Here is a 72,089-nt window from a genome sequence, read left to right on the forward strand (position 1 = left end):
AATACCAGACCACCTTGATCTGCCTCTTGAGAAATCTGTATGCAGGTCAGGAAGCAACAGTTAGAACTGGACATGGAACAACAGATTGGTTCCAAATAGGAAAGGAGTATGTCAAGGCTGTATATTGTCACCCTGCTTATTTAACTTTTATGCAGAGTACATCATGAGAAACGCTGGACTGGAAGAAACACAAGCTGGAATCAAGATTGCCGGGAGAAATATCAATCACCTCAGATATGCAGATGACACCACCCTTATGGCAGAAAGTGAAGAGGAACTCAAAAGCCTGTTGATGAAAGTGAAAGAGGAGAGTGAAAAAGTTGGCTTAAAGCTCAACATTCAGAAAACGAAGATCATGGCATCTGGTCCCATCACTTCATGGGAAATAGATGGGGAAACAGTGGAAACAGTGTCAGACTTTATTTTTTGGGCTCCAAAATCACTGCAGATGGTGACTGCAGCCATGAAATTAAAAGACGCTTACTCCTTGGAAGGAAAGTTATGACCAACCTAGGTAGCATATTCAAAACCAGAGACATTATTTTGCCAACAAAGTTCCGTCTAGTCAAGGCTATGGTTTTTCCTGTGGTCATGTATGGATGTGAGAGTTGGACTGTGAAGAAGGCTGAGCACCCAAGAATTGATGCTTTTGAACTGTGGTGTTGGAGAAGACTCTTGAGAGTCCATTGGACTGCAGGGAGATCTAACCAGTCCATTCTGAAGGAGATCAGCCCTGGGATTTCTTTGGAAGGAATGATGCTAAAGCTGAAACTCCAGTACTTTGGCCACCTCATGCGAAGAGTTGACTCATTGGAAAAGACTCTGATGCTGGGAGGGATTGGGGGCAGGAGGAGAAGGGGACGACAGAGGATGAGATGGCTGGATGGCATCACTGACTCGATGGACGTGAGTCTGAGTGAACTCCGGGAGTTGGTGATGGACAGGGAGGCCTGGCGTGCTGCGATTCATGGGGTTGCGAAGAGTCGACACGACTGAGCAACTGAACTGAACTGAAGCACATGTACTTTTGGATCTTGAGCCCTGCCCCGTCTCTCCTCCCCACTCCCAGCCCCTAAATAAGTGGAGAAGACCACATTTTTTTTCAGTAAAAATTTTATTTCCTTCCACCCTAACACATGAAAGTTTACTGGGGTATCTGCCGGAAGACAAGATCATAATTCAGAAGGTAACCGTCATTATAGACGAAAAGTTTCTGTTCAAAAGGGTGATAGTTAATACTTTGCACAGTCTCTTGCATCTTCTGCATTACAATGTTAAGTCTGCCCTCTTTCCCTGTGTTGGTGTCATAGTAGTAGAAAATTTCTTCTATTCTGGTGTTCAGAGCGCGAGTGGCATATAGAACCCCGCACACCATGAACGTGTTTGTGACAGATGGTTTATACTGCTTGGTATGCCAAGTGTTTAGCACCGCAAGTGTGGTGTCATTGAGTTTACTAATCACAATGTTACCAGTGCTGGCTTCAGTTGCATAAATCACCCACAATCCATTCTCATCCACAGCAAAGTCCATATCTTGCCAACGAACATTAGCGTACGAAAAGCGGTTATTATAGGCAGCATTAGGGAGAGTTTGGGACAAATCAACTTTGTTGGTGGTCAGGTTAATTTTGGCCATGTTCTGGCTGTTGTACCAATTGACATACATGTTGTTCTTATAAACTACTGTGCCACTGCCTTGGCCATAGGAGATTTGATTCTGTCGGGCATTTGTATTCAACAGCAAATCATCCTTTGTATTGTAGAGTCTATAATATTGCAAAATTCTCCCATCTGTATCCAAAGGTGCCACCCAGTACAGCCCATTGCCTGGATCCTGGGGAGAGTAATCCCGACCCCAGGCACCATACTTATAGCTAAACCCTAGCCAGTTGAGCTGAACTATAATTGGTTTGCTGATATTCGCCACACCGCCGTGCGCACAGCTCCCTAGAGGAACAAAACAAATAAAAGGACATTCTTAGAGAAAATGCATGACAAGATACAAACAGTTTAATATTCTAAGAACCAAAGGAATCCATAAACATTTTTTCTTGTCAACATCATGGTTCTGATGGAGAAAAGGCAAAAGCTACCCTTGGCCTTGGTCTCAATGCAAACATGTTATCAGTTCTAGAGAGAACTGTCTCCTGTATACATGGATGGGCCTTTAATCTGAAAAATGGGTATAGAGGAACTGTGAACAACCATTTTAAAAAGTTTAAAAAAGGAAGACTTGGTGAATTTAATGTATTTTCTTCTATGAGAATGCATTTCAGCAATATTGTTTTATTTCATTTTCCTTATAGAGAAATCAAGAAAGCAAGACCACAGGAGAACGCCTTCCTATTGCCATAAAGCCGTACTCACGGTGGTGCTCTTCACCAGGGCCGGGAGAATTGGGATGAAGAAGTCAATCCTGGGCAAGTCTTTCTTCCCTTCCCTTCCCTCTGCCCTTCCCTGGGGCCCCAAGGGCATGTCCACACCAGGTACCAATGCTGCCCATGTTACCCTCAGGAGAGGAAGTTTCTACTATGGCATTTTAAAGATACAGAAAGACGGTCCTTGTCCATCCCAAACTCCCTAACTATCCCTTCTCCCCAGCAATGATTAGTTTGTTATCTAAGTCTGTGAGTCTCTGTTTTGTAACAAGCTCATCTGTATCATTTCTTTCTTAGATTCCATATATAAGGCATGCCATATAATATTTCTCCTTCTCTGTCTGACTTACTTGACTCGGTATGACAAGGTACACACTGCTATATTTAAAGTGGATAACCAACAAGGACATACTGTATAGCACATGGAACTCTGTTCAGTGTTATGTGGCAGCCTGGATGGGAGGGGACTTTGGGGGAAAATGGGTACATGTGTATGTATGGCTGAGTCCCTTCACTGTTTGCCTGAAACAATCACAATGTTGTGAATCAGCTCAATACAAAATAAAAAATGTTAAAAAAAAAAAAGAAAAGAAAGAAGGCCCTCGATGGACCTCTAAGAGGTCCTCTAATGGTGGGATTTCAGCTTTGAAAAGTCACAGAAGGTATTTTAGGGCAGCATTGCCTGTTCTGTGCCCAAAGCGTGGATGACGTGGTGACCATCTCGCTGCAGAGTGCCAAGGTGGGCCTGCGGCTCGTAAGCCATAGCCTGCTGTGCCACAGAATGACAGGCCAGCACGTCATGGTTCCCAGGCTGACGCCGTCATTGTCGCAATGTGTACAATCAAGTGAGACCAGACTCACCGGTCCACTGGATCTACATTCCCGGAAACACCCGGGTGAATGACTCTGGCTGGGCCTTCTGGCCCTTTGCAGAGTCCTCCCTCTGAAATGCCCGCCAACCCAGAAATTTATGAGCTATAAAAAAATAGAATAAAAATCCTCCAGTATTTTTATAATAGCTATCTAAAGATTTGAACAGACAGTTTCTGGAATCTTAATAAATACCCTTAAAAAGCTGGCCAGAAATTTTATTGGAATTACAGAAGAAAGTCAATTCCAAGTACATTGGAGGTCATTTTCCCTCATCCTGCTGCCTAGAGCACAGCGGGTGAGGGAGGAGGGGACAGAACCTGGCGGTGAATGCGTGGAGGGACTCAGGGAGCCACGGAGGGCACATGAGGTGAGCTCAAGCCAGAATCAGAGCTCCAAAGAACTGCCCAATATTAACACTGCGGGGAGCAAGAGGGTGCAAAGCATTCGCCTCTGAGTCTCTACCTCTGATGGCTACAGAAAGACCCATTTCTTTCCTTGTTAAATGCCTCTCCTCTCTCCCCTCCTCATTCAAGGACTGTTCAGAGGTGAAACCATTACTAGAAATCTTGCTTTTATTTTTCCAATCTGCTGGGGCTTTTTGGTCCCAGAATTAAATATGTGCTCCTTAAATGCTCTCATAAATCCGCAGTTGGTGGGAAAGCCAGCCAACCATACAACAGGTAGAGAAATGAAACTGCTCTGTACTCAACCTCAAATAATTTTGCATATCATTAAGCAGAACACAGTCGCGGGTTTATTTTAATAATGCATGCACCATTTCATAAATAAAAAAGCAACGCATGTTCAGCCAAGAGACTGCTCTCCACTAAAGAAATAATAAATAAAATTATAAAGTATTATTTCCTCTTCTAAAAGTGATCTCTCAGATGAATGCTTGTTTGCTTTTGTTTATGAAACAATGCATGAATTATTAAAATAAAGTTAGCGGTGTGTTCAGTTTAATGATAACAAAAACTGTTTGAGTTTCTATATGCTACTAACCAGATATTCTGGTTAAAATATCTTCCTGAGAACTTATTTGTTCAACGACATTTCACCCTGAGGAAATGATAGAAAGTCACTTTTTTCTTGTAGGTTAGAAGACTTAGGCATTGTTTGCTTAATTGAATCTTGCCCTCCTGGAAAAGAAATATCCCAAACCAACAGCAACAAAATATTTAAGGAAAACTTATGTGCTGTCACATAGTCAAGCATTTTATCATGGATTAAAGATAATAAACTATTCTGTCCTAGAGGGAGAAATCCTTAGATATGAAGGATCCAAAATAAACTTCCCTTAAAAATTACTACTACTACTACTAATAATAACATTTATTATTTCACAAGTTGACCAAGAGATTAAAATTGTACCTCTTATAAAAATTCCAAAAGACACATGTACCCCAGTGTTCACTGCAGCATTACTTACAATATCTGAACATGGAAGCAACCTAAATGTCCATCAACAGATAAATGGATGAAGAAGATTTGGTATGTATATACAATGGAATTTTACTCAGCCATAAAAAGGAAAGATTGGGTCATTTATAGAGATGTGAATGGACCTAGAGTCTGTCATACAGAGTGAAGTAAGTCAGAAAGAGAAAAACAAATATTGCATATCAACACATATGTGTGGAACCTTAAAAAAAAAGGTACAGACGAACCTATTTGCAGGGCAGGAACAGAGATGCAGATGCAGAGAATGGGCGTGTGGACACGGGGGAGAGAGGGAGGGTGAGACGAATTGGGAGCTTGGGCTTGACATATATCCACAACCGTGTGTAAACTAGATAGCCAGTGCCGATCTGCTGCATAGCACTGGGAGCTCTGCATTGTGCTCTGCGGTACCTAGAGAGGTAGGGTGGGGCTGGGGTGGGAGGGAGGGTCAAAAGGGAGGGGCTATCTGTGGACACAGAGCTGATTCCCTTCTTTGTACAGCAGAAACTAATGCAATACTGTAAAGCAATTATACTCCAATTAAAAAATAAAATTGTACCTGGTATGAAATTTGAATCTCTTTTCCTCACCCCACAATCGTTCCTGAACACTCTCATGTCCTTTCTGTTATCCTCCTTTTATCTTCTAACTCCTGTGAACTGTTTTTATAGCCCTGGCTCCCAACAAAGGAAGAGGAAGTAAGACTAGAACCAAGTATTGTTGTCAGTGCTACGGATGTGGCCACAACAGTGACAGACCAGTGACAAGGCTACAGCAGGCTTCCTCAACTCCCGGCTGCAAACTGTCCTAGAAACAAGGATGGAACGGACAGGCAGCCTGGTACCACTGCCGGCACAGAGCCTTGCATCCCCGTCTCATCTAGCCCAGCGAGAGAGCCCATCCCCTACCCTGTCTGAGCCTCTCTCCACCCTGCCTTGTCTCATACCCCTTCCCAGCCCCTTCCTGCATCTCAAGGACTTGAGATACCCCATGCCTTTCCTTCTTTATCCCCAATTTTTCCTGCCACTGGAACAATAACCCACTGCCCAACCATGACTCAAGAGTTGTGAAAGATCGACGAATCCTTTTGCATTTTCTGATGGAAGAGGACACACCACAGAACTGAGAACAAAAGTACCCTTTCAGCTACTCCACAAGCAAGAAAGCCAAGATAATTTGGTGTTAATCAGGTTAGTGAGCTGTTGGAACTTTCTTATCACCCCAGGAAGCACAGGTGCAACCTCTCTCTCCATTTGAGCATCTGTGGAAGGCAGCCTGGTACACTGAAAACATTGCCAGCCAGGTTCCAATTCCAATCCTGCCCCAACACTAGTGAGCTGAGTATCCTTGAGTGGCTTGCCCAACCTTCTGAGTGTCAGCTTCCTTGTGTTAGAGGAAAAAATAATAATACCTACTCTGTAGAACTGTTAAGAGTACAGAAGGCAGGTACATTTAACTCAATAAATGATCAGCGTTATAATCACGTCATGTTACAACTGAAGGTTTACATTAAATAGTGGTTTCTGGAGGTTTATGGACCCATCCTGGTAGCCAAGTGCCCAGAACAGTACCAACCACACCGTGGCACTAAATTATGGAATGAAAAACTGTTTAGACATCCCAAACTCACCTTTGTTGTCATGGTTATCATTTTAGTTACTAAGTTGTGTCCTTAGCTTTAATTATAAAAACACTAGCTCTTTACCCGAGAACATATCTGAATGCTTCCAAGAGCCTGGTATTCACTGCACAGAACATAATGCAAGGAACTCTCCATACCAGATAGCCTTGTTTGGCAATCTCTTCTTCGTCATGGAGGTTATTAGATATTGCCATGGTTTTCTGAAAATATCCTGGGGGCCACAAGGTAAAACTATAAAATACTCTAACTTGGCTTTTTTTTTTTTTTTTTTTTTAAGTCTCATGGTTAGCAGCACTTAAAAAAAAAAACTAAAGATTATATACCAGCAGAGGAAACGTGGGGCTTCCCCAATGCCTCAGTGGGTAAAGAATCTGCCTGCAATGCAGGAGCTGCGGGAGCTGCGGGTTCAATCCCTGGGTCAAGAAGATCCCCTGGAAGAGGAAACAGCAAACCCCTCCAGTATCCTTGCCTGGAAAAATCCCATGGATGGAGGAGCCTGGCGGGCTACAGTCCATGGGGTCACAAAGAGTCGGACACGACTGAGCACACTCAACAAGAGGAAATTTAATCTTGGATCCACCAATGCTCCCTCTCACCTGGGCAACTGAACTTGGAGCAAAGATGAGAATACAATTGACTTGTGAGACTCAGGCAATCAAAATGGTCATAATCATAAAATAATTAAGATGAAATGGACTTGGAATTGTTGGATACATGCTCCCCAACGCTCAGCTCTTCCCTAGGCGCGGGATTTTGGCCAATCAGCCTACATCTTTCGTGGGTCATTTACTGTACACCTACTATGTGCCAGCACACAGCCTTGCACCTCCACCTATAACAGTGACAATTCTAGGCATTCGCATCCCATTTTCCTATCTACAGTCCTTCAGATCCAGGGAGAAGAACAGAGAGAAACCGAAGTCGGTTGTTTTTAGGGAAAACAGTTAATGAGCATCAGGCCAATTATCTTAGATTAGGAAGTTCTACGAAATGAAGCAGAAAAGGACGCCATTTGTGGCATAAAGTATCTATAAAGCACATTTTATCGAACCCTAACACTATGTACTGGTTCTCAGATCAAGCTGACCATGGGGGTAGCAAACGGCAGCTGCCTGCAGGGGCCAAGTCTTTCTTTCTTTCTTTTTTTTTTTTCTTCTCTGCAACTCTGCAGTGAAGAAAAGCAAACAGGCCAGATTTTAAAGTCCCATAATAGTGAGTAACTTTAATTAAAGTCTCCACAGGCTCACAATGCGGTGGTGCCTGGGGATTTTCCAATCCTGCATTATCAACCAGTCCAAATAGAAAGAGAGCGAGTGAAAGAAATTGATTTCAAAACATGACAAAAAGTCAGTTTAATATAAACATCATAAATATAATATGAACAGAGCTGGAGGAGGGCCAAGCGGCCTGGCAGGGATCCAGCTGCAGCCAAGGTTGTGGGAAAGTGAGAGGGAGTCTGCGACCAATCTGTTTAAACAACACAGCTGGGCCGGGCTGGCTCACAAAAGCCTAAGTGTTGAGGACCTGGGGGAAAGTTCTAGAAAAAAAAAAAGCTAACGAAAATAGGAAAACAGACTGACCATTTCTTTCTTCCTTAGATCCTAAGCAGTGTGCTTTCTCCCCCACCAGCAGCCTGGAGGTGCTGACGCCTGAGGTCCCCAGATGATAGGCAGGAAGGAGTCTGGCACCTCAGCGTCAGCTCCCTGCCGCCTGCGTGACCCCAGGAAAACCTGCACCCTCTCCACCACGCCCCCTCCTCTGAGACATGGCAGCCCCGAACCTTTTTTCCTGCCCTGAACTGTTTTCATTCCAAGGGATGCATAGAAAACTGCCTGGAAAGTTATTCCATGAGGACAGTTTGCTGAGGTTTAAAAAGAGACGGGACTTCCCTGCTGGTCCAGTGGTTAAAAATCCAACTGCCAAGACAGGGAACAGGGGCTCGATCCCACATGGCACCGGGCAACGAAGCCTGCGGGCCGCAGTCACTAAAGCCTGTGCACCTAGAACCGGTTCTCTGCGCCTGGAGAAGCCACGGCGATCAGAAGCCGGTGCACCGCGGCTATAGAGAGTGGGCCCGCCCACCACGGCCACAGAAAGGCTCGCCCAGCAGCGAAGACCCGGTGCAGCCCAAAATAATACATAAACAAGCGGATGAAAATCAATTCTTTCAAAAAATAAAAAAAGAGAAAGAAGGGGAAAGGAAGGGACGGATGAAGGGAGGAAAGAAAGACACGCTCAGGTAGTATCGAGAGAGGGGTCACTGTTTGACTCCTGCCCTCGGGGAGCGAGCGCTTAGGGGCCCCATAGACCGAGCTCTCATTTCCTGCTACTGCTGCTAAGTCGCTTCAGTCGTGTCCGACTCTATGCGACCCCATAGACGGCAGCCCACCAGGCCCCCCCGTCCCTGGGATTCTCCAGGCAAGAACACTGGAGTGGGTTGCCATTTCCTTCTCCAGTGCATGAAAGTGAAAAGTGAAAAGTGAAGTCGCGCAGTCGGGTCCGACTCTTTGCGACCCCATGGACTGCAGCCTACCAGGCTCCTCCGACCATGGGATTTTCCAGGCAAGAGTACTGGAGTGGGGTGCCATTGCCTTCTCTGTCTCATTCCCTAGCCTAGTTTATTACAGAGGACAAGACCTCCTCTGCGGGTCATACTGTGACAGAGTCTCAACCGCAGAGGAAGGAAAAATAGGCCGCTGAACAATACCAAGAGGATTATAACAATGGCAGTATTTAATTAAAGCCTTAAAGAAATCCGTGACAGTGACAAGGACCCAGAAATGCATGGCCTGAAAGGAAGCAGCTTGTGAGAATAGGAGTGAATGAGAATCACAAGAGCTGTATGATTTGATGAACGGATACGGTCCCCATCAAGGCTGAGATGCTCAGGACTTGCAGAGAGAGCGTCCCTGTGACCCTGGCTCCAGGGCTGGACACTACGGCTTTAGTTCACCTGGAGGGATGTGCTGAGAGGCACACGGATCTAGCTCTGCTTTTGTTTGCAGCGAGGTGTTCACTTTAAGTATCCGCATTAATGCAACGACAATCGCCAGTGCATAAATGTCAGTCACAGAGCTGTGAGCTTGTCAAAAATCGTTTTGTGAATCGTCACTGCAACCCTGCAAGGTTCCTAGGACTGTTCTTCCATTTACCAAGGAGGAGATTAAGGCTTTTTGCCATGGCTATGTAGCTGGGAAGCTCAGGCCTTTGGCATCCCAATGCCGAGCTCCTGATCCCTACACTCCACCACCCCATTCAAGAAGGCAGTTCAGTTACAGGCACACATCTTGATGCTACACCTAACCCCCTTCAAGGATGATTCCTGAGAGAGGGACACACCATTCCTGCCCTCCAAGAATTCGCAGTCTAAGGAAGATGGTAGGACACGCCTACATGACACTGGACGTGTAGGTCCAGTTTATGCTTAGTCATGTCTGACTGTTTACAACTCTTTGGGCAGTAGCCTGCCAGGCTCCTCTATTCATAAAATATTTCAGAGTAATATTTCAGAGTAAAATATTTCCAGTAAAACTGGAGTAAGTTGCCACTTCCTCCTCTAGGGCATCTTCCTGACCCAGGGATCAGACCTACATCTTCTGTGTCTCCTGCGTTGCAGGCGGATTCTTGACCCATTAAGCCACTGGGCCATCCATTACATCCTCACTGAATCCTAGAACATGCTACATAGCATGGGAATTTAATGGGAGCAGGAAGGAGAAATAAAGAGGTGGAAGAAGAGAGGGAAGTTGGGGGAGGTGGAAAAGAGGCAAGGAGGATTCTAGGCACGACCTGGCTCATCAGATAAATGAGCCAACCAGCCCCTAGAATCCCCAGGACAACAGAGGTGATGCCATGAAGATTGCAGAAGCTTTCACCTGGCCCCCGCTAACCAGTCCATCACCATAGACATTCTCCCCGTTAGCAAATGCAAAAAGGTTATGTGCAATTTGTGGATTTTGTTTTAAATCAACTCATCATCTGCGCTTCTCCTCTGTGCACCCCAGAATGTGATTGTGCATAGAATGGGTAGATGAGATTTAAAAGCACAGGAGAATAAACTCAGACCTGCAAAAATCCCATCCTCCCTTCACCTCCACCATCCCAGAGCCCTTCCCCACCTCAGCTTCAGCTCTTCCAGAGCCTGGGAAAGACGGCGCACCCTTACCTGGAGCAGGAGGGGGCGGGGGGGTACTTTCAACCTTAGAGGCCTCACATTCCTTGAGCCTGTTCTTCAGAGCCAGGACTTGTCGGCGAATGGCAAGGACGTTGTTTTTGTCCAGCGTCTCAAGTTGCTCCACCAGGAGAGTCATATTCCTGATCTAAGAAAATCAAAATTCAGAGTGATTTTCTGTTATCATGCAACTTCTTTCATAAACATTCCAGGGCTGAATTTGTCACTTAGAGAAAGGTTGCTGGAGAATACACCCGAGATTCTTCTGAACGGTTTCATTTGGAAGAATACATTTCATGGTTTAGTGTGAATGCCTGTCGGATTGCAAGCCGATGTGTGTGACAAGAAGAAAATGGCAAAGATTTTAAAAGCTGTAATGACAGAAAACAGGTTCCATCGAAGCATCCCCAAATGTCCATTAAAGTTCATCTCTGACAACCTTCCCCTGTAAACTCGTGTTTACTCATGCCATATTATAATTAAGTTCCTAATGAATAGTAAGGGCCAGAGAAAGCCTGAATCCTAAAATACAGAACTGGAATTCTCAATGATAGTCCATGTCATGACTGTGCTAGGATACTCCTTGTTGATATAAATTATCCAAGCCTAATATTAATGGGATGATCTTTATTCACAGAGCTTAAAAGCCTTCAGAAAAACATACTTACAAGAAACTCCTTTAAAGAGACTTGCCAGTATGTGGAGAAGCGTTCCAAGAGGGATCAAAGATTATATGCTCATTGGAAAGGAGAAACGGACCTAGCACATCCAAAATCAGGTAAATCGTGACTTTCAAGTCCCATGAAGATAAATCCAGAATGAAGAAGACCCCCTGATCTAGCTTGGCCTTGGAGTTGTTCACACTTATATATCATCTTCTTTCTGGAGATATTGAAAGTCATTTGGCTCTGGAGTGGGACTCTGACCATTAGACAGCTACTCCTCAGTTAGTATGTTCCCCATGTATGTAATTTACTATTCAAAGCCAGGCATCCATCTAAAGTGGAACACGGGATGTGCCAGGTGGTCATGAACAAGTATAGGATTAGACATCAGAAGAAAAAGATTCCTCTCCTGATCCTAGCACTTGCTCACCAAAGAGTGGAAGTGTTAGTTGCTCAGTCGTGTCCAATTCTTTGCAACCCCATGGACTGTAGCCTACCTGGCTCCTCTGTCCATGAGATTCTCCAGGCAAGAACACTGGAGTGGGAAGCCATTCCCTTCTCCAGGGGATCTGCCCAACTCAGGGATCGAACCTGGGTCTCCTGCATTGCAGGCGGATTCTTACTGTCTGGGTCACCAGAGAAAGAGACTTTGTCACTAATACGCAAACAGTGATTTCATACCTCCACTTCCAACTGGTCAATGATCACTGTGCTTCCGGAAAAGCCGACCTTCAGCCGCTTGATCAGTTTCTCCATCTCCTTCACTTCCATCTTGATCAGCTCAAAGTCCAGCTCAGTGTAAGAAATGGAATCTTTTTCCATGATCGATACTCGGACAGTTAGGTTTAAGAGTTTCTCTTCATACTTGCTGATTAATTGGACATACTCCTTCACCTGAAGGGCAAACAGCTCAAGTCAATTCTCAGGGAGGTGTCACGCAGCCTTCCTCCACTACCAACTCCTCAGGGACTATTTGATCGCGGTCAATCTTTTTTAAGTAAAGCGAAGTATCAAAAATATAGTTAACTAGATATTCTTAAAAATCAATCCAAGTACAGACTAAAAAGAACTTATTGTTACGATGGGGAAGGAGGTGGCTTTTACACTTGCCTAGACTAAAAATAATTGTGCTTCAGATCATCATTTGCAACTACAGTTTAATCTCCACTTTAATGTTTGAGAAGATATTATCTCTCCAAACTACAGTGGCTTGAATCAGGCTTTGGCCCACCCTCTTCCACTCAACACAGATGCTCTAAATCAGGGTTTCTCAACCTCAGCACTATTGACATTTGGGGCTAGATCATTCTTTCTTATGTATTGTAGGATATTTAACAGCATTCCTAGCCTCTAAGTGCAAATAGTGCCCACCCACCCACCCCCAGCTATGACAACCAAAAATGTCACAGATATTGCTAGATGTTCCCCAGGCGCAAAACCACTCCCACCCCCCCACAACCACCACCTTCTCTCCATTTAGAACCACCGCTTTATTTTCTAGAAGAGGGAGACATGCTCTAAGAAGAATTCCCTCTTTGATTATCATATGCAATGAGTTTTGAATCCCTCTGCCTTCTACAGAGTACCATAAAGACTCAACCTACAAAGTATGGTTTTCTCTGGAGTGTCTGGGAGTGGGGTTTGCTGGATCATATGGGAGCTCTTTCTTTTAGTTTTTTAAGGAATCTCCATACTGTTTTCCATAGTGGTTGTACCAATTTGCATTTCCATCAGCAGTATAGGAGGTTTCCTTTTTCTCCACACCCTGTTCAGCATTTGTTATTTGTAGACTTTTTGAGGATGGCCATTCTGGCGGATGTGAGGTGACGCCTCCTTGGAGCTTTGATATGCGTTTCTCTAATAATTAGTGAAGTTGTCATCTTTTCATGTGCTTTTTTGTCATCTGTATGTCTTTGGAGAAATGTCTATTTAGTAACCAACAAGGATCTACCATATAACACAGAAAACTATACTCAGTTTGAAATAACCTATAAGGGGAAAGAATCTGAAAAAAACGGATACATATGTATGTATAACTGAATCACTTTGCTGTGTACTTGAAACTAACAACACTGGAAATCAACAATACTTCAATTTTAAAAAAGAGACCCAACTTACTCCTCAATATGTGAGATATGTGCTACTATAAAGTACACATTTCATTAACTGCATCCACATATTTATTCCAGGTTTTTTCCAAGACCTGATTATTGCAATCAGACCTTTAAATTACACATTTGTTGCATACATTTGAATGCCTGATCATTAAGCTAAAATACTTCCAAAAATTCCCATGGTGGCTTAGTGTATAATTGGAATCTCCAAATGGATATTTCAATAAACACAGTTGGTGGTTCTTTCAGTATCTGATCTCTAAAAGAAATGCCATGGCTTTTTTAAGGACCTGCTCATTAAAAGTTGCCAGTTTTTACACTCTTTTAAAAATTTGAAAAGAAGTGATGCTTTTCCCTCCAAACTGTGCTAATGTCAAGTAGCTGATCCACAGGGCCTGGATGAAGTCAGAGCCAGATGTCAGCTTCTAATCCTTCTAATACCAAAGGCAGCCCTAACTTCTGACATTTTAGCCCTTCCACTTAACCCCACTGTACAAATTAGAGTAGACTCATAGGCCATGGACCTAAAGGCCTAGGGCTGCAGGCAAAGAGGGTTTTAATGAAAGTTGAAAACACAGCCCTTGGCACCTGCTAGTATATCTCCTCAGGCAACGGATGCTCATTGCCATCAGAAGAGGCTGAGAAGGCTGGTGACATTTTGGTGGATAAGGAGGTTAAAAAAAACAAAAACATATATATATATAAACCTAGCAAGTCTCACTCAAAAGCACAAACGTAGATATAAGGCAGCCAGGTTTCAACTTCTCCAAAAATCAGGCATAAGAAAAAAAATCAGGCTGTGAGAAAAACAATAATAATAATGAAGTGCCAACCCACAGCAGAAATGGAAGTTCGCAAAATGAATATTCTTGTTGGCATTTGGCCTTGCCAGCTCTTGGAACAAATGAAACACCCTCAGCTTTCCTGGAACATTTTGGTGGCATATCACAGCTGTTGTTCTATAAAAATGAGTGATTCAACTGTCATTTCTGCTAAATGAAATGTGGCTCTCCCAGATTCGCCCTGCACACCAAGGCTGATCCTGACGTTTGCTGCCTTGGAGTGCATGTGCTGGGTCTGCCCTGCTTCTGCCACAGAGTGAAGGGTCTCGAAAGGTCTGTTTGGGGAAAATCTTGAGGTTCTCTCAACTAACATTTCAAGAATAGCTCCAGGATGTTCAGGAAAATTGGAATCATCCACGGAGTTACAGAAGGTGGGAGAGAATTTGAGAATGGGCCAGAATGACTTCATGGTGTGCACTGTAGTCATGTAAAGAGATTGTAAGTCTGAACCCTTTGCGCGTACGGATCTCTAGTGTTGAGATGGAACGGACAATTCTGGAAACATCCCAGCTCTCTGTGGAAGGTGCAGCCTCAGCAGAGGCAGCCCAGCTTGCTCAGGGTCATGTACCCCTAAGGAGACACCTCCCTGTGTCAACATTGTTACTGCAGAGCTCCCCCTCACTACAAATTTGAGCTTCAGATGACTCATCTATGCTTGCCTTCAAACCCTCAGCCCTTCATGCAGAGTTTTTCGTTCTTCTATTTGTTACGCACATATCATTACTGGATTCTCAGGATCAGACTCTACAGAATAACAACCATTGGTGGCTGGCTGTTGTTCTCTACATCGTGGTCTTGCAGTAGGTAAGAATGCAGCCCAACTGGCTATTAGACTAAAGAATTATCTGGCTCGCATTTCTGCCAGTTCCTCAAAACCTGTGATCATCACCATAGCCAGATTATTCAAAACGAGTAAATGCACTTTGCCACATACTGTCATTTTAATATATTTTTAACAACAAGATTAATTCAGTGTGAATTGATCATCAAGACATATGAAGCACTGTGGAGCGAGACCCACCTAAGCACAAATCAGGCTTCTGTACTTCATGGGCAAATCACTTAATTTCTCCAAGCCTCCATTTCCTCCTATAAACTGGGGATAATGGTATCACACTTACACAATGATTGCAAACACTAGAGATAATGTATATTAAGTGCCTGGTATAGTGGGTGCCCTATAAATTACAGCAATTATTAGAGAGACAGTGACTTAAGGCTTTTTTTTTCAATCTGACCTTTTAATTTATTATATTTCACTGCACAAAACATTGCTCAATCGATGTTGTTTGTTTATGGGTTGCCTAAATGTCTCCCCGGCTGCCTCAACCCTCTCATGCATGAGAGACTATTAGCAAAAGTGTCATATTTAATAACTTGCCCCAAAGACCATAACCCTCTCGAGAAAAAAATTCTGAGCCGCCTTTTGTGCTGTCTCCTTCCTAAGTACAGTCACAAGGGGACATCTCAGAAACCACAGCATAGTATCAAACGCTTTCAGCATCTTATGTGGGGGCCATCCCTGTCTTCTCTGTGTCCTGACAGATAATGAATCAACATCTGGCAGTCCAAATCCTTTTCTACCGGCCTGCTCGAATGGGCATTCCCCCAGGCCTCCAGACAAACAGGGATTTCCAAGGCAACCTAAGGACAGCTATAATAATTCACCTGGAACTCAAAAGCCCTCAGCCGAAGAGCTAACTTTGGATGGAAAGCATTATTGACCTGCTGCATCTTTTCTTGTGTACGCTGTGCTTAGTCGCTCAGTCATGTCCAACTCCTGACCACATGAACTGCAGCCTGCCAGGCTCCTCTGTCCATGGGATTCTCCAGGAGAGAATTGGAGCGGGTTGCCATTTCCTCCTCCAGGGGATCTTCCTAATCCAGGGTATCTTTGAATCAGTGTCTCTTGCATCTCCTGCATTGGCAGGTGGCTGCTTTACCACTGAGCCAGCAGGAAAGCACGTGTCTCTTCTTAGAGGATGGTAACAGCATGGCCGAGAGGAAAAACAAATGGACTGATTCCAAGACCCAGATTCCTGATTTGGCTTAGCCGGCCAAGAGACCTTTACATTTATGTCTCCGTATGAACCTCAGTTGACCCATCCCTACCATGGCGGAAAGAACACTGGCCTACCTGCCTTAAAGGGTTTATTGAGTGTAGAACTGGAAACATTCAGAAAAAGCACAGAGGGAAGTTGTTCATGTTACTGCTGTCATCCTTAGCTGGCACACCCTGAATCCATTATGTAAATCTTAGGAGGCAGGTCAATTCCTTTCCTAGGCCTCAGTCGAGAATCTTTTTTAGGACCAGCTCCTGACCCTTTCAGAACTGAAAGTTTCTTCATCTTCTCTATACTTCTTCCCCGTCAATTATTAGCAAGGCAGATGCTTCCTGCCCCCCTCACAGGATTAGGATTATACATCCCAGATTCACAAACCTCTCCCTGGAGCAGCCTGGGGTTTCAAACTGCCCTTCACATCCCTGCCAGCCAAGAAGACATGCAAATCAGTAGCTCCCACTATTTCAAAGCAAATGACTCTAACTGAAAAGATCCTTACCTAGGATTTTCCTCCACTTGTTATGTTTTTATGCATAACTTCTTATCTGTACTTGATTATGCTGGAATAAGACTATGAATATTAATGATTGGAATTTATAATTTAGTGCTGTGCCTTTTCTGCTGATTAATTCAAGGACATTTTATTTCCTAAGAAGCTAGGCTCCTGGAGTCGTCAAACACATTTTCCTGGACACTCATTTAAACTCAGAATATTTATCTACCAATTCAGGTTGAAAGCAGGGGCTCAGCCTCATTGGAATTTTTGTCTTAAAAGATAACTAGGCTGGATGTTGAGGTAGCTGAGCTGAAATTTCTTGGGAAAACTTATTCCAATCTTCCAGGAAATCCAGAGCTCCTTGTAAGTTAATGGAGTGGTATTATTAATAAATAATGCATCGTGTGATGAAAGCCTAGGGTGGACTTCACCTGTGCAGAAAGCAGGAGGCTTTCTATCTGATTTTGACTTGGCTAAAAAGGTTAAAGGGGTCAAAGCTGGAATGCCAAGTTCATTGTTCCAACCAGCTCGGAGAAGGGCTAATTCAGGGATATGATGTCCTCGGGCTGGAGAATGCAGTAACCAGGGGTTCGGGAGGTTTCTACCAAGGCTGAGTGACTTGCTAGATTCAAATTCCCAGGGAAGTCTTCAATTTGGGGTTAATGCGAGATGCATCTGATATAAGGTCCCTGCTGAGACAACAGAGGCTAACTCCAAGAAAGAGAGAGAGGCAGAGATGGAAGAGAGTGAACTGACAAAACAGGAGGAACGGAGGAAAAGAAGGGAGAGTGGGGAAGGTGAGAGGGAGATTCGGGGGAGGGGAGGAGGAGAAAGAAGGAGCGAGAGCATGCAAGAGAAGACCCAAAAGAGGGAAAAACAAAAACAGAACGAAAAAGAAGAGGAAAGAAAGGACTGAGGCAAGAGGGGAAATAATGGAATAGGAAGAGGATGAGAAAAACACAAGGACAGGAAGACAGAACCTAAGGACAGAGGAGAGGAAAGAAAAGAAGGCAAAGCTGGAAGAACACCAAAGAAGAAGACCAAAGGGAAGAAGAAACCACAAAACCAAAAAAAGGTTTCAGGGTTGAAATGTACAGGCTTCCTTCCAGCTTCCTGGAAGGATAGTGAAGAGAGCTTATCCTGTGGGGCGAATCATCTCCACCCCGTCTTTGTCCTCTGCGCACACCCCTCCTGCTATAGGGAACTCCATAGCTTACTGCAAAGCGAACGCTAACACATCCGTTACATGCAGATGTGCTCCTTGATAGAGTGAAGAAAGGCTGCTTACACAGTCCTGAAGAAAAGCCATGTCGTCTGTGCGTGACAAGACCTTGTTGGGAGAGGCAAAAAGAGTAAAATGCTTACTTTAGAAAGCTCTGTCTCAAACTTCTTGGAGATAGTCTGAGCTGTGATTTCCAGGCGTTCCACTCTCAGCACAGGAAAGGTGTTGTCCGGCAGGATAACGGAGCACTGGCAGACCCCACGGTCATCTCTGTTGCCGGTGAAGTTGGAAAATGACTGCGAATAAAGGTAAGTTCAACATCAGAGATAAGCTGGACAACGAGCTTTTTGGCAAGGGGAGTGACAGAAATTGACTTGTCAAAAGAGTGCTCCAGTTCAGTTCAGTAGCTCAGGCATGTCCGACTCTTTGCGACCCCATGGACTGCAGCACGCCAGGCCTCCCTGTCCATCACCAACTCCCGGAGTTCACCCAAACTCCTGTCCATTGAGTCGGTGATGCCACCCAACAATCTCATCCTCTGTCATCCCCTTCTCTTAGAGGCAAGCAAATGGAACCCAATACATAAATGAACGGAATCACAAAAACACCCAAAGCTGCCGCCACGTCTCACAGGCACAACTCAGTGGTCAGCCACCTCTCCACCTGTTAAGCAAACCATATAGTTCACCTTTCCAGAAGAGTCTTAAAGGAAATGATTGCTGTCCCCATGTAAGGAAAAAAAATTAAAGTGATGAGAGTCCTGCTAACTGCTAAGTCACTTCAGTCGTGTCCGACTCTGTGCGACCCCATAGACGGCAGCCCACCAGGCTCCTCTGTCCCTGGGATTCTCCAGGCAAGAACACTGGAGTGGGTTGCCATTTCCTTCTCCAATGCATGAAAGTGAAAAGTGAAAGGGAAGTTGCTCAGTCGTGTCTGACTCAGCAACCCCATGGACTGCAGCCTACCAGGCTCCTCCATCCATGCAATTTTCAAGGCAGGAGTACTGGAGTTGGGTGCCATTGCCTCTCCGGATGAGAGTCCTAAAATTGAATTTTAATTCTACCATTTACTGGATCTGAATTCTCTTCAAGTCTTGGTTTCCTCATCTGTCAAACAGAGAAAATCTACTTCACAGGGTTGTCCCCAAGAGGAACCAAGTAATGTAAACCAAGTCCCTGGTACATGGTAGGTGATCAGTAAATCTCACTATAATTTTCCTTCTGCTTACTCCTTTTCTTTCCTACACCTCTGTGCCAGTCCCAACTCATTGCCTTCCAGCAGAATGAGGAAAACATCAAAGATATGGGTTACAGTAAAGTTGTACAGTGCAAATTCACATTCTCTCTTCACCTGGGAAAATATATAATTAATATCCTTCAAAATGGCAACAAACCAGCCATTTGTCACAAACTGAACAATGTAGTAGTCTGAAGGTTTTGTACAAATTTTTTTAAAGTTTTCCAGCTTACCACTTGCAGAAAAGTCATTTTAAAATATTTGATGTTTCTTTAATATATTCAGGCTCACACTTTGGTGCCAATGCATATTTTAAAATGACAGGTTTGAAAGATCCTGTTTTTTCTTTTGTCCCCTTTGAACTTCCCCAAGGGGATCCCGGCACAATTAACATTTTTTTTATTACTCCAATTGCTTTGCAGAGTAACTCTTGGCAGCCCACTGACTGTGCCTTTCAATGATCTTCTCTGACGGCAAGCCCAAAGCTCACCTGCAGCACATCAGCCCGAAGGGTCTCTTTCTGACACACCAAGAGCAAAGGGATGGTTTTCAGAATTTGAAGAGATGCAGGCTACACTTCTCAAAGTTTCAGAGGTCAGCCGGCTGTTGATGAGGTTGTGTGCTCTGTGATTTAATGTCTACCAACTTCCCTAATTCCTAAACAAGCTGAACCCGGATGCTTGTATAATCAAGATCTAGTCCACCAGAGACCCCTGGACCAATTAATTCAAGCTTTTGAAGCTAAATTGTTTCGTGTGTGTGTGTTGTCGTTTCAATCATGTCCGACTGTTTGTGACCCTATGGACCATAACCCACCAGGTTCCTCTGTCCATGGGAATCTCCAGGCAAGAATACATGCACTCCTCCAGCGGATCTTCCTGACCCAGGGATCAAACCTGCATCTCTTATGTCTCCTACAATGGCAGGCAGATTCTTTAACACTAGCGCCATGTGGGAAGCCCAAATTGCTTGTTATTTTAATCTAATCTTCTTTTAAGATGAGCAAATTATATATATATATATATATATATGAATGAGTGAAAGTCATTCAGTCATGTCCAACTCTGCAACCCCATGGACTCTAGCCAGGCAGGCTCCTCTGTCCATGAAGTTCTCCAGGCAAGAATACTGGAATGGGTAGCCATTCCCTTCTCCAGGGGATCTTCCTGACCCAGGGATTGAACCCAGATCTCCCAAATTGCATGCAGATTCTTTACCAGCTGAGCCACCAGGGAAGCCCAAGAATAAGGGAGTAGGCAGCCTATCCCTTCTCCAGTGGATCTTCCCAACCCAGGAATCAAACCAGGGTCTCCTGCATTGCAGGCAGACCTCTTTACCAGCTGAGCTACCAGGGAAGACAAATATATATATTTATTTTTACCCAAAACAGTGTATGGCATGTTAATCCTTAACATTGACCTCAACTTGTTTTGCCAGTCACACCCCACACCTGCAAACCTTGGGGAGTTAGAGGAAGAACAAACAGGTTTGTGCTGAACACCGGGGCTGGGAGGAAGGAAAGGGAAGGGTCTTTACCAGGGATGAATAAGGACTAGACAGGTCATGCCAGGAGCCTGTTAGAGAGGCCAGCCTTCTTGGGAACCAGCTTTATCACTCACATGGAAGGTGGAAAGCCTCCAGTTAAGGGTGCCAAGGTTTTTACAGGAGGAACCGTGTATTATAGACCTTTGAAGAAATAGCTTATTCTAACAACTGTCTACCAAAAGAAAGGTCTCACATTGCATTTTGACAAGGGGAGGTCAATTAGCTGCACAAGACAGGGCTGGGCCATTCTGAGAGTTCTTGAAAAAGCTCTGTCAACTCCCAAAACAGCAGAGATCATCAAGCAGTTTCTAGACAATCCACTAGAAACCACCAGCTCACAACTTTTCGTCCTGAAGTTCACCTGAAAGGCAGGCAAATAATTATGAGCTCTGCTGACAGCCATCGCCCTGTCCTGTATTGAACATCTCTGTCCTCGCGCTGTGCACTCCCCAGCTCCCATCCTGTTTATCATCAGCCCAGGGTGCTCAACTGACATCACAATGGTCCATAAGTTTGATCAGTGTTTCCCATTAGAGATATTTCTGTTCCTTGCATTCAGAGATGATAAAACTAATGGTGATGGGTCTTCCTCTGTGGCAGATGCTTAATCTCTATGTGAGTATAATGTGGGGGATGGGCAGCAAAAATTAGTGCATGTCCCATTGGCCTTTGGAAGGGTACGAGATCCACCCTGTGGACCCCACAGACACCTTACACCGATCAATTCTCACTCAAGCTGTGTTCAATTCACATTACCGGCATCTACAATTTTCCAGGCTCTGACTAAAGGAGACAAAGACCCAATTCCTGCCCAGTGAATCAGGCCCACTGTCATTATGAAAGCCTTCGTGTCTTTTTTCTCAATAAGTCCCTCTGTCTGATGACAAAAGCAACCAGCTCGTGGTTCTGACTGCCTGTTGCTGTGTGGGGTGAAGCGTGGAGCCTTACCTTGTCTGGGAAACGAGGGCCATGATAGCACCCCCACCCCCACTTTGGAGGGTGCCATCTGAAGTGCCCTGAGCATGCCAGCAGAAGGTGAGGTGCACATTTGTGATTTCAGGCTGCAATTGGCTCTAATTAGCAGCCAAGTCTAAGTGCCTGTAAGGATTCAAGGCATAAAATAATGGTACTCAACATTTTCAAAGTACAGAAAATGATACGTTTGGAACTTGCTCAATGACAGTTATAAAGGGGTTTTCTACCACTTTCCAAAGAGCTCATCAAACTGACAGCCAGCCCTAGAAAACTGGGTTTATAGTGGAAGTGACACCTAGCCTGCTCTAAAAAAAGAAGTTGGAGTTGTGATACTAACTCACCAGAGGCAGATAAGTAAACCAGGAAGGAAATTAAAGCCTCTAGGTATAATTTAACTACCATTCATTAGCTACTTTTAAATATTTATCTCCTTACCAAACAACAGACACTTTGGATTTCTCTATTTCTTGACTTATATTTTCTTTTCTAGTATTTTAGGTGATCATCTTACCCAAAAGCTGGTTTCTAACTGGTGATCAAACTCTGACCTCACTTTTAAAGAAAATGCTAACCGGATCTCGTTGTCCCCAGAAATCATTTAGTATCATGGAGTAAAATGATGTGTCTTCTGGCTACAAAGAAGCTGGGTGCATATTCATGGTTCTCAAACCATTCTCTTTAAAATGAGCACTTTTCATCTATACTCTCTTAGAATGAAAGCTGCATGGAGACAGACGGTGGAAAGCATGAGCAGCTAGGGGTTTCCCAGGTGGCTCAGTGGGTAATGAATCTGCCTGCAACCTATGAGACATGGAGACATGGGTTCGATTCCTTGGTTGGGAAGATCCCCTGGAAAAGGGCATGGCAATCCAGTATTCTTGCCTGGAAAATACCATGGACAGAGGAGCCTGGCGGACTACAGTCCACAGATCACAGAGTCAGACACAGCTGAAGTGACTGAGCACTGAGCATATGAACAGCTAAGTTTGAGCTGTATCAGTGGCTGCTTTAGTGACTTTAAGCCAATAACGTTATCTCACTAAGCCTCAGTTTTCACATCTCTATAATGGGACCATAAATTTTACTTACTTAACTCTGTGGATTAAATAATATATATTATATACTTGATGTAGTCATGGCATTTATAAAAGTCATTCAGAGAACATTATTGCTGTCTTTTCTATCGAGCCCTATGCAAACCATTTGATAACTGCCTTGAGGTTATCAAATGGTTTACATTGCCTTGAGGTTCTGGTGGTGAAGTGGAAACAAACAAAAGCCTTTTCCTCCTCTTGTCCTATTGGCCCTTCCAGTCCAATGATCACATAAGCAGCCACCTGAAATGTGAGTAAAGATCATAGAAATACAGAGGACAGAAATCACACCTTAGCACAGAAAGCCTAGTTGTTACAGAGTAGGACTCCTACAGAAATATCCAGAGCTGATGTGGGCAGAGGTGGAGGGTGCTTCCTGCGCCCAACCTCTCACCCCTCCAGGTCTCTTCCCACTCCCTCAAAAGAGATCCGTCCCCTAAACTAAGGTCACTGTATGTCCCAGTGACGTGGGCCAGCTGCTGTGCTTCCTCAGTCGTGTCCAACTCTTCACGATCCCATGGACTATAGCCCACCAGGCTCCTCTGTCCATGGAATTCTCTAGGCAAGAATACTGGAGTGGGTTGCCATTTCCTCCTCCAGGGGATCTTCCCAACCCAGGGATCGAACCCAGGTCTCCTGCGTCTTCTGTATTGAGGGCGGATTCTTTACCTGCTGAGCCATTGCACCAGACCCTTTCTAGCCCTTGCTTGCTTTTCCTGTTTGCCTTGTTGTTTTGCTCCTGCTATTATCATTTTGAGCTGGAAATGACTCTTCAGATTCCATATAAGAAAGATTGAAGAGTTAACGCTCCTCCAGGGAAATACCACGTGTAACAGCACTTTTCCCAAAGACCAGGGTCTCCTCCTCTTACTCCGTCACCCATCTCCCTTGCAAACAAGGCTCAGAGTCACTTTCAGGGCTCCAACAGAAGCATCGAGGGTCTCCGATGGCAGCAAATCAGCAAGACAAAATTTTCTGGAGCTTCTCCTGGCAGGGCTCATCCCGTTACCATTCGTATCTGGGTTAGAACCCAGGCAACTTCATTTTTTTAAGTTTCTCTCCACTCCGCCCCAATTCTAAAGTACAGTCAGGTTGGAGAACCTCTTGAAAGCTTAGATTTCGTTCTCTAAAGCCCCCAGCTGGAGAACCAAAATGCTGTCTCTCTTGCTAACAATTTAATTATTTTACCCAGGGTTTTAAGTCATTTTCAAGGCACCTGCAGTTAACAAAGGGAGTCGTAAATCTTTTAGAGTGTTCAGGACTACCCATCCGTGAAATTATATTCAGGTCTCCAAAAAGCCAAAGGAAGGGACAGAACGCAGTTCTTAGACTCTGGGGCCTCCTTACCTGGGACTTGGAGCTGGAGGTGGACCAGGCAGAGTCAGTAGGGGAGCCGGAGCTGAAGTCGGAGGTGGGGAAGGAGTCGGGGGTGGGGAAGGAGGGGAAGGTGGTGGTGACCCCCCAAACACTCATGACAGCTGAGTGGAGGAGGCCCAGGAGGACCAACAGGCAGGGGAAGCCCGGCTTCATCTTGTGCTCTAGGCTGAAGTCACTGAGTTTTGCAGGATCCCCCGGGCTTCTTAAAGGACCCGGTGGGGATTCCCCCCCAGGCCAGTTTACGGGCAAAGAGGAAGCTGCCAGAGAACACATGACCACCCAGGAAGGTGAGGACACCCAGGATCCTGAGTCATCTGCCCACCGGGTCCTGGGCCCCACTCTGCCTGCTGCCCTTAGATCTGAGTATCACCTGCCAAACATTAACTCAAATGAGCTTGTTGAAGCCCAATATCTGGTTTCTGACTTGACACTCCCTTGAAACAGATGCGGTGAAAGTAGTCTTTGTGGATGAAACAGAGGTTGGGAGTGCCGGGAAAGAAAAGCAAGCCTCAGCACTGTTCCCAGAAGCCACCCCTGCTGGCCCCCTGAACCTCCCCTATCGTTGTCCCAAATGCTGCCTTCCATGGGCAGTCGGGCAACTCCATCTAGAGACCGTGACTCTCTCCAGGGATTCCGTCTTCACTGGTGACTGCCCAGGCTGTCTCCGACCTCAACCCTGCAGGGTATGCACCTAAACAGAACATCTCAGCAGCCCCAGACACCTGCAGTGCGTCCACCCTGGAAAACCCAGTCAAGACTTTGTGCGCTCAAGCCCTTGCCCCTGCGAGCTTGACAGAGCAGAAAGGACCCAGGCAGGAGCCTGCCCCACACCCGGTCCGGAGGCCCATGTCAGACACTTTCTTTCTCCAGAAGGTTCTCTCTTGAACCCCTTATCTCAGACACTGTTGTGATCCGGGTGGGCATTCAAGAGCTCCAGGTGTATTCATGAAACTGAGAAATAGGGGTGGTCTTCAGGCCCCATGTGCAGAGGCCCCAGAGGATGAGATGACTGGACGGCATCACCGATGCAATGGACATGAATTTGGGCAAACTCCGGGAGTTGGTGAGGGACAGGGAGGCCTGGCGTGCTGCCGTCCAGAGGGTTGCAAAGCGTGGAAGTGACTGGGTAGCTGAACAGCAGTCAGGCCCCAAGTGCACCTCTCCACCATCTCACACACCCCTGTGACCTCCACCTTCCTTCTGCAGAGGAAGCAAGTGTGTTGGCCTGAATGATAAAAACTAGCTCTCTCTCTCCTTAGTCAGTGACCTTAGGCAAATCCCTGAGACTCCTAGTGTTAGAACAATTCCTAAGTCATTAGAATTTAATGAAACATTGTATAAGAAGTTGCTTCTAAGCTTTGAAAGTGTTAGTCTCTCTGTTGAGATCAACTGCAACCTCATAGACTGTAGCCTACTACTCCTTTGTCCATGAACTCTCCAGGCAGGAATACTGGTGTGGGTTGCCATTCCTTTCTCCAGGGGATCTTCCCAACCCAGGGATTGAACCCGAGTCTCCTGCGTTGCAGGCACATTCTATACCATCTGAGCCACTCACATTTTTTGTGTGCTTTATTTGGTTTTATTTTTAATTTCCTAACCTAGCTCAGTATGTAAAGTTGTTGGATTCCAAAACGGAAAGAAGGCCCCTGGCCTGCTCCATCCCCACCCCCTCCCTGGAGTGCTTTGGAAGACTGGATCTGAAGGGCGCTTTCACCTCAGGGGCTGCACAAACTCAGAATGAACACCATGCTCTTGTGAGAAACAGGATCTTAAACTCTTAGCACATTATTCAGAGATGGGGGAGGGGATGAGCAGGAAAAATAAGAATGAATGAATGAATAGAGCATGAGGGAAGGAAAAGAGACAAAGGGAAAGGGTACACTCAAGGCACCCTGAGACCACACCCCTGGTTGCACGCCCCACGCAAACCCGGGACCCAAAGTGCTAACTAGACACTAACCCACACCAGCCCCCCAGGCTTTAGGGCCCACTCCACTCCCACCATCCAGCCTATCATCACTGCCTCCCCCGGGAAACACACCTGTCCAGCCACACAGATGCCTTCTGCGGCCAACCTAATACCCACATTCGGGTGGACACAGTGATCAGAGGCAGTTAGAGCAGACCCAGGAAGATCACAAGCATTTTCCCAGAAGCTTTCGGGGAGCAACAGGGTCTGTCTACATGGTCTGCTCCAAGGCAGTCTGCAAAGAAGACTGAGGTCAGGGACAGGGGATCCGTGGCCTGGGTCAGGAGGATGCCCTGGAGAAGGAAATGGCTACCCACTCCAGTGTCCCTGCCTGGAGAACCCCTGGGCAGCAGAGCCTGGATAGCTACAATCCATGGGGTCACAAAGAGTTGGACACGACTGAGCAACTGAGAAACATCCACGGCCAGCTGTTAAGAGATAGGAGGTGGACTTTTTTTTTCTTCCTTATTGAAGTATAGTTGATTTATAATGTATTAGTCTGAGGTGTACAGCAGAATGGTTCAAATTTTTATATATTTGTGTGTACACGTATGCATGTGTGTATGTATATGTATATTCTTTTTCACTATAGGTTTTTGCAAGATATTATAAAGTTCCCCTTGCTGAATACAGTAGGTTCTTATTGTTTACATATTTTATATAGAGTAGTGTGTATATGTTAATCCAAACTCCTAATTTATAAAATTATGAAGAGTGGTTTGAAGCCCTTACCTCTCATATTCTGCCTTAAGATGGGTTGTCAGATGTAGCAAACAAAAATACAGGACACCCAGTCCAAAATTTCAGGCAAATAACAAATAATATTTTAGGATAAGTCTGTTCCATGTAATAGATTTGGGACAAACATATACTAGAGTGATTATAGATTGCTTCTTTAACATTTGATGTAAATTGGCTGTCCTGTGCTTTGTCTGAGAACCTGACTGCTGAAGGCTGCTGGCTGCACCTGGGCAGCGCCTCCTGGGTAAGGGTGTGAGACTCAAAGCTCACTGTTCTCCATGGGAAGCAGTTCAGCCTTGGCCTCAGCATTACAGCCACTGAGATGTCTGACCCAAAACAAGAAAAGCAGAGGGCATGTGTCAGAGTAGAAATTGGTGCGCTGAGCCTGTTAAGGGAACCACCGACTAAAACTACCTACCCTGGCCAGGCAAGAGAGTAACCACTTGCATGAGTTAACTTCCAACCAGAGGTCCTGGCAAGAAACGCAGAACTAACAAGTTACCACCAATCGGAAGAACTCAGGAAAGGTCGAAAGGAGAGAGGCGACATCAGTCCCTATGTCTTACTAACTTCCGAAATTCCTTCTGGCTGGAATCCATCTTCACTGAGGGATGCACACACCACCAGCAAGGACCCTGAGTCAGAATGACCGGCCAGAGACCACCCAGGCACTAATCCCATCACCATAAAACCTGAGCCAGCCAGCCCCGTAGAAGAGCAGTTCTTCCGGGTCCCCTCGCCCTGCGGCTCTCCACCTGGGCACCTTTTCCCAATAAAGTCTCTTTCTTTGTCACTTATGTGTCTCCTCGGACAATGCCTTTCCAAACATTAGACATGAGCCCACTCTCGGGTCCCAGAAGGCAACAAATCCATGACCCTGAGATGAACACTATGCATATGGAGACAGGGAGGAGAGCTTTTCTCCGTCTCCCATCGCAGTTTCCCTCTTCTTCCTGCTTCCCACCAAAGCAAAGGGCAAAATCTCCTTTCATTTGCTAGTAGCCTCTGTCTGTGGCAATAATGAGCTTTCCTTGTTCCTTTTTTCAAGGAGCATATCAGTGCCCTTGTCGAAAAAAAAAAAAAAGAAAATCTCATTAACGATGGTAGCCAGTAGTCATGACTACCTTAAGGGCCCTCTATGGCCAATCCTTTTGCAGACCCCCTTCCAGAGGGGTTGCATTCCTGCGGGAATGAGACAGCAATTCTCTACAACCCAAGTGTGCCCTAGATAGGAAAGGCAGCCCCCCACTCTGCCTCTGTGCTCACAAGCTGCTGTGTTCCTGTGTGCCTCTCTAGCTTGCAGATTCTGTGCTTCTTGGTAGCAGCAAAGGCACAAAAGCATTGGTGATGATTCAGTAATGAGATTATTAATAATAAGAGTTTGATCAGTTCCTCTGCAAATACCTTTGTCCTAAGAAACAACAAGCCTCGTGGTTATCAGCGCTGCAAAGCAAACAGTGCATTATTTATAAAAATTTGTTCCGACCCTGGGCTCTCTCTAGAGGAAAAGGTCACTGAAATTCACTTGAGTAACAGTACATTCTTCACTGACAGCTTGAAGCAAAGTTACTGCGTGTGCATTTCATTAGGGGAACTTCCTAAAGCTGCACCACTTGAAAACATTGCAATACACAGGAAAAATACCCATCTAGATAAAGCTTTAATTCAATTCCCCATCATTAAAAACCAATGTCAAACATACCATGGTACTTTCAGAAGACAGTGTCTCAGGGTATCTGATCTATAAAAGGGCAATAGAGGCCATGTTTAGTCAACAGACTGACCACAGAGGTTGTCTTGGGGTGACACTTTCCTTATCTGTTGACTGCATCCCCAACAACCCTCAAATCTCCACTAGCAATACTCAGAAATGATATGTAAAATGTAATAATCAGCTGACATCATTCAGGTACCCTCCAAAGAAGGTTAACAATGGGTATTGGGCCTTCATTGACAATGTGTATCAGGCCCCACTCTGTACAAAGTATCAGACCCTGTGAAGACTTAAAAAGAAAGAAGAAAGCATAATTACTGATAATGAAAATGTCTCGTCACTCAAGGGGAGGCAGTTTACTTCAGAGAATATCCTAGGAATGAAAACAACAGATTGGACCCGAAACGAATTACATGAATGCCGAGGAGTGACAGGGTGGGTGATGGGGGCCCAGTCTGAGTGGGTTGATGTGGGAATATAAGCCGAGTGATGAGCTTCTCAAGGATGGAGACAAAGGATAGAGACCTTGTTGGTTTCAAACCTCCAGCACCTAGCCACGTGCATGGTACCTGGTGTCCAGTTGAAATTTGCAACTGAAAACGGACATATTTAACAAATACATGAGTGAACAAATGAATGAATGAGTTGATTCAAGAACTGTCAAGAATTGGGAATTTTTTTAATTATTGAAGAAAAAGGAGTGAGTTCCCAGCAAGAGAAAGTACAAGAGTATAAGAACTCAGGCAACCTGAATTCTCTCCAAGGTCATGGTGCTGGTCATGCCTCTGTGATCTCATGTAGCCACCCAAACATTTGGGTCAATTCCTAAGGTTGTTTCTCGTGCATGCATGCACACTAAGACTCTTCAGTCATGTCCAGCTCCATGCCACCCTATGGACCATAGCCTGCCAGGCTCCTCTGTCCATGGGATTCTCCAGGCAAGAATCCTGGAGCGAGTTGCCATGGCTTCCCCCAGGGAATCTTCCCAACCCAGAAGTTGAACCCACATCTCTTATGTCTCCTGCATTGGCAGATAGATTCTTTACCACCTGGGAAGCCTGAAGTTTTCTTCAGCCTGAACCAAACATTCTAATTCCCTAAGCAACTACACCACCACCACCAAGGATATCTTGTATCAGGAACTACACAGATTTGGCCATGTGATCATGATTTAGAAAATTCCACCTTCAAAACACAGGATTTCTCAACCAAATGCTTACTTTCTTAATCTGCAGCAAAATCATCAATGTTGACTCAATGCAAAACCAAGCTAGTCCAAAGAGCAACTGATGGAAACCAGTGCAAAGTTCTGGGCAAATGCTGAAAAGCAAAAACAATAACCAAAAAAAGTGTTAAAAGTTAACATATGCTAATTTTTTAGGAAAAAGAGAAATTCTACACCCTCAAAACATAGAGCTTGGACTAATAAGCCATGTGTTCAGTCACTTCAATTGTGTCTGAATCTTTTTGACCCTGTGGACTGTAGCCCGAGAGGCTCCTCTGTTCCCGGGATTCTCCAGGCAAGAACACTGGAGTGGGTTGCCATTTCCTTCTCCAACGCAGGAAAGTGAAAAGTGAAAGTGAAGTTGCTCAGTCATGTCCGACTCTCAGTGACCCCATGGACTGCAGCCCACCAGGGTCCTCCGTCCATGGGCTTTTCCAGGGAAGAATACTGGAGTGGGGTGCCATCGCCTTCTCTGTAATGAGCCACAAATGTATTCAAAACTGTTTCCCTTAGGGATGTCTGTGTACAGTCAGGAAAGACCACCATCAGAGTCCAGTGGACAAGGGAAGCACAGGATCCCAGACTTAATCTTTGGACCCCTCCAGTGAGACTCTGCCCAGAGACTTGGGACCGAGGACTGACCCATAACTTCCTCTTTCTGTCTTCTAACCACTGCCTTCACTTCACCCTACAGCAGCAACTGTATTTCCCGCACCAGTTAGATATTATAAATCACCCCAGTCATCCTTTTAAAGGCTGGTTAAGTTGGTTTCTCCAACCCGAGGTGAAGCTTCCTCCTCTTGCTTATCTGCCCCACTGCAGAAGCTCTGCCTCCCTCTCACCCAAACCAGAGGTTATAATACCAGCCATCCCATTTTCCCCAACGTTACTTGCCCATGTTCAGTCTCATACACCTCTCATGGTGAAAAAGAGGCATGCTTTCTACACATATGAGAACTTGTCACTTGGAAATTCTAATTGTGACCCCTGCCACTCCTGCAGCATTTTCAGATTTCGTCCCATCTTTTATTTTTCTGTTTCTATTACCTCCCTGCTTGAAACTTCTCGAACCCTATAAATGCCAAGCCCAAGCAAGGTGTCAGAAATCTGCTCTTAGAGACAAGTTCATGTAATGAAAAGACAAAGAGTCTAAAATACTGAGCAAAACTACTGGATCTACCAACTTCCTAGCTGAGTGACTTGGGACATGTAATCACAGCAGGGTATGACAAGCCGAGCTTTCAATAAGGTAGCTACTAGCCATGTGTGTCCACTGAGCAGGTGAAATGTGGCTGGTACACACCTAAGTGTGTTGTAAGTATAAAATACACATGGGATTTCAAAGACTTAGTATAAAAGAAAAGAATGTAAAATATCTCATTAGTAATTTGATACTGATCACCAGTTGTAATAGTTATATTGTATAGTTATATAATTTTAGATTTATTGAATTTAATAAAATATTTTATTATACTTCATTTTACCTGTCTTTAAAAAAAATTTTTTAATGGAACTCCTAGGAAAAAAACTGACACCTTATGAGGTTTACATTATACTTCTATTGTTATGATGGAGAAGCTTTTGGAGGTTACAGAAACATCGGAAGCTGTATCAACATCTGAAGCTGCCCCTTCCCACTGGCAGGAGGTTAGCCAAGCAGGTGAGTTGCTGTCATTAGATTTCAAATTTAACATTTCTTCATAGGTGTTAAATGTTACAGACGTTCTCTCTAAAGACCTTCAAAATCAAACTACAGTGTTTTTTTTTTTTTCTTTAAAGGTTTTATCACATAAGAGAAAGGAAAACTATTTCAGAACCATTTAGGACAAAGGGAGGGAATCATGTTAAGAATTACCTCTAAGGGCTTCCCTGGTGGCTCAGTGGTAAAGAATCCACCTGCCAATGCAGGGGACATGGGTTTGATCCCTGGTCCGGGAAGATCCCACATGCTGCAGAGCAAGTAAGCCTGGGGGCCGCAAATACTGAGCCTGTGCTCTGGAGTCCAGGGGCTTCTAGTACTGAACTCACACGCCACAACTACAGAAGCCCGAGTGCCTTAGAAGCCGTGCTCTGCAACAAGAAAGCCACTGCAATCAGAAGTCCATGCACTGCAACCAGAGAGCAACCCTTACTTGCCACAACTAGAGAAAAGCCCTAGTGGCAATGAAGACCAAGCACAGCCAAAAACAAAAACAAATAAATAAAATTATATATAAAAAAGAATTACCTCTGCAAGAATGGTCACAGGGTATTTAATTTGAGCCCATATCTTTAAAAACCAAGAGATTTCACATGAATTCCTATGTTGGGAGTTCGTTTGGGGGCAAAAGAAAGTTCTGGTAACAGCAGATGTACATTCCCCATATCAGTGAGCTGGAGTGGCAAAGCAGCTGCCCCTTTAGACCACATGCCTGTTCCCCAGTTGGCCGCATTCCTATCATCCACACCCAGTCTATTTCCTTTATGTGCGTGACCTATCTAGCCTGTATAGTCCTTTTAGATATGCAGCTATTGTGCTAACGCTTTTAGATTTGATAAACCAGCTTTTCAAAGGCAAAGTAAATTTCCTCAAAAAAAAAAAAAAAAAGAAAGAAAGAAAAAGAATGTGGCAATTTGGATATTGCATTTCCCCTATTTCATCAGAAGAATAGCATCATGTTAGAATGAATTACCAAGGATTACATGCCATATCACTAAACTTAGATTTATGAGTTTTGGGAAACTATCAGAACACAATGAGACAAATTTTGAAACTGCAATTTAAACAGAACAAAATTTAATGAATCATAAAATGAAGCCATAGCCAAACATGTGCAGGAAATTTATGCAAATATGATCACAAAACTATCAAATAACCCAACCTCGTCTATGATCATTTAAACATAATTGAAGTTGGCTCTTGCCTTGTCCGTCCTGAGCCCCACTTAACACTCCCTACCCAGCTCAGCTATGACTTAAAAATGAGGCTTGGCCCATGTGAGCCCAGAGCAAAAGGAAAATGTGGACTCCCTTTTTAAAAAATGATTAAGAATTTGAAGACCTTGATAGCAAAGAGTAAAACGAAGTGTGAAGCCCTTGTAGGTAGGGAGCCATGTGTGACCTTACAGGTGGCATACCCATGAAGCCAAGCCTGACTACAGCAAGGGGCATCTAGCACATTCTAGGGGTTTAAGAAAGCAGAGACATTACCTTGCCAACAAAGGTCTGTCTAGTAAGGCTATGGTTTTGCCAGTAATCATGTATGGACATGACAGTTGGATTATAAAGAAAGCTGGGTGCTGAAAAATTGACACTTTTGAACTGTGGTGTTGGAGAAGACTCTTGAGAGTCCCTTGGACTGCATGGAGATCCAACCAGTCCATCCTAAAGGAGATCAGACCTGGGTGTTCATTGGAAGGACTGATGTTGAAGCTGAAACTCCAATATCTTGGCTACATGATGCGAGGAGCTGACTCGTTTGAAAAGACCCTGATAGCGGGAAAGATGAGTTTGGGTAAACTCCAGGAGTTGGTGATGGACAGGGAGGTCTGGTGTGCTGCAATCCATGGGGTTACAAAGAGTCAACATGACTGAGCGACTGAACTGAACTGAAGAAACTCTTCCTGCATGCAGGCTAAGTCGCTTCAGTCGTGTCTGACTCTGTGACCCTATGGACGGTAGCCTGCCAGGCTCCTCTGTCCATGGGATTCTCCAAGCAAGAACACTGGAGTGGGTTTCCATGCCCTCCTCTAAGAGGTCTTCCCAAGCCAGGGATTGAGCCCGAGTCTCTTATGTCTCCTGCTTCGGCAGGTGGGTTCTTTACCACAAGCACCACCAGGGAAGCCCCAAGAAAGTAAAAGCCCAAAATGAGACTTGAAACCTTATTTTCTAATCTGTATCATCTAAAAATGGACTTTACAGCATCAGGTTGGAAGAGGTACTCTGTGAGCTCTCCCTGGCCTAATCAAACTGCCATTGGCAACCAGCAAGCAGAACTTGAAGATGCCAGCAACACTGTGATGAGAGGGACTCTGAACCTCCTCTAATTTAATCTCGCTTTTAAGAATTTCCAACTCTGGCTGCTGTATAATGACATTTTTACAGTTTCAACTTTTCTTACAGGATGTAAAGCTTAGAGTTAGAATGATGGTGACTTTGATGTCATGAAAATTAATATTTAATGAAAAGCTTCCAAGATTATTTGAAAAATAAGTAACATGTATAAAACATTAACCTGAATTTTTTTTCAGTTCTTGCTTAGTTACAGCCCTCTGGCGACCTGACCAACCATTACCAAAAATAAGTAATCTCTACATAGTCTTGACCGTGTGTTCCATCTGATCCCCTTCCTTTAGTCAAACACATTGGTTATGCCGCACCTGTGTTCAGTTAAATTATGCTTTGTTCTGTTTTGTATATGCAGGTATCTGTAGGTGTGAATACATGTTTGGTGTCACTTTGGGTCTGTTGTTTTAACTTCTTCTCTTTTAATTTATTTGCCTGCACTGGGTCTTAGTAACACTCAAGATCTTCGTTGCTGCATCCAGCACCTTTAGCCGCAGCATATACACTCTGAGTTGCAGCATGTGGGACCTACTTCCCTGACCAGGGATCGAACCCAGGCCCCCTGCATTGGGAGTGTAGAGTCTCAACCCCTGACCCCCAGGAAATCTCTGGCTCCTTATTAAGTTCCCAATTCTTTCATTCATAGAAGGGACAAAAGAATAATAATAATACTTAGTTAATAAAACCATTCATTTATTTATAAATCTTTAACGAGTATGTCTTATGTGTCAGCCAATGTTCTAGATGCCAGGTGTTACAGTAATTAAAATGCCTACCTTCATGGGTCTAACATTTTAATACAAGACAGGCAATAAAAAATACAAATAAGTAAAATATATAGTGTGTTAGATGGTGTTGAGGCCATGGAGAAAGAATAGGAAAAGGAAACAGGGAGATTTGGGGTTCTGGGCAGGAAGAGGGATTTCCCTGGTGGCTCAGCAGTAAAGAATCTGCCTGTAAGGCAGGAGACGTGGGTTCAGTCCCTGGGTGGGGAAGATCCCCTGGAGGAGGGCATGGCAACTCACTCCAGTATTCTTTCCTGGAGATTCCCATGGACAGAGGAGCCTGGCGGGCTACAGTCCATGGGGTCACAGAGTTGGACATGAAGTGACTGAGCACACACATGGGAAGAAGACATCTGAGTCAAGTAAAAAGGAGATGGGGGGCGGGTGCGGGAAGACATGCAGCTCCCTGAGGGGAAAGCAATCCAGGGAAAAGCAAAGGCAACCCCACAGGGCACACGTGTCACCTGGAATTGAGTGACACGACATGGAGGTCAGGCTGGTTGGCGTGGAATGAGGCAGAAGGCGTCTGCCAGCAGCGCCAGAGGAAGTGCAGTATCACACCGAGCTTTTGAGACCGTTACAGAGACGTTGCCTTGTCTCCGGGTAAGCGGGGGCCGTTTGAGGACAGGGATGACGCAAGCTGGTTTCTATTTGAGCAGAATCACTCTGACGACTCGTTGGAGATCAGACTGTCCTGAGCCTGTTGTCAGACTTCTGCGATAATCCAGGCAAGAGACGACGGTGAACAGAGCTGACTGGCTGCAGTGGGGATGGTGAGCAGTGGTCGAGTTCTAGATGAAACTTTATGTTAGAGATGAAGATGTCCTCTGTGTGCTGGCAAACCAAGAGAGGGGCCTGACGTCTCTGGTCTTTGCAAATGGGAGAATGACATCGGCATTAACTGGAAGGAAAAAGACCACAGATGTAGCCTGTCCAGAGGGGAAGTTCGCGGGCTCAGCTTGGGAATGTAAAGTTGGAGGTGCTTTTTAGACATGCGAGTTGCCATGTTGTGCAGGCAGTGGGATATATATAAGTCTGAAATTTAGAGCAGAGGTCCAGGCTCAGAGAATTGTTGGTGTATTGATGACATTTAAAACCATGGGACTTGGTGAAATCACCAATGAAGTGATTATAGATTTTTTTTTTAATGTCTTAGATATAAGACCTAGAAGACTCTAAGATTAAAAGTCAGGGAGATGTGGAGGTAACAACCAAAGAGATGGAGAACAAACTGCTTTTGAGGTCAGAAGAAAGCCGGGCAAGTGTGACATTCGTGAAGCCAAATGAAGAAAGAATTTCGAGAGGGAAAGAGCAACCAGCTGTGTCAAACAATCTAAATGAGTCAAGTAAAATGAGGAAACTCAATTGATGATTGGACTTAGCAATGTGTGGGTCAGGGTGACCCCGGACAGAGCAGTTTTAACAGAGTGGTGGGCCTTGAAACCATGATTGAGGACATTTAGCAGCAAGAAGGAAGAAATCAAAGCCACTAAGTACAGGCAATTCAATCAGAGATTTGTTTAACAGGCACCAGTAAAAGGTAAGGACCGAATGAGATGCTACATGGAAAGTGCTTTGAAATTATAAATGCACTATGTAAATGCTGGCTGTGATTATAGGAACCTGAATCTTCTGTGCTCTAAGAACATGGCTTTCAGAATGTCAGTCAGACTCAAGCATTTCTGTGCTCAGAGCCTTAGCAGCTCAGAAGACTGTGTTCTCACTATACTCATGATTGTTCCAAGCAATCACTAAATCTTCCCCAAAAAATCAGAGTTCAAAGACTCATCACAGTGACAAGCGTGGTCTACTCAACTCCCCTTCCCAATCTGGCTTTACAATCGCAATCACCCCCACAAAGTACAGAGTGAGGGAAAAAAAATCAAAGTTTTATACACCAAAGAAAGCTACAGATAGTCTTTAAGAAAAGAGGTCTTTGTCCTGCAAGGGTACAGAGCCTTGGAAAATTTCCAAATCAATCAACACATCTTAATTACGACATCAAGATAATATAAAATGAGAAGTTTCCAGTAAGAGAAGTGTCCTCACCCACTGCTAATGAGAGCAAATGCCCCTGATGGTTGTTGAAGGGCGCTGCGATTTTTCAAAATGAGCATCTGTCTTTTTCCCACTTGAGGATGTCAAGTGAATATTTTATGACTGAAGATGTGGGCGAGGTGTACTATATGCCTGCAGGACTGAGCCCATAGACTCTAGGCAACATATTTCACCCCAGTTTTCCTCATTCCTTGGGGATCCAGACCTATTGGAAGACTGCCCAACTCAGAGCATTCAGCATGAGAGGGCCATGGGGTCACACCTGAAACAAAGTCAGCTCTTACAGCAACATAAGCTAAGGCTGAGGTTGGAAGACAGTCACCCACCCATTCTCTTTCCCATAGACCTATCCACCAATTCATTCACTCAGCCCATGTGCCAGGCTATAAACTCTAGGCCAGTACAGTTCAAAGGAGATATGATACAACTCACAGATGCAAAGCCTCATATGTGATTGTAAATTTTTTAGTAGCCAAAGAAGTAAAAAAATACAAGTGAAATTAATATTAGGAGTATGTTTTATTTAACTCAGTATATCCTAAGTCTTATCATTCCAACAAGTGTTGTTGTTCTTGTTCTTGTTTAGTTGCTAAGTTGTGTCTGATTCTTTGCAACCCCATGGACTGTAGCCTCGGAGAAGGCAATGGCACCCCACTCCAGTACTCTTGCTTGGAAAATCCCATGGATGGAGGAGCCTAGTAGGCTGTAGTCCATGGGGTCCCTAAGAGTCGGACACGACTGAGCGACTTCCCTTTCACTTTTCACTTTCACTTTCATGCATTGGAGAAGTGTTCTTGCCTGGAGAATCCCAGGGACAGGGGAGCCTGGTGGGCTTCCATCTATGGAGTCGCACAGAGTCAGACACGACTGAAGCGACTTAGCAGCAGCAGCAGGACTGTAGCCTGACAGGTTCTTCTGTCCTCCACTATCTCTTGGAGTTTGCTCAAATTCACGTCCACTGAGTCGGTGGCACTATCGAAGCATCTCATCCTCTGTTCTCCATTTGCCTTCAATCTTTCCCAACAAGTAATCAATTTTTTAAAAAGTTATAAAGACTGTAAAATTATTTTTCATTTTTTGTACTAAAATCTTCAAAACTCAGTGTCTGCCTAATACTTCTAGCACATCTCAATTCACAGTACCCACATAAGTGGCCCGTGGCTAACCCTATTGGCCAGCACACATCTAGGCACTGGGGATTCCACTAGGAACGAATCACAGATCTTGCCTTGGAGAAGCCCACGGACATGGTGGGGTGGACAGGGTTCAGACAAGTAACCAGGCTATTAGAATTGTGCCAAAATAGAGATAAAGGCAGAGTGTCCGTGGCTTGCAGGAAAATAGCTCCTAACAGGATCTGAGTGGGTGGGGTCAGAAAGACTGCTTCAGGAAGTGAGATGTTAGCTGAGCCCCCCGAAGTATGTAAGAATTAAAGGAGCAGAGAGGCAGGGAAGAACATAGGAAATGCACAGCTAAGACTGCAAATTCTGAGAATAAGAGAGACCATGGCATGTTCTGGGAACTGCAAAGCATTCATTATCACCAGAAGTTGAAATCTGAGAAGGAGACTAAGAAGTCTTCCAAGTAAAGACAAACCAGACCACACAAAAGGCTCTGTGAGCCCTAGTGAGACAATTGGGCTTCCTCCTGATGGAGATGGGAGTCCTTAAAGAATTCTGAGGAGGGGTCTTGGTTGCCCCATTTTCCAACTTCACCTGCTCCAAGCCCATCTTTTTAATTGAGGAATGGTTGGCTCATACAGGCGAGGGAAGCTGCTTGGCGTTGCCAGCTGGCTGATGGCAGAACTGGAGACCCAGAGCCACAGAGTCCTTCCACGGCCCCTGCTGCTTCAGGACACAAGTGTGTCCGAGCAGAAAGGGAAGTCTTGTTGCTCCACACTTTAGATGAAGTACCAGAGCCCCTCGTACCAGACTGTGAGGCAAGACGGCCAGGAACTAACCCTAGGCAAAGGAAAGGGGGCTGTCCAAGAGGGGCACCGTCTCACCTGCTGAACTTCTGGGCAGCCAGCTCTGGGTTCTCTTCACCTGCCTGATCCCAGGGTTGGAGTACAAGAAAGTATAAATGAGATCAGGGCCAGTAGCCTGAGCCCCCACTGGCTGTACCTCCGGCCACCTTGTGAGGGAGGGCTGGCCCTGCCCAGAGATGTAGCAGATGAGACAGTGGGTCTGAAATGTGTCCATGTTTGTTTGAATACAACAGCATTTGAAATGGACGCAAGGTAGGCAAACTAAACACCTAGACTGAGGCATTCTTGACCTCAACGTGCCAGGAGTGTAGAACACCACAGGATAAATGCGTGTCCTCCAGTTGTGTCCACGTAAATGTTATTTTATTTATTTATCCATTTATTTTGGCTGTGCTGGGTCTCCATTGCTGGGCAGGCTTTTCTCTAGTTGCAAAGAGCAGGGGCTACTGTCTAGCTGCAGTGCATGGGTTTCTCATTGCTGTGGCTTTTCTTGTTGCAGAGCAGAGGCTCTGGGCACGACAGCTTCAGCAGTTGCAGCTCCCAGGCTCTAGAGCAGAGACTCCAAAGTTGTGGCTCTCAGGCTTAGTAGCTCCTCAGCATGTGGAATCTTCCCAGAGCACGGATCAAACCTATGTCTACAATAAGAGGTGGATTCTTTACCACTAAGCCACTAGGGAAGCCCTGAATGTTATTTTTATATGAAAACAAACAGAGGATACGTTCTGGACTTACTGTCTCCCTTGCTGAATTTCTGAGCAGGGTCAGTCCTCACCCCATTTCTTGAGATGGTCTGGTGTTACAGCCTGTGAGGTTCAGTTCAGTCACTCAGTCGTGTCCAATGCTTTGAGACCCCATGGACTGCAGCACGCCAGGCTTCCCTGTCCATCACCAACTCCCAGAAATTGCTCAAACTCATGTCCATCCAGTCGGTGATGCCATCCAACCATCTCATTCTCTGCCATCATGTTTTCCTCCTGCCTTCAATCTTTTCCTAGCATCAGAGTCTTTTCCAGTGAGTCAGCTCTTCACAACAGATGGCCAAAGGATTGGAGCTGCAGCTTCAGCCTCAGTCCTTCCAATGAATATTGAGGACTCATTTCCATTAGGATTGACTGATTTGATCTCCTTGCAGTCCAAAAGAGTCCCAAGAGTCTTCTCTAACACCACAGTTTAAAAGCATCAATTCTTTGGCACTCAGCTTTCTTTACAGTCCAACTCTCATATCCATACATGACTCCTGGAAAAACCATAGCTTTGACTAGACGGACCCTTGTTAGTAATTTCTCTGCTTTTTAATATGCTGTCTAGGTTTGTCATAGCTTTTCCTCCAAGGAGCAAGTATCTTTAACTTCATGGCTACAGTCACAATCTGCAGTGATTTTGGAGCCCCCAAACATAAAGTCTGCCACTGTTTCTACTGTTTCCCCATCTATTTGCCATGAAGTGATGGGACCAGATGTCATGATCTTAGTTTTCTGAATGTTGAGCTTTAGGCCAACTTTTTCACTCTCCTCTTTCACTTTTATCAAGAAGCTCTTTAGTTCTTCTTTACTTTCTGCCATAAGGGTGGTGTCATCTGCATATCTGAGGTTATTAATATTTCTCCGGCAATCTTGATTCCAGCTTGTGCTTCATCCAGCACAGTATTTCTCATGATGTACTCTGCATATAAGTTAAATAAGCAGGGTGACAATATACAGACTTGACGTATTCCTTTTCCTATTTGGAACCAACCTGTTGTTCCATGTCCAGTTCTAACTGTTGCTTCCTGACCTGTATACAGATTTCTCAAGAGGCAGATCAGGTGGTCTGGTATTCCCATCTCTTGAAGAATTTTCCACAGTTTATTGTGATTCACACAGTCAAAGGCTTTGGCATAGTCAATAAAGCAGAAATAGATGTTTTTCTGAAACTCTCTTGCTTTTTCAATAATCCAGCGGATGTTGGCAATTTGATCTCTGGTTCCTCTGCCTTTTCTAAAACCTACTTGAACATCTGGAAGTACATAGTTCATGTACTGTTGAAGCCTGACTTAGAGAATTTTGAACATTACTTTGCTAGTGTGTGAGATGAGTGCAATTGTGCAGTAGTTTGAGCATTCCTTGGCATTGCCTTTCTTTGAAACCATCAGAGCAAGACCCATATTCTCCCACAGCCAGTCCCTCCCATCAGGAAGCTTCCACAAGCCTCTTATCCTTATCCATCAGAGGACAGACAGAATTGAAACCAGAATTACAGAAAACTAACCAAACTAACCAAACTGATCACTTGTATCACAGCCCTGTCTAACTCAATGAAACTCTGAGCCATGCCATGTAGGGCCAACAAAGACAGAAGGGTCATGGTGGAGAGTTCTGACAAAATGTGGTCCACTGGAGAAGGGAATGGCAAACCGCTTCAGTACTCTTGCCTTGAGAACCCCATGTAAAGGCAAAAAGATATGACATTGAAAGATGAACTTCCCAGGTCAGTAGGTACCCTATGCTACTGGAGAAGAGTGGAGAAATAGCCCCAAAAAGAATGAAGAGGTTGAGCCAGAGCAAAAACAATGCCCAGTTGTGGATGTGGCTGGTGATAGAAGTAAAGTCTAATGCTGTAAACAACAATATTGCATAGGAACCTGGGATGTTAGGTCCATGAATCAAGGTAAACGGAAAGTGGTCAAACAGGAGATGGCCTGTGAGGAAGGGAGAGCTTATTAACCTGTTCCTCAGGGTCGGGAAGATTACGTGATTCCTCTAAAGATACCTGGGAAGTTGGTAGAGAAACCAAATTTAGGACCCACATCTTCTGATTTCTTGTCCATCAGAGTAGAAATGGGCAAGGAGAAACAATAACCCCATAGGAAGCTGGTTCAAGGCCACAGACAAGTAAGCTGGTTCACAGCCTACTTCTTCCACTATATGGCTTACTGCTTTTGGGTGTGGATGTGTTTATAGCTCTAGGGCTACTCTTTCAAGTCTAAATATTCCCAGGAAGTGTTCAGTCTTAAAATATTATCCATTAACAGAAATTACGTAAGGTCAGGACTGGGGCACAGAAAACGTTGGTAGCAAGGGGCCAGGATGAGAGCCCAGGAGGGCATCACTGGGCTCTGAGGGGGTGACAGCAAGGCACAAAGGCTGGCTTTGTGCTCCCCACTTTCCTGGAACTAGTCTGCAGCCACAGAGCAAACACTTACTGAGCCCATGATGCATGTGAGGCAGTGTGCTACCCTGCACGGGAAGTGTGAAGAAGCGTAAGGGCCGTTTTCTGCCCTCTGTGTGCTCAAATTTTAGCTGGGAGTGCGTTAGTTTTCTGTTGATGGTATTTAAAATTACCACAAAAGTGGCTGGAAACAACACACATTTTTTGTCTTGTAATTCTAGGGCAGATCACACTGGGCTGTGTGTTATCAGGGCTGGGTTCCCTTTTGGAGTATCCGTGTCCTTACCTTTTCAGCTTCTAGAGGCTATCTGCAAGGTTTCCCAGATGGCACAGTGGTAAAGAATCTGTCTGTCAATGCAGGAGGTACAGGAGATGCAGGTTCAATCCCTGGGCCGGACATATCCCCTGGAATAGAAAATGGCAACCAGTTCCAGTACTCTTCCCTGGAGAATCCCATGGACGGAGGATCCTGGTAGGCTACAGTTCATGGGGTCGAAAAGAGTCACACACGACTGAGCGACTTCACTTCTACTTTTAAGGATCCTTGTGATTACACTGAGCTCATATGAATAATCCAAGATTATCTCCTCATCTCAAGATCAGCTGATCTTGAATCTCAACTCCATCTGCAACTCTCATTCCCCTTTGCCTGGTAACATCACAGTCCAGCCCAGGGATTAGGACATGGATGTCTTTGGTGGGTGTGGGGAGCATGACTCTATCAAACACAGGGAGGTTAAACACTCAGATATAAAATTAATTCTGAATAAGGTAAGAACTGCACAGGTGATAAATGCCATGGGGTTCAAGTAGGGAAAGATCACTTCCTTCAGGGAACATCAGGAAAGGCTCCCCAAGCCAAGGGGCTGTGTGATGGGCATAAGGTACCAAGACACTCGATGAGATGAAGACAGAGATCTCTGTGATCCCACTCATCCATCCAGTGCTGGAAAGTTTTGTCCCACAGAAGCAGCAGCAGCAAGAGCAGCAAAAGAGGCAAAGGCTGAGCTGGGGCTGAGAGTGCCTGTGGAAATCGCAGGATCTCCGCTGAGATGACTTCCTGGGGACAAGCCACAGCTGGCTTGGATGCCCCGCCAACAAGCGCAGCTTTGCCCCAGAGGCTCTGAGCAGCGATGGAAGGCTGACTGAACAGTACATCCAGTGATGATGGAGGGACTGTGGGTACAGAGAGCTTGAGGCGAGAAGGGCCGCATTTTCAACCACCCAGATGGAGGTAAAAAGGGAGGGGATGAGGCTGGTGGCAAGAGGACCAGAAAAATGGCCCAGATACATGGGCATCTCGCAGGTAGAATGAAGAGATGGGTGGGCTGCGGAGAGGTGGGTGAGGAGAGATGCACAGCGGTGGTGATGGGCAAGGGAAGAAAAGAGGCAGTTTAGGAGCAGGAGTCTTGCATGGGCAAGATCCCAGGAGGGAAAGGTCTTCTGGCTGTGACAATGCAGGCATCAGGAGTTCTTGGAGGTGTGGAAGGAACTAATATCTATGATCAAGAGCAGTGTCATAAAGAGAGGGACATGCGGACTCATCGTTGGGTGATAGCCTCTTTAAGGGTCTGGTGGAGGGAGAAGCCACTGAAGGAGAGGGAAGCAAACAAGCCCCATGGGTCATCCTCCCAGAGCAGGGCTGCCCTGCACCCGATGATGTTATTAATATACAAGCACCATATCAGGCAGGTGGTGTGGTAAATTGTTACCATCCATAGCACTTACTATCAGCAAGCTGTTGCTGTTTAGTCCTAGGCTATCAGGAAACAAACAGCCAGGGGGGCTCTGAGAGGCAAGAACAGTGGGTCAGAAGGTCCCAGCCCGCACTCCGCCAGGAAAGGAAAGGAAAGGAAAGCTTGAGAGAGCACTACAGGCTCCCTTTCTCCACCAGGCAGGTCAGGAGGGCTGCCCACCCTTGGAGGGAGCACTTCCGAGAGGACCGACTCAGGGCGGAAGCCAGTTCTGAGGCTCCAGGGCCCCTTTCTGGTGTCCCCATCGGCTGTTCTCTGTAACATCCTTTAGGCAACTGTGTGTGTCCACAGTCTCTGGCACAATGTCCCGTGTGCAATGGAGCTGCCAGCTGTATGGTGTGCAAGGAGAGATGAAAGAGGAGGACCGGGCACCCAGAGCATTTCCCATCATAGTATTTCCCCACAAGAAACGAGGCTGTGGTGCAAGGAGACATACCATGCTGTCTCCTTATATGGAAGGCAAACATTAAATTCATGTGTATTGCTACAGGTCAGTGTAGAGGTCGCCCTCAAGGGTCAGCAGTAGTGACCAGGGTGGAACACAAGGGGGGCTTCTGAGGACTGAGAACACCCTCTTTCTGGGTCTGGGACTGGTTCCATGAAGGTGAAAACTCATCAAGCTGTGCTCTTATGGTTGGTATGTTTTTCTGGTCGTATATTACATGCAGATGAAAGACTGTTCTTTTCAAAACTGCTGTTGTGGAAATGCCCTTGCCCCTGTGTGACAGGTCAGGAGTGTTGAGTTAGGAAAAGGGGCAGTGATGCCAAAGAGAGGGAAAAGGAACACAGAAAGAAAGCTTGACCCTCCTGCAAAAGGGCCACGCTGAGCTTTTCTCCAAAGGAGGGAATCAGTTTGATGCAGGAAGCGGCCAACTACATGAGCTCACCAGGTACAGTCAGGGTGACAGGCAGCTTTGGAGTTCCCTGCTTGTCATGTGAGGAAGGCACTGCAGACCCCACACTGAGCAAGATGCTTGGTTCTTGGTGCTGGTCAGTTATATGTGCCAACTTGGCTGGGTTATGATGCTGAGTTATTAGGTCAAATGCTCACCAGGGTGTCTCTGGAAATTTTTTTTAAGAGATGATTAACATTTACAATCAGTTGACTTTTATCACTTAGGCTTTTGGCTGAGATCATCTGTCACAATTAGTTGACATAAGGTAAAAGCAGATTATCCTCCATATGAGTGGGCCATATCCAATCAGATGAAGGGCTTAAGAGCAAAGACTTGAGGTTTCCCCTAAAAGAAGAAATTCTGCCTCTTGACTGAAACATAGAAATTCTGCCTTGGGCTGACAAACTTCAGACTCTTATTTGAATATCCAGACTGCCCTAGAGACTTTGGACTTGACAGCTCCCACAGTGGTATGAGCCAATTTATATAAATATTGGTTCATATGGTTCCTATGTATATCGGTTTACACTATTGGCTCTGTTTCTCTGGGGATCCCTGATGAAGACAGTTTCCAGTAGACCGTTCTCCAGGGTCTCAGAGCATCTTTCTCGGGCCTCCTCTGAGAGCAGACAAGGTAGGAACAGCTCTTCCATTTGAGGGCTGGAGCCTACAGTGAGTGTCTCTTTTCTAAGAAAAAGGAAATCCACAACCAGTCCAAGGATCTACATGCCGGCTTCGCCCTCTTTACTCTTAATCCAGCAAATGTCACAGGCACATTCTATCAGCACTGATAAAGAAGTTATGGGAGAAGAAAATATTAGGAGAAACCTACATGCTTCCAGCTTTTCCTGCTGGGCTTACTTATATGACTTTTTCAGAGGGTCCCCAGAAACCCCCAGTAAACAACCACATTCCTACAAGTATGTCTTTTTGTTGTTAGTTGCTAAGTCATGTCCAACTCTTGCCATCCCATGGACTGCAGCCCACCAGGCTCCTCTGTCCATGGGATTCTCCAGGCAAGACTACTGGAGTGGGTTGCCATTTCCTACTCCTGGGAATCTTCCCTACCCAGAGATTAGACCCCAGTCTCCTGCATTGGCTGGCGGGCTCTTTATCACAGAGTCATCAGGGAGACCCACAGGTATATCTAAACCCACCGAAACTCTGACCCAGTTAGATACAGCCGAGGAACTAGGAGAGACAAACACAGTGTTTGTAGGGCTTTAATCTCCAAACCCTGAAATATTGTGGAGATGTTTTATCTTCCATTGCACACGGAGGAGATTAAAAAGCCGTGATAAATGGTGTACTCTCCGGGAGGGAATGCCATATATAGGGCAATACATAATTTCCTGCTTCTGGTACCGTTCGGGATAATTGTCCTGGTAACGTGAAAATGGGAGGGATATTAATTTAAGATTAAAGCACAATTATAAGCCCTGTCATACTGCTAATTTCTTTTAAATGTTCCTCTGAATAATTCCACCTTTGCAAGATGGAATAAGCACACAATTAAAAACTGCATTAAATAAATGAATAACTAATTAATGAATAAAAAGAACTCTGAAAATAAAATGGGCCATGCAAATTCTAAACAATAATTTTAACAGCAGGCCAGAACTTAATCCTTCAGATCTTTGAATGAATTGCACTTGGATACAGACAGATAGCATCTCCCTCTAGATTTAGCTCTCAAATAGCTGTGCTCTTTGTTCGCATCCTGCCCAGCAGCAGATTTAGGTGCAAGACACTGCAGGCGATGAGGGGGCTGCCTAATTGACCAACCTCAACACCCTTCCAATCTTAACACCATTGCCTCATCCATAATGCCTGAAATTCTATACTTTCCTTTGTCCTCCGGCCAGAAATCTTACCAAGGTGATTCTGCCATTGAATAGGAATTCCATTAGAAAATGCAAATACTCCTATAAAGCCGAAGGTGGATCATTCCTTAGCACATTAGGATGAATCAATTTAATCAGATTGCTTTCCTCCCAACACCTCTTGGTGTTGGAGGCCAACTTCTTGGAAGAGTGGGATGAGAGAGAGAGGAGTAGTCATTTTGCAAGAAAGGCTAACGGTAAGTAGAGAACGGGAGATCCGCCAAGTTCTGTAGTGTTTTGAGAGCCCAGGGAAGGTGAGAGATAAGACACCATGATGAGTCTTCCTTACATGTCCACAAGGAGCTGAGACTTGGATGAGCCATATGGATGAGAAAGAAAAGGAGTGTGCTTATCCAAGCGTGTATCTGTCAAATGAAGGTCATCATGATGATGTGAATCTGCCAGTTGAGGAAAACTGAGACCTTGTTAATAACCCAAGACTACAGAGTAATGTGGTAAATGGGAGAGAAGAATTATAGGCTTTGTCCATCTGACTCCGAAATCCATGTTCTTTCAACCATACCACACTTCCTCACAGCAACTTATCAACTAGATGTGATTGCTCTCATTTTTTAAGTGAGCAAGTCAAGGTTTCTAAAGACGAAAGAAGAAGGGAATCATTCAGTAGCCCCACGTGTGAAAACATCAGGCTTGTGCAGTAACTGCAAATACTGAAGCCTCTCGTCCTGCAGGTTGAAACGGAAGGAGACGAGGCTGAAATGTGTCGGTGAGATTGCAGGAACCAGGAAGAACCACTAAGGCTGCGCACAGATAAGAATCAAGCTTAGAGCCTCACTCCCAAGATCTAACAGGATGTCCTGACCTGAAACGAAGTCAAGGTGCCCAGCCTGGGAGGGAGTCCAAGTCACACCTGAAACCCCTGTCTTCACTTTCAGACCATTTTGCTCCAACAGCCGTTGATAAGAGATGCAATTAACAGCTCTGTTATCAGGAGCAAATAACCGATATAAAAGCCTGCAGTTATTAAAATTATCACTGAAGTCTAGAAGAGGATTAGAAGATAACCTTTTTCTCCAAGTGCCAGGAAAAAGGGAAAGGGCTTGGGAAAGGTGTCTAACTCCTACCCAAGGAGCGTTCCCCTGAGGCCAGCGGCAGGCATCACAGAGCCCAGGGCCACCTTGGGACACCAGGCGTGTGCAGCTCTGCGTGCACCTGTAAGACCTCGCGGGAAGCCCTCACAGGCTAGGGTCCCGCTAACAGCCTGGCCTGTGCCCCCCGCCCCCGCAGCAGAGCCTTCTCAGCTGGCCACCACCCCCAGTGGGTCCCTGGAGCCATCCCGCCCTCAGCTCTGCCCCAGCCGGCTCCCCAACTCCAGCCCTTCCCCAGCTCCCCCTGCTCATTGACATCCTCATCTCCTGGGTCACCACCACTCAAGCTTCCCAGATCCACTGGGGGAAGGGATTCCCAGCAGGATCCCCTCTTTCTCCATCAATCTTCACCCCTTGCTCTCCCCTAGGCTGTATCCATCTCCTCAGTCTCCTCTCCTTCCTAGAGCTTTCCTGATAAACTCAGAGACCCCACCACATCTCACTCTTGGCATTTGTCATGCAAGCCACAGGGCTATGACACTGCCTGGTGGTCACTCGTATCTTAAGTTCCCACTACATTCCAGGCACTGTGGAGGTACCAGGTATCCAGTAATGAACAATAAAGCACCACCTTGGGCCTTGCAATCAAAAGCCTTTGAAAGCAAGACCAGGCTGTATTCATGTACCTAATCCCAGCCCCTAGTAGGGTCTCTCCGACACAGTAGGTAATCAAACAGCAATATTAAAGTTAAAGGGCATATTGACAATTTACAGAGGTTTTTGATTACTGTCTTAAGATGCTTAAGTGTTAACAGCCAAAAGAGAATCAATAGGTTTTCCATTATAGATAACATATTTGCATTTTAATGAGAACGATTAAACTCTTAATCATCACTGTTCCCCTCCTGCCAAGTCCTTACACCCTAGTGTTAAGATTTCAGTTTCTGGAAGGCCTAAGAGGGAGATATTTTAAAGGGAAGCCCCTCCAAACCATACTAAATTATCAGTCTCCTAGGCTAGGCACATAAACATAAAAAATGGGCCTTGGTGGTCTCATCTGGAACACGCCCCCCCCAACCCGCGCACACACACACATCAGTTAATACAGTGCCCTGCTTTACATTTTTTGGAAATCTAAAACTTGCAGCCCAAAGCCAAATTCAACCCACAGATGTCCTTTAACACTGCACATTATTTCATAAAATCTGAATTTCACATGATGCATGTCTCAGTGTGCCGCAAGTTCACCATTCTCTATTATTGACATCTGGCCCTAAGCAATAGATTTATGTTACTTGCCTGCCCCTCACCCCCACCCTGAGAGGCATTTGGAGTTTTCATTCTTGATTAATATGTAACTGTTTAAAAACAATTTGATGACTACAATAACCCCTTGAGCTAAGTTCAGTTCAGTTCAGTCGCTCAGTCGTGTCCGACTCTTCGCGACCCCATGAATCGCAGCACGCCAGGCCTCCTTGTCCATCACCAACTCCCGGAGTTGACTCACACTCATGTCCATCGAGTCAGTGATGCCATCCAGCCATCCCATCCTCTGTCATCCCCTTCTCCTGCCCTCAATCCCTCTCAGCATCAAAGTCTTTTCCAATGAGTCAACTCTTCACATGAGGTGGCCAAAGTACTGGAGTTTCAGCTTTAGCATCAGTCCTTCCAATGAACACCCAGGACTGATCTCCGTTAGGATGGACTGGTTGGATCTCCTTGCAGTCCAAGGGACTCTCAAGAGTCTTCTCTGACAGCCCAGTTCAAAAGCATCAATTCTTCGGCACTCAGCTTTCTTCACAGTCCAACCCTCACATCCATACATGACCACTGGAAAAACCATAGCCTTGACTAGACAGACCTTTGTTGGCAAAGTAATATCTCTGCTTTTTAATATGCTATCTAGGTTGGTCATAACTTTCCTTCCAAGGAGCAAGCACCTTTTAATTTCATGGCTGCAGTCACCATCTGTGGAGAAGGCAATGGCAACCCACTCCAGTACTCTTGCCTGGAAAATCCCATGGGCGGAGGAGCCTGGTAGGCTGCAGTCCATGGGGTCACTAAGAGTCGGACACGACTGAGCAACTTCACTTTCACTTTTCACTTTGATGCATTGGAGAAGGAAATGGCAACCCACTCCAGTGTTCTTGCCTGGAGAATCCCAGGGATGGGAGAGCCTGGTGGGCTGCCGTCTATGGGGTTGCACAGAGTCGGACACGACTGAAGTGACTTAGCAGTAGCAGTAGCAGTCACCATCTGCAGTGATTTTGGAGCCCAAAAAAATTAAGTCTGACACCGTTTCCACTGTTTCCCCATCTATTTCCCATGAAGTGATGGGACCAGATGGCATGATCTTCATTTTCTGAATGTTGAGCTTTAAGCCAACTTTTTCACTCTTTTCTTTCACTTTTATCAAGAGGTTCTTTAGTTCTTTGCTTTCTGCCATAAGTGTGGTATCATCTGCATATCTGAGGTTATTGATATTTCTTCTGGCAATCTTGATTCCAGCTTGTGCTTCTTCCAGCCCAGTGTTTCTCATAATGTACTCTGCATATAAGTTAAATAAGCAGGGTGATGATATACAGCCTTGACGTACTCCTTTTCCTATTTGGAACCAGTCTGTTGTTCCATGTCCAGTTCTAACTGTTGCTTCCTGACCTGCATATAGGTTTCTCAAGAGTCAGGTCAGGTGGTCTGGTATTCCCATCTCTTTCAGAATTTTCCAGTTTATTGTGATCCACACAGTCAAAGGCTTTGGCATAGTCAATAAAGCAGAAATAGATGTTTTTCTGGAACTCTTTTGCTTTTTCCATGATCCAGCAGATGTTGGCAATTTGATCTCTGGTTCTTCTGCCTTTTCTAAAACCAGCTTGAACATCTGGAAGTTCACGGTTCACGTATTGCTGAAGCCTGGCTTGGAGAATTTTGAGCATTACTTTACTAGCATGTGAGATGAGTGCAATTGTGCAGTAGTTTGAGCATTCTTTGGCATTGCCTTTCTTTGGGATTGGAATGAAAACTGACCTTTTCCAGTCCTGCGGCCACTGCTGAGTTTTCCAAATTTGCTGGTATATTGAGTGCAGTACTTTCACAGCATCATCTTTCGGGATTTGAAATAGCTCAACTGGAATTCCATCACCTCCACTAGCTTTGTTTGTAGTGATGCTTTCTAAGGCCCACTTGACTTCACATTCCAGGATGTCTGGCTCTAGGTGAGTGATCACACCATCGTGATTATCTGGGTTGTGAAGATCTTTTTTGTACAGTTCTTCTGTGTGTTCTTGCCCCTTCTTAATATCCTCTGCTTCCGTTAGGTCCATACCATTTCTGTCCTTTTTCGAGCCCATCTTTGCATGAAATGTTCCCTTGAAGAGATCTCTAGTCTTTCCCATTCTGTTGTTTTCCTCTATTTCTTTGCATTGATCACTGAGGAAGGCTTTCTTAGCTCTCCTTGCTATTCTTTGGAACTCTGCATTCAAATGCTTATAATTCCTTTTCTCCTTTGTTTTTTTGCTTCTCTTCTTTTCACACTATTTGTAAGGCCTCCTCAGACATCCATTTTGCTTTTTTTGCATTTCTTTTCCATGGGAATGGTCTTGATCTCTGTCTCCTGTACAATGTCATGAACCTCTGTCCATAGTTCATCAGGCACTCTATCTATCAGATCTAGTCCCTTAAATCTATTTCTCACTTCCACTGTATAATCATAAGGGATTTGATTTAGGTCATACCTGAATGGTCTAGTGGTTTTCTCCACTTTCTTCAATTTAAGTCTGAATTTGGCTTGAGCTAAGTAGGGGTTATTATTATTTTCCCTATTTGGGGTGAGGAAACTGAAGGTCAGGGAAGGAGTGAACGACTTTGCCATTTTCAGTCACTGTTTTCTGAGATCCATGTTGGCCTGGTTTGTGAGGCTTCAGTAGGCTAGGTTGGTAGCAATCACCAGTGACTGCCTTCAAGGCATTGATGGCCTATAGGGTCCAGCTTCCTTCAGGGAGTCTTAATCTGGCCTCCATGCACCCTAGAGGTTGTAGAGATAGTATTTCAAGGGTTCCACTGGCTTCTGAAAACAGCACACAATTTTTGTGGACATAGATACACTGAGGAAAATGCTTGCAGCTTTCATTGGCTCTCAAGGAATGTTAGCAGTGCAGGGTGACCACCTGATTAGCAATTATTTCCTGGAGAAGATTTCTCTCCAATCTACAATGTGCAAAGCCACCTGGCAGAGCTTAGGGGATTGCTGGTGGTTTGCAGTTAACCGAGAAAAAGAACCATGATATGCTCTTGATAGCAGTCCCCCAGATTATGTCTGGACTGCGGAGTAAGAGGGTCGCAGGGTAGAGGGATCTATACAGCCTTTATGAATGTCTCACCTGGAAGGAGACTCAGGCCTTTCTGAATGATCCCCCTCTCAAAGAAACATGCAATATTTCCCAGAAGCAGAAGTAGGAAGACATAGTGTCTCAGCAAAATTTGTCAAAACCAACAGGAAGTTAAGGCACTGAAAATGTCCGTAGATGGTATGAGACAGGCAAATCCAGGGAAAATGACCATGCAGTACAGACTCAACAGGCCTCACTGAAACAAGCGTGTAAGGCCCTCTCTTCCCACTGGAGCTTCTCCCTAGACCTTGTCACTTTCTTCACGCTTGTAATCTTCCTGATCCAGTTCCAGAGGAGATCTACCCAACAAAAATGACTCCAAAGAAAGAATGTAAACTGGGTTCCACTAAAGTCTTAAGAATTAGTGGAGCTTAAAAATATCCTACTGTGCTTTTCTCCCATGGGCTTTGTTTTCTATGAATAATGAAATAGGAAGTCAAAGGAATGAATCTCTACCTGAGCAATTTCTGATATCAATCCGCCAGTGGTTTGGAGTGAGACATATTTTGCTGCCTTTGTAAGCATATCTGGACAAGCATGGAATAGGGCAGCCAAATACAGAAGATCTGGACTTGGAGTCAGGAGAACAATTATTTTCTATGGCAGGCTTTTTTATGAGTTTCTACTTAGAGAAAAGATACCTTGTCCTTTAAAAGCAGAGAGTGCAAGTTAAGCTCTTTGGTTTAAAAATCCCTAAAGGAGTTCTAATGTCCTTTAATGTCTAAAAAAAAAAAATCTAAAAAACGATCAATGAAAGTAAAAGCTTAAAAAAAAAAAAGATAAACAAAATAGATAAACTTTTAGAGAAACCAACCAAGAATAAACCAATAAACCAATCAATCTCATGTAAAGCTTGGTCTCAATAAAATAAGATGAAAGAAATAAAGAAAGAAAAAAAGGAAAACCTCCCAACAAAGAAAACTCCAAACCAGATGTACCAACCAAACATTTAATAAAGAATTAACATCAATTCTTTTCAAACTCTTTCAAAAATAGAAGAGGAGGGAAATTTCCAAATTCATTTTATGAGACCGACATTAGCCTAATGACAGAACCAGACAAGGACACTACAAAAAAAGAAAGTGACAGGCCGATATCCTTGATGAATATAGATGTAAAAAACCCTCAATGAAATATTAGCAAGATGAATTCAACAATACATTAAAAGAATCAAATGCAATGATTAAGTGGGATTTATTCTAGGGATGTAAGGAGAAGACAGTGGCAACCCACTCCAGTACTCTTGCCTGGATGGAAATCCCATGGACGGAGGAGCCTGGTAGGCTGCGGTCCATGGGGTCGCTGAGAGTTGGGCACGACTGAGCAACTTCACTTTCACTTTTCACTCTCATGCATTGGAGAAGGAAATGGCAACCTACTCCAGTATTCTTGCCTGGAGAATCCCAGGGACAGAGGAGCCTAGTGGGCTGCCGTCTATGGGGTTGCACAGAGTCAGACATGACTGAAGTGGCTTAGCAGCAGCAGTGGCAGCAAGGATGGCTCAACATCTGCAAATCAATACTATAATAAAACATATTAACAAAATGAAGGATACAAATTATGTCAGCATCTCAGCAATTTCAGAAAGAGCATCTAACAAAATTCACGTTCAATAATTTTTCTTTAAACAAACCAGGTACAGAGGGAATGTCCCTCAGCATGCGGGCATGCTGTGCTCAGTCATGTCCAACTCTCTGCAACCCTATGGACCATAGTCGTCAGGTGCCTCTGTCCATGGGATTCTCCAGACAAGAATAGTGGAGCTGGTTTCCAACTCCTCCTCCATGGGATCTTCCCAGCCCAGGAGGGATTGAACGCTCATCTCCTGGGTCTCCTGCTTTGGCAGGTGGATTCTTTACCACTGAGCCACCTGGGAAGCCCATACCTCAGCATAATAAAGACCATATATGACAAATCCACATCATATTTAATGGAAGAAAGCTGAAAGCTTTTCTTCTAAAATCAGGAACAAGACAAGGATACTCACTCTCTCAACTTTTGTTCAACATAGTAATGAAAGGCCTAGCCAGGGCAGTTAAAAAAGAAAAATAAATAAAAGGCATCCAAATTGGAAAGGAAGAAGTAAAATTGTCTCTATTTGCTGATGGCCTGGTATTATGCATAGAAAGGCCTAAAGACAGCACCAAAATTATATATATATATCTGTTAGAACTAGTAAATGAATTCAGTAAAGCTCCACAATTAAAAAATTAATATTCAAAAATCAGTCACATTTCTATATGGTAATAGGAAATAGTCTCACTTACAGTTGCATCAAAAGGAATAAAACACTTTGGAACAAATTTAACCGAGGAAACAAACTGTAAGACATAGATGAAAGAAATTGAAGAAGACACAAATAAGTGGAAAGATATTCTATGGTCATGGATTGGAATAATTAGCATTGCTAAAATATTCATAATACCCAAAGCAATCTAGAAATTCAAGGTAATTCCTATCAAAATTCTAATGGCATGTTTCACATAAATAGAAAAATAATCTTAACATTTGTATGGAACCACAAATAAAAGAGTAATAGTCAAAGCAACGTTGAGAAAGAAAAACAAAACTGGAAACACCTCACTTTCTAATTCCTAACTATATTACAACATTATAGTAATCATAACAGTACGATATCAGCATAAAAACAGACTTTATACCAATGGAACAGAATGAGAGCCCAGAATTAAACTCATATGTTAAGAGTGAATTAATTTATGACAAAGGAGCCAAGAATATACAATGGGGAACGGAAAGTCTCTTCAGTAAAGACCTTGGGAAAATTAGACAGTCATATGCAAAAGAAAGAAACTGGACCCCTACCTTATACCATACACAAAAATCAACTCAAAATGGATTAAAGACGTGAATGTAAGGTCTGGAACCATGGAACTTCTGGAAGAAAACATAGAGGGTATCTCCTTGACTTTGGTCTTAATGGTGATTTTTTTTTTCTTTTGGATTTGATGTCAAAAGCAAAAAAGTGCCTTAAGCAAAAATCAACAAGTGGGATTACATAAACTAAAAATTTCCTGGACAGCAAAGGAAACCATCAACCACTGAAAAGGTAACCTATAACATGGGAACAAATATTTACAAATTATATATCTGATGAGGAGTTAACATCCAAAAGGCATAAAAACTCATACAACTCCAAAGTAAGAAAACTCCAACAGTCCAGTTAAAACCTGAGCAGGGGAACTAGACATTTTTTCCAAGAAGATATTCAAATGGCCAAAAGATAATGAAAAGTTGCTCAACATCACTAACCATCAGGGAAATGCAAATCAAAACCACAATGAGATATCACCTCACACTTGTTAGAATGAGTGTCGGTAAAAAAGACAAAAAAAGCAAAGGTTGGCAAGAATGTGGAGAAAGGGGAGCACTTGTACATTGTTGATGGGAATGCAAATTGGTATAGCCACTATGGAAAAGAGTATGTAGATTCCTCAAAAAATAAAAATTGAACAACCATATTATCCAGAAATCTCACCCGTGGGTATATATCCAAGTGAAACGAAAACAGATTCTCAAAGAGATATCCACATGCCCATGTTCGCTGAAGCATTATTCAAAACAACCAAGATATGGAAACAATCTAAGATTTGGTGTCTGTGTGTGTATATGCTTATATATGTATGTATACAATGGGATGCAATTCGACCATAAGAAAGAAGGAAATTCTGCCATTTATAATAATATGGAATGTACTTGAGGACATTATGCTAAGTGAAATATAGACAAAAATAAATACTTCATAGTAGCATGTACATGTGGAATTTAAATAAAAAATCAAACTGTAAAAACAGAGAGTAGAAAAGGGGTTGCCAGGGGCCAGAGGTGGAGAAGTCAGCAAAAGAGTATAAACTTTCAGCTATAAGAGGAATAAAGTCTGAAGATCTAGGGTAAAACATGGTGACTACGATTGATAACACTGTACTCTATAAGCGAAATTTGCTAACAGAGAAGAGCTTAACTGTTCTCACAAAAACAAATAAATTAACAAATAAGGTGACAAATATGTCAATTAATAATGGGAGGTATCCTCTCACAATGTATACATATATTAAATCATCACAGTGAACACTATAAATATCTCACAATTTTGTCAATTATATCTCAACAAAGCTGAAAAAAATTGTATGATTCCAACGTTTAGATCTTTCTCGGCCCTGTGATCTGCACACCCAGTCCTTCTGCTACTCCTCTATATGTCTGACCAAAATGCCTCAGGTGCTCAGTACACATCTCAGAAGAACTAACTTCAGGGCTTTCCTACTCCCACCTTGCTCAATCTCATCCACCTCTGGAGCCAGCATTCCAGAAGCTTCCACATTCGTTTCTTAGTTAATGGCTCCTGCTGCTGCTGCTAAGTCGCTTCAGTCGTGTTCGACTCTGTGCGACCCCATAGATGGCAGCCCACCAGGCTTCCCCATCCCTGGGATTATCCAGGCAAGAACACTGGAGTGGGTTGCCATTTCCTTCTCCGTGGTTAATGGCACCGTCATCTATATGCTCACAGAGGTAAAACCCCCAGAGTCATCTCTGACTCTTCCCTTTGCCTCATTCCCACACTCAGTTCACAAATACCAACCTGGTTCAACCTCTGAAACATGTCTGGACCCCAACTGCTTCCTACCACATCCCCAGCTATCTACCTGGGACCAGCCATCGCTACCTGTGGTCTCCACCACCAAAACAGCTTTCTAACTGGTTTCCCTGCCTCTCCTCTCTCCCCCTTCCTGTCCTTTCTTTACCAGTACTCCAAAAGTCTTTTTAAAATATAAACTAGGGATCTCCCTGGTGGTCCATTGGTTAAGACTCTTTGCTTTCAATGCAGGGATGCAGGAGACGGATGTTTGATCCCTGGTTGGGGAACTAAGATCCCACATGCTCCACAGTGCTGCTGGAGAAAATAAATAAATAAAATAAACTGCACATTTCCTGTGCTTAAAACCCACTGCTCTTACCCAGACTCTTACCAAAGCCTATAAGACCTTACATCTTCCACCTCTTGCTTGCCCTGTCTTCATCTCCCACCTACATTTTGACAGTACACTTCCTCCATTGTACTTACCACTATCTGAAATTACCTTTTTCATTCCCTTAGTTAGCAAATACTTATCAAGCATCTAATATCTAGCTACCAGGTCCTATTCTAGGTACTGAGACTACAGCAATGAACGAAACAGACTTTTTAAAACTTTAAAAAACCTTGCCCTCGTAGAACTTACATTCCAGTGTAGACAAACAGGGGAATTAGCTTGACTTGTGTATTGACTATCTCACCTGCTAGAATGTAAGTTCCCAGGGAACCGGGACCTTGATTATCTTGATCACAACTGTATCCCAAGCACTTAAAACTGTGACTAATTGTAGATGCTCAGTAAATATTTATTCAATGAATACATGAACATTTTCTTGATTCAAGACTTTGTTCCCTGTTTAGAAGAGATATCCGATTGGAAGTGTACAAGACACGAGAAGACCCTTCTCACACCAGGATTCACCACACCCTGGAAAAACTTAAGGTTCATTGCTCCAACCACAAGCTTACTCCTGGGTTTGGACACTTGGCCTGACCAAGAAGGAGAGTTGACTTTTCCAAGCCAGCGTGTTTCCATCTGTCCCTCCACCTTGCAGGAAGTCAGGCAGAAAATTCCATTTGGAGTCTCAATCATGACACTCCTTCCCTTCTTCACCAACCCCTGAGACAAGAAGTCTCAGCCAGAGCTCTGCTGGCTCTGATCCAGGGACTAATCTGCCTCTCTCCCACAGGTGTGTTCAACCAGCACCCACAGTTTATAAAAATGTACCCCATTTGAAGCAAATGCATCAAAGCATATGCATGCTCAGTTCAGTAGCTCAGTCGTGTCCGACCGTTTGCAACCCCATGGACTGCAGCACTCCAGGCCTCCCTGTCTATCACCAACTTCCAGAGTTTACGCAAACTCATATCCATCAAGTCGGTAATACCATCCAACCATCTCATCCTCTGTTGTCCCCTTCTTCTCCCACCTTCAAACTTTCCCAGCATCAGGGTCTTTGCCAATGAGTCAGTTCTTCCTATCAGGTGGCCAAAGTGTTGGAGTTTCAGCTTCAGCATCAGTCCTTTCAATGAATATTCGGACTGATTTCCTTTAGGATGGACTGGTTGCAGTCCAAGGGACTCTCCAGAGTCTTCTCCAACACCACAGTTCAAAAGCATCAATTCTTCAGTGCTCAGCTTTCTTTATAGTCCAACTCTCACATCCATACACAACTCCTGGAAAAACCATAGCTTTGACTAGACAGACCTTTGTTGGTAAAGAAATGTCTCTGCTTTTTAATATGCTGTCTAGGCTGGTCATAGCTTTTCTTCCAAGGGGCAAGTGTCTTTTAATTTCATGGCTGCGGTCACCATCTGCAGTGATTTGGGAGCCCCCCAAAGTTAAGTCTGTCATTATTTCCACTGTTTCCCCATCTATTTGCCATGAAGTGATGGGACCAGATGCCATGATCTTAGTTTTCTGAATGTTGAGTTTTAAGCCAACTTTTTCACTCTCCTCTTTCACTTTCATCAAGAGTCTCTTTAGTTCCTCTTTGCTTTCTGCCATAAGGGTGGTGTCATCTGCATAGCTGAGCTTATGAGATATGAGAACCCCATAACAGTATATGAGATATGAGAACAGTATAAAAAGGCATGCTCAGTCATGTCCAACTGTTTTGCGACCCCATGAACTCTAGTCTGCTAGGTTCCTCTGTCCAGGCAAGAATTTTGGAGTGGGGATTTTCCAGGCAAGAATAGTGGAGTGGGTTGCCATTTCCTCCTCCAGGAGAACTTCCCAACCCAGGGATTGAATGGACTAAATTCATCACTATTTCCATCATTAAAGCCCCATGACCACTACCACTCAGCTTCACTTTTACTTTGGACAATAGATTTTATCTACCCAGACTCCAGTTCAAGAGTGCAGATTCCTACTTCATAGAATGGGTTAAAGAAGTTAACTTTAGAAATAATGCTTAGCACCTTCTTCTGCCAGAGCTTAAAACACTTCATAGGCAGCATCTAATTAATCTTCACCAAGTCCCCAAGAGGAGTGGGGGGAAAAGCTTTTATTATCCTCTTTGAGTAGCTGAGAAAATATGGAGAATCAGCATTTTCCTTTACAGAGAGGATCTGGGTCCAAATGACAGGGCTGCTACCTCTGCAAGCCAAACACTGCCCATTACACACCACCCCCTCCCCACCCTTGGAAGCAGCAGAAGAGGAAGGGACGCAAAGCAGAAATCCCAAGGCTCCTCCAGCTGTAATGGGAAAAGACGTCAAAGACATCCCATATTGTCTAGCTCTGTGACTCCGAGTTCCCCCTATGTCCTTGGGAAGCACAGGCCTGCTTTCTTTGAGATGTAACAAGCTTTCGTAGTGAAAGATTCTTTTTCATCTCTCTGGGAAGTTGGGATACCTGGAGACTGTGTTTTGATTGTATTTTGAAATAGATATATTGACAACCAATGACGGCTCTGCTCTCTGTGGTGTAACTCCGTCAGATCACTCTCCAGCCCCTGCTACGATGTGCTCAGATCTTCATTTTCACGGGAATGTCACACTCCCTCTCGGGGCTTCTCAGCAGCTGGCTGGCCCCAGGGAGAAATGACTGACTGAACGTGGGAGAAGGCAGAAGGGGAGACAGTGTCGGGCTTTTCCTGGCTCCCAAGGAGAGCAAGGCAGCTGGAAGGTGGTGAGAAGAGCATCCCAGGAGAGTGATTATTCTGGGAAAGCTGCTCTTTGGTGACACTTATTCCTTGCCTCTGTCTCCTCCATCTATTAATACTCCAACCTGCTCCTGTATATCCCTGGAGGGTGGGGCAATACCTTGGAAGCCCTTCTAGATATGAGGGGTCACAGAGCTCATACCTGCATGGACACAGGCATTGGTAGCTTAATGGGATGGTTCAACCAAGGATAATTTAATCTGGAAACCGAATACTCTAACCTGGAGATTCTTGATCTGGACCTCAGGAATCTATGTGCATGCATGCATGCTAAGTCACTTCAGTCGTGTCCATCTCTTTGCAACCCTATGGACTCTAGCCCGCCAGGCTCCTCTGTCCATGGGATTTCCCAGGTAAGGATAGTGTAGTGGGTTGCCATTTCCTTCTCCAGGGTATCTGCCCAACTCAGGGATTGAACCCAAGTCTCCTGCAGCTCCTGCATTGCAGGCTGATTCTTTACCACTGAGTCACCAGGGAAGCCCCAGGAATCTATAAACCCCCTATATTATAGGCAAATGGAGAAGGTAATGGCACCCCACTCCAGTACTCTTGCCTGGAAAATCCCATGGATGGAGGAGCCTGGTGGGCTGCAGTCCATGGGATTTCGAAGAGTCGGACATGACTGAGCAACTTCACTTTCACTTTCATGCACTGGAGAAGGAAATGGCAACCCACTCCAGTGTTCTTGCCTGGAGAATCCCAGGGACGGGGGAGCCTCTTGGGCTGCCATCTATGGGGTCACACAGAGTCAGACACGACTGAAGCGACTTAGCAGCAGCAGCATTATAGGCAAAATTGAGTATATTGGTGAATTTAACTGTTGTTCTGGAGAAAGGGCCTGCACTTTTCATCCAATTCTCATAGGTTCTATTCCTCAACAATGTTAAAAATTATATATCCAAGGGAAAGACTCTAAGGAGAAATTTTCTAACACTGTAACTAAAAAATTGAGGAAGAGATGAGGAACTGGCAGGTCATTTTACATCCAGTGATACTAAGAGCTGACATGCATGGGAGGCTTCCCATGGGCCAGGAATTGCTCTAAACACTTGGCATTTATAAACTCATTTAATTGTTACAGGAGCCCTGGAAGGCATGGCTGTTTTTAACCCCATTTTACAGATGATGACACTGAGGCATCAAGAATTACAGCAAGCCCCTGTTCCACTACAGGCAGCATAGTGTGGAGTCTATGCTCTCAGCTGGGCTTTACTGGTGGCTCAGATGGTAAAGACTCTGCCTGTGATGTGGGAGACCCAGGTTTGATCCCTGGATTGGGAAGATCCCCTGGAGAAGGAAACGCAACCCACTCCCAAATTCTCACCTGGAGAATCCCATGGACAGGAGTGCCTGGCGGGCGATAGTCCATGGGGTCACAAAGAGTCAGATACAGCTAAGAGACTAACATATGCTCTCAACACTGCACCATGCATCTGACTGGCACCATCCCCATAGTCGTGGGCTTTTCCTGGGGGCTACTCATCACTGGCACCCCACTCCAGTACTCTTGCCTGGCAAATCCCATGGACGGAGGAGCCTGGTAGGCTGCAGTCCTTTGGGTCGCGAAGAGTCGGACATGACTGTCAGACACGACTGAGCGACTTCGCTTTCACTTTTCACTTTCATGCATTGGAGAAGGAAATGGCAACCCACTACAGTGTTCTTGCCTGGAGAATCCCAGGGACGGGGGAGCCTGGTGGGCTGCTGTCTATGGGGTCACACAGAGTCGGGCACGACTGAAGCGACTTAGCAGCAGCAGCAGCGCTCCTCACCAACGCAACACTGAACCATTCATCTCTGGGGCTGCAAGACCAAACTGCATAGTGACTGCACTTGAAAAGACAATGGCTTTGGCAAATCTTTTCCCAGAGACCATACACTTGAGATGATCCAATTTAAGCAAGTGGCTTTGTAAGCTTCGCGGTGCTATACAAATGTGAATTAGGTTGACAACTATGGTCTACCTTCAGCCTGATAAAGTATAATAAAAGAAGCAAGCATGCCAAGTACTGCAGGAGATTCTGCTTCAACCAGCCTGCTCTCTGCTTTTGCTGTTGACCACTTTCTACACTACCCCTCAAAAAAGTTAATTTAAATGCACAAAATCTGACAGCCTGTTTGGAACTACTGGAAGTATAAAACTCCCACAACTAGAACATCTGGCCTCACAGCAGCACAGATGTGTGTGCCACACACTTAATGTGTTTTTTTTCCCCCAGTGCTCTGCACCCAGTGGGCGCTCAAATATTTTGTCAGTGTCATTAGCGACATTATAAAAGAGAACATTTTTCCTAATGTTATTCCACTTTGTTTCAAATTTCAAAATTTCTCATGTGACCCACCAAGATAGGATTTAAAGGCAATTACTCAATTAAAAATCCTCTTCATCTAAGTGTAATTCTTTTGCACAAGATCTCAAAACATTACAGAAAATACAGCCTCCATGCAATTCAGTATGATTCGCCAGAGTTAACAGCAAAGCAAAGAATGGAAATCGAGCTGCAAAAATATCAGACGGTGAAAATAAATTAATTTATTCCTGCTTCTCATGTCAATATTAAATCTATTTTAGGATGGCTTTCAGCAGATAATTCATCCAACAAACAGATACTGTGTCAGGCACTGTCCTAAACAAAACAGGCAGATCCCAACCCTTGCAGAGCTTATGTTCAAATGGAGAGTCAGAAAATAAACAAATAAATATATATATATATAATAGATGAGTGAGTTAGATAATATATCAAAAAGTAACGTGTTCTAGAAAAAACACAGAGATGGATCTGGAGGATCAGTGGTACTTAAGGGGCCAGGAGGGGTTACAGTGTGAATAGGGTCATCACAGTGGACGTCAGTAGAAAAGATGAGAGCAAAAATGTGAAGTCAGGAAGGGAACAAGCCACATGGATAGTTGAGAGAAGCGTGATTCAAGGAGAAGCACTAAGGCAGGAGCACACCGGGTGCCTTGGAGAAGCTGCAAGAGGCCGTAGCAGAGCCAGACGTGGTGGGTGGGGATGGAGAGGCGGTTAGACAGCGGGGTGGCGGGGAGGGGACCTGGCTGCATAGGCCTTCACGGGTCCATATGATGGCTTTTGCTTTATTCTGGATGCTGCAGAGTCATTGGCAGACTGGAATAGAGAGGAGGCAGGATCCGACTTTACTTCTCAAAGCATCTCCCTCCAGCTGCTATATTAAGGCCAGATTGTAAATGTCTGTGTCGGGGTGGGGAAGGAGAATCAGGAATAGGAGCAGGAAGGCCAGCCAGGAGGCTGTCCAAGTGACCCTGGCAAAGAGAGGGCAGTGGCCCGATGAGCAAGGCAGCAAGGGAGATGCTATGAAGGGCCCAGATCCTATTTTGGAAGGAGAGCCTAAGGGATTTCCTGATGGATTCAATATGGGATAGAAAAGAAAGACTCAAAATGACTCTGAGGTTTTGCCCTGAGAACTTTATCATAAAAAAAAAAAATAGTAAGTCCTGGGCTTCCCTGGTTGCTCCGTGGTAAAGAATCCGCCTGCCAACGCATAAGACACAGGTCCCATCCCTTGTCCAGGATGACTCCACACGCCGCGGAGCAACTAAGCCCGTGTGTCACAGCTACTGAGCCTGCGCTCTAGGCCGGGGAGCCACAACTGCTGAGCCCATGTGCTGCAACTGCTGAGGCTCGAGTGCCCTAGAGACTCTGCTCCTCAACAGGAGAAGCCCCTGCACTGGGAAGCCCACGCACGGCCACTAGAGAGCAGCCCCCACTCACCGCAACTAGAGAAAAGCCCGTGCCGCAACAAAGACCCAGCACGGCCAAAAGTAATAAAAGTAAAGAAAAAAAAAAGAACAAGCCCTCATCTCTCCTCACAAAAAAGCAAAGAGGTCAGTGGAAGGCAGGGATCAACTTGGCTTGCCAAGGCGCATGCACACTGTCCAGTGGCCCAGGGATCGCAGCCAAGGACTTCCTCCTCTGCCCACTGCCCACTCCAGAGAAGGCACCTCGGATCTTCAGCCCTCTGCTCCCCCTTCTCCCCTTCGCCTGACAGACCCACAGCAGGAATCCTCTAGACTTAAAGATTGTCATGCATCTACAGATTCAGTATTTCATTTCTTTTCCTTTTTTTTTTTTATGGTGGCATTTGTCCTCATCTTCATTATTCAAGCTGCCAAAAGAGCTCAAAAGTCCTGATGGTGAGCAAATGTACTGTTGATGAGTTTAGAGAGGCTGATGTGATTCCCCTCCAACCTTCAACTCTATAGATACAATGGGTTAAACACAAATTTCACGGATGAAGGAAATAGAATACATTTGTGAATATTTCTGAAAAAAAAAAAAAAAAGCAGCTTGGTAGGTGCCATATCAGTTAGCATTTAACCCAGGCCCAGAAGTTCATATTTGCTCTTTTTACAGAAGGCACCTCATTAAATCACTGTCTAGTCCGTAACTGGCTTTATTGGGACATAAATTCATTTCACTAAACCAATAAATGTTAATTCTTCACCCTGGAGATTGTAGTCAGTCTGGTTTTATCCTGCTCAAGCTCCTGAGGCTGCCATCAATTACTCATGTTTGGGTTTATATGTCATCATGGAATCACTTTAGCTAGAACTAACGGAAAGTGAAAGAACAATAAAGCGAGGTCTCATTTCAAAGAGAATCTACAAAAGAGGGCATTCACCTGAACCCCATTATTCTTCTCTATAAATTAAAATACCCTGGCATTCCACAGCAGCAATCCATTATATTTAGATTCTCTGCGAAAGCCAGGGCAAGCGAGTAGTGGGTACTGATGAAGGCAGCTGGAGAGTCTGGACAAGGTTTAGGCTTGAGACTCGCTTTGCAGTAAGGAAGTGTGTGACTTTCAGCCCATCACTAATGTCACAGAAACTCAGTCTCCTCATCGGCAGACCAAGCACAGTACTAGTCTAATGAACTGGGGGAGAAGTTCCTGAGGTAAGTGAGCGGGTTCAAGAGGGGAAACATCTGCTTCAGGGGTGGCTGCCCCCTGTCTCTCCCTGATGAACCCCCATTTGCCCCGCAGACTTCCCTTGTGGTCTTAAGTGATTTCATCTTTTTTTTTTCTTTAACTTTAATAGTTTTTCTTTCCAAAGCTTCCCTCCTCATATTCATTTTATTTATTTACTTATTTATTTAAATCTTTTGCCCACCCTGCACGGCATCTATGATCTTCTATCTCTAAACCAGGAATCGAACCAGCCACTGCTGCATTGGCAGTACAGACTTCACCGCCGGACCGCCAGGAAAGTCTGGATTTCACAGCTTGTTGAGATTCCCTTTTCCTGTTTGAAAAATGGACTTGATCACATCTCTCTTCCATCTCCCCCTCCCAAAGTACACTGATATGGATCACCTCAGCAAGGGTCTCAGCATCTGACCGGAAATGGGGTCAATTTGAGAAGAATGTAATACCCCTGGAAGCAGGATTCCATTTTTAAAAACAAAGGCATTGTCTCTCCAACCAAATGTTCTTTCCTATGATGGAAGGTTTCTCATTAAAGCCGTCAGCTCTTTTTTTTTTTAGCCCCCACTCAGAAAATGGCTCCCTCTCTCAGAACCATATATAACTTCCGAGGCAAGTAGGAGGAGAAAAGCGCCGAGTTGGCAAAAAGTGGAGGTGAATTGAATGCCTGTACATCCCATTCAGGATAAACTGCCCTTGGTGTAAAACAGTCAGTAACATTTTACAAGGAAAAAGTGCAGATAAATGACTGCAGTCCCAGGACGGCGCTCCTGATGGCGTTTTATAAACCGTGCACGCAGCCTGAACGCCTCTGTGCCCGTTCCTCCCAGCTCGGGAGAGAGAGTGCGAACCGGGCTCCCAGCCAGCCAGGCCGATGGCACCAGCCGGTTCCGGCCAGACCTCGCTCCACGTGCAGGCCTGAGAGCCTCCTGTTAGCCCCAGCTCCTTCCCGGAGCGGAGCAGTTCCTCCAACCAGGCCGACTTGGAAAGGTGCAGAGAGATGTCACGCCAGGCCCCGTGCTGAGCGCTGAACAAAGAAGGAGCTGCAGAGCGAAATGGGACAGGCGTGGGCTTTGCAGTCACCTTGGGAAGCCAGCCCTGCCATTCACAGACGCCTGACCTTGAACTATTTCCTTCTATAAAAGGGAGATTTATAAAACCTATGGGTAGGTGGTGGCGAGGGAAAAGTGCTATGACATTATGAAAGTGCTTAACGCAGAGTGGGTTTTCAATATACTTTTATTTTTTCCCTTCCTTACTAAGGTTAACTCACTTAGTCCTCACCAGGGTGCTGCCCAGTAAGGAGGAATTTGTAAATAGGGTATGAAGTGACTTATTTGTCTCCCCCTCCATGCTCTTCCTTGGCATGGAGTTCAGCCTCTTATCTAACAAAGAAACTGCGATGCCAAGAATGAATGGGTTAAGTGCCTTCCCAAGTCTCTCCGCAGATCCAGGTCAGAGCTCCTTGTTTCCAGTCGAAAGCTCTTTGTGTCAGCCTAAAGCCTTCAATATCACTTTCATTTCACAGATAAAGAACCTGAAGCCCAGGAAAGACAATGACGTGCAGAAGGCCAACCTCCAAATACTGGCAAAGGACCTTGAGATCTTTCAGAATACTCGGTGCCTTGGTGCCCTAGGAGCTCACAGTCTGGAGTTTTTAATTGATTCTCTGAAAGTCTGCTACTCACCAGACACAGTCTGTACTTTCAAGGAGTTCAGGCCATGTGGGAGAAGTCCACAGGCAAGGTCACCCGAGTGGCAGGTGCTACCACACGGGTAAGCCCTGGATGGGAAGGAGAATGTGGGGGAAAGACACCTATTCCAACCTTGAGAGATCAAGATTGGCATCCTCGAGTTAGAGCTAAGCCAAAGGATGAGTAGGGGGCAGTCAAACAAATGAAGGGGGAAGAGCGTCCAGGAAATGTAGGCAAGGTGTCATTTGCCAGAAGTTTAGAGAAAGCAACCTACTAAAGATAACCAGAGCATGAGGGGAAAAGACAAGACTTGAAAGCTAAGTCAGCGAGTTAAGGCCTTGTAAACTGCTTAAAGAGTTTAAACTCAATGCTTGTAAAAGGCTGTCGTTGCTTGTAACACAGTGAATTGTTGGGCATACCTGTGACTGGGAGATCAAGACCTGTATCACCCAAAGGCAGCAAGGGTTTTTTCTGTAAAATACACTTTTGGTTTTCTATCAAGCCCAAAGTCCCATGCATATCAGACAGAATGGAAAAAAAAAAAAAAGGATGAAGAAAATCAAAGTGTAAAATAATGTATCTTGAATTAAGTAAAATATTTCCATAATCTTTCTTGATTTCCCTGTGAACAAGATGGAGAACTACACACTGAAAAATAGTCCTACTCTGTGAATGAATGGCAAGCAGACCATTTAATTCAAAGAGTTGGTTAAAAGGCTGGGGTCTCACTCAAGAGAAGTCTCTAGAAGCATGTTGCAAATTCTCCCTAATGGGCCTGTTCTATGGCTTTGAGGAAGAAACAGAAGGCTTATTTATCAAAAGTGAAGATGTGCCCCCAAAACAGAGGAAAACATAGCACTTCAAAAAAAAAAAAAAAAACACTAAAAAATATCAATAAGGCCATACAAATAAAATTAAATATAAAATGTAAAATCTTACATTTAGGCTCAAAGAATTTACTGCAATATTGAGAAACAACTCAGTAGTGTGGGGGAAAAAAGCATTTTTGTTAACTGGGTGACATGATTGCTGAATAAGAAAAACTGACGAATGCAATTCTTTATTGGAAGAAGGAAAGAACCGAACAAATAAATACAATCTGGCTCGTGTTTCCATCCTGGTGAGGTCTGGGGAGTGGGAGTGGTCCCTGTAAGAGTCATGAACAGCGTTTCTTTGAGTCACCCCTGCTCACTCCCACAAGGATGCCTCACATGTACTTCCAAATACAGTACTGCCTCCTTGTCACCAATAACAGTGGTAGGACTGCTGAAGACACGATACAGGAGCCTGCTGTGACCTCTCCTGTATCATCACATCTTCCCCTATTAATATGGTTGACAAAGCAGCGTTGGCTATTGCACTCAGTGACCTAGAAAAATTATAGATCCAACTCCTTCTAATTCCTAACACCTTCCCAGATGCCCTTTCCTAAGAGTCCATTATCCTACCAAATTCATCAACATTTTCTTACACTGGCGTGGGTCTCTTTGTATGACCTTGATCCCGCGTATCTGCCATCCCAGAACTCCAGGCAGGCTGGACTGGTTTGAAAGCTCCCTCTTGTCTTGGGGGCTCACCCTGCACCCATGGCATCTCTGTGGGAAGTCTCTGCCCAGATCCAAAGAGATCATAACCCAGCCATAGTTTGTGATGATCGACTCTTATTCTCTGGATGAATGGTGAAGGTTCTAGAGACTATTAGGAGAAATGGCTGAAGGACATGGACTGTTTGTCTTGAAGAAGAATTGGTACAGATATGATACGTGTCTCCAAACATCTCAATGGTCATCACATAGGAAAAAAGCAACAGGCGTATCTGTGACGCTCCAACACCCGTGACTAGGTCTGAAATGCATAAGATGCAGTGAAACCTATTTTGGTTCCTGGTGAGGGAGCGTCTCCTCAGAATTTAAGCTATCCATAATGAAATGCACTGCCTAGAAAAGTAGTGCTTTCCCAGGCACGGGAGTTGTTCCCAGCATATTTCTGTAGGCCACAGGACAGGAGAGTTGCAGAAAATACTCCTGCTTTGGTGGGAAGTTGGCCCAGATGTTGGATTCTTCTCAAATCTGTGAGCTGCCTGATCTTGGCCAGGGTGCCCTCTGGGTCCCTTGTAAGTACCCGGATCCCCAAATGTCAAGAACAGAGAAGAAAATACAGGGGATTTGCATTGCTATTGGACTGCTGAAGAAGTTCATTCATACTGTTTATGGAAAACCGGAATAAACTTTTTGGTCAATCCAATATCTACGCTTGGAGAAGGGAATGGCAACCCACTCCAGTATCCTTGCCTGGGAAATCCCATGGACAGAGGAGCCTGGTGGGCTACAGTCCGTGGGGTCACAAAAGAGTTGGACTCAACTGAGTGATTAACACACAACATAGTATCTAGGCTGTCTTCTAAGTTTACTACATGAAATAAAAGATATGCTAGCAATTATGTGATTTCCCAAGATAAACTATTCTAGTTTACATCTCTTATCAGAAAGATTTCCATTCTCTTCCTCCTGAATCTCTAGCCTAACTCTTTAGCCTATTCCTCCTGGCTTGATTCTCAGCAAATATGAAAAACAATCAATCATGTCCCTCATTATATGTACGAAGTCATGTAACTAAAAATGTATTGCTTAAGGCTTCTCTTCTCCAAGTTGAGATATTCTAGCTCATTTTTGGCTCTTCTAAATTGTTCCTCCTTAATGATCACTTCCACGCATTCCTCTATAAGTTCTCTAACACTGAATACAAACTTTATAAAATAATGACTCCCTGTTTTCTAGAACAGTGTTTTGCCAAATGTGTTCTACAAAACATTAGTTAATAGGTTGCTTTTGAAGGGCCCTATTAGCAAATGAATTTGAAAACATGCCATACTAACTATAGTGCATTAGACTCCTCAGAGTTCTCGATATGCATCAAGAATCACCTAGACCAGCATATAGTATACAGCCTCTCTCCCAAGCTTATAACTCAGAGATTTCCTCCAGAGTGTTTTAAAGGCCTCTTGTTCCACAGAACACAGTGTGGAAGAGCTGTCTTTAGACAAAAAAAATGATGCCTAAAGCTTACACTTGTTGGGGAACCCATGACGGAGACCACCTGCCTTGGCCAGGCATGGTGATACTTGCTTGCGTGGACAACCACAGAAGGTCCTGATAAAGAATGCAGTGCTGCCTTGAAGTCTAACCAGGAGAAATAAGGAGGGGCCAAAAGGATGAGGGAGAAGATGATATGTCCCGCCAACCTCCCAGAAGCCCTCACGTTGGAATCCATCTTGGCTGAGAGATGTGTGCGCCACCAGGAAGGACCCTGAATCAGACCAAATATGGGCAAGCACGATGACTGGCCAGAGACAACCCAGAAACTAACCTCATCACCATAAAACCTGAGACTGCCAGCCACCTGGCGAGGGGCGGCTACTGCTCTTTACCCTACTGCTCTCTTCCCAATAAAATCTCTTGCTTCGTCAGCACGTGTCTCCTCCATGGGCAATTCATTTCCCAATGTTAAACAGGAGCACACTCTTTGGCCCTTGGAAGGGGTGCCCCTTCTTGCAATACACCTATCCCACAGAACTCTCCTCTCCTAGCCATGGGACCAAGTCTCCCTCTTCCTGCCCAGCAGGAAACCTCCTCTCCGCCAGGCTGCTCCCATGGGCCCACCTTCCCTCTATACTCCTGTTAGCCCTCCCCTCACCTGCAAGCCAGATCCTCGCCACACTTCTGTCCCAGCTTGCACTGAAGTGGTATCATGGAACGGAGTGATTAGAAGAGATGGAAGTGATTGGTGTTGACTAAAAAAAAAAAAAAAAAAATGCTTGGCCTAAAAGTTGAGAATTGTGTTTGATTTGGCAAGCTTTTTGAGGACTCTAGCCTCTGCGAGGCAGCATTTCATATGCTTTTGGACTGCTCGCAACAGGTGAGGGAAGACCTAGAATATAGAGGAAAATAGGAATTTTTGCAACAAAGACCCAGTAGTCAGACTATCAAAAGATTACTATTAATAAAAGAAAATCAGGTATCTCAAGTTAATGAATTGAGTCCTTTCCCATGACTGGGAAGCCACAAGAGCCTGGGCTCATTAAAATCATTCCATTGATATGCACCTTGGCCATCCAGGGGTAGTGTCCCACTCCGTGCCATCCTGAGTCCCCTCAGGGTGCACCGTTGGGGGTGCCTGCAGGGTCTCAGGGTCGGATGGCAGGCACGCCATTGGGTTCCATCCTGAGTTCCCTCAGGCTCACTGTCGGGGCAGTGGTCGTGGCTAGTGGCTATGACATCCTTTGTTTACGGGAAGGCAACATTTTTTATTCACACCAGAATCTCAACCAAGACAACTCTTTCAAGAGGTAGATGAGACAACTAAGCGTAGAAAGGTTGGTTCGCCTGAGTCACACAGTCAGTCACTGACGCTAGGACTGACGTTTTCAGTTAGCTGAGTGTTCCTTCTGCTGGGCCAGTGGGTTGATCTGCAAGCCAGGAACATGCTGAGAAAATACATTTCAGGGCCTCACTCCAGTCCTCCTGAATCAGACCCTCTTGAAAGCCTATTTTAATTAATTTTCAAAACAAATTTTAATGATGTATAGTTGACTTACAATGTTGTGTTAATTTCTGCATAATATAGCCAAGTGATTCAGATATACATACATATTGTGGTTGTTGTTCAGTGACTAAGTCATGTCCGGCTTTTTGCGACCCCATGGACTGCAGCATGCTGGGCTTCCCTGTCCTTCACCATCTCCCAGAGCTTGCTCAAACTCATGTCCATTGAGTCTACGATGCCATCCAACCATCTCATCCTCTGTTGCCCACTTCTTCTCCTGCCCTCAGTCTTTCCCAACATCAGAGTCTTTTCCAATGAGTTGGCTCTTTGCACAGGTGGCCAAAATTTTGGTGCTTCAGCTTTAGCATCAGTCCTTCCTTTGAATATTCAGGGTTGATTTCCTTTAGGATTGATTGGTTTGATCTGCTTGCCATCCAAAGAACTCTCAAAAGTCTTCTCCAGCACCACAGTTCAAAAGCATCAGTTCTTTGGTGCTCAGCCTTCTTTATGTTCCAACTTTCACATCCATACATGACTACTGGAAAAACAACAGCCTTGACTCTACAGATCTTTATTGGCAAAATGATGTCTCTGGTTTTTAATATGGTGCCTAGGTTTGTCACAGCTTTTCTCCCAAGGAGCAAGTGTCTTAACTTCATGACTGCAGTCCCCATCCACAGTGATTTTGGAGTCCAAGAAAATAAAATCTTTTACTGTTTCCACTTTTTCCCCATCTATTTGCCATGAAGTGATGGGACCAGATTCCATAATCTTAGTTTTCTGAATGTTGAGTTTGAAGTCAGCTTTTTCACTCTCCTCTTTCACCCTCATCCCATAGACACATTTTTTAAAATATTCTTTTCCATTGTACTTTATCATAGAATATGGAATAAAGTTCAGTGTATTATACGGTAGGACGTTGTTGTTTGCATCTGGATAGCGTATTTTATTAAAGGCTCACACAATATCCTAACATACCACTGGGTTGGGGAACCACATTATATAACACTAGCTCCCAAAGCAAAGCCTAAGGTGTAGTCAATCTGGCTCCCACTCCTGATTCACTGACTAGCTTGAGCAAGTCAGTGTCTGAGCCTCGGTTTCTGCATTGGTAGAATGAGTCATTTGGACCCATTCACCTCTAAGGCCCCTTCTAACAATCTGATTCTGTCAGTTCTAAGTTCTGCCTTAGTTAGAACATTTCCTCATTCTTTTGACTAGCAACTGTTCCCCTTCAGTCTCTGAGCATTTGCATAACTTTTATTAAGGGCTAAGTTATAATATATATACATAATATAATAATGTATACTAATATATATAATATTCTTATAACAATATTCCTGAAGTGTCTCTGATGGGG

At 44.7% G+C, this 72,089-nt stretch overlaps 1 protein-coding gene across 1 annotated transcript; it reads right to left on the reverse strand.

Moving 5' to 3' along the window:
* Window positions 1-1,095: 1,095 nt before the first annotated feature.
* Window positions 1,096-24,514, reverse strand: OLFM4 (olfactomedin 4). The gene is made up of 5 exons (XM_061434438.1): window positions 24,104-24,514; window positions 18,050-18,202; window positions 11,851-12,063; window positions 10,499-10,652; window positions 1,096-1,947 (listed from the first exon to the last, which is right to left on the reverse strand). Exons 1-5 carry the CDS (start codon window positions 24,404-24,406, stop codon window positions 1,145-1,147), a joined length of 1,626 nt encoding a protein of 541 aa, XP_061290422.1. The 5' UTR covers window positions 24,407-24,514; the 3' UTR covers window positions 1,096-1,144.
* Window positions 24,515-72,089: the final 47,575 nt, after the last annotated feature.

This window comes from Bos javanicus, chromosome 12 (genome assembly GCF_032452875.1).
Source record: "Bos javanicus breed banteng chromosome 12, ARS-OSU_banteng_1.0, whole genome shotgun sequence".
Taxonomy (NCBI): domain Eukaryota; kingdom Metazoa; phylum Chordata; class Mammalia; order Artiodactyla; family Bovidae; genus Bos; species Bos javanicus.

What these genes read in the sequence shown, in the direction of transcription:
- OLFM4 (XM_061434438.1), bottom strand. Translation starts at nt 24,406, where the DNA reads ATGTGTTCTCTGGCAGCTTCCTCTTTGCCCGTAAACTGGCCTGGGGGG. An exon ending in CCTCCAGCTCCAAGTCCCAG is followed by an intron (nt 18,203 to 24,103) that starts GTAAGGAGGCCC and finishes CTTTATTCGCAG; the next exon opens with TCATTTTCCAACTTCACCGG. An exon ending in TTGACCAGTTGGAAGTGGAG is followed by an intron (nt 10,653 to 11,850) that starts GTATGAAATCAC and finishes TGATTTTCTTAG; the next exon opens with ATCAGGAATATGACTCTCCT.